The sequence below is a fragment of the Choristoneura fumiferana genome, chromosome Z (genome assembly GCF_025370935.1).
Source record: "Choristoneura fumiferana chromosome Z, NRCan_CFum_1, whole genome shotgun sequence".
NCBI lineage: Eukaryota > Metazoa > Arthropoda > Insecta > Lepidoptera > Tortricidae > Choristoneura > Choristoneura fumiferana.
The window spans coordinates 9,205,721-9,266,668 of NC_133472.1; the positions used below are offsets into that span (position 1 = coordinate 9,205,721).

General features: G+C 38.6%; 2 protein-coding genes across 3 annotated transcripts; both read left to right on the plus strand.

The window, feature by feature from the left end:
- The first annotated feature begins 3,117 nt into the window (after positions 1 to 3,117).
- LOC141438416 (uncharacterized) lies at positions 3,118 to 3,840 on the plus strand. The gene has a single exon (XM_074102283.1). It carries the CDS (start codon positions 3,133 to 3,135, stop codon positions 3,748 to 3,750), a length of 618 nt encoding a protein of 205 aa, XP_073958384.1. The 5' UTR covers positions 3,118 to 3,132; the 3' UTR covers positions 3,751 to 3,840.
- Positions 3,841 to 35,984: 32,144 nt separating this feature from the next.
- Positions 35,985 to 58,696, plus strand: LOC141426370 (uncharacterized). 2 transcript variants are annotated; one of them, XM_074085237.1, is made up of 4 exons: positions 35,985 to 36,218; positions 55,020 to 55,083; positions 56,924 to 57,042; positions 58,517 to 58,696. In XM_074085237.1, exons 2-4 carry the CDS (start codon positions 55,046 to 55,048, stop codon positions 58,654 to 58,656), a joined length of 297 nt encoding a protein of 98 aa, XP_073941338.1. In that variant the 5' UTR covers positions 35,985 to 36,218; positions 55,020 to 55,045; the 3' UTR covers positions 58,657 to 58,696. The 2 variants fall into 2 exon arrangements, with proteins under 2 accessions (XP_073941338.1, XP_073941330.1); XM_074085229.1 differs by lacking the exon at positions 35,985 to 36,218 and adding an exon at positions 52,148 to 52,223.
- Positions 58,697 to 60,948: the final 2,252 nt, after the last annotated feature.

Consider the following 60,948-nt stretch of genomic DNA (forward strand, 5'->3'; position numbering starts at 1 on the left):
CGACGATCCCGCTGATTTTATCGTCCAGCTGCGGAACAAAGATCATCTTGTTCCGCAAAGATGTCTTCTATCCGCCCAGCTCCAGCCTCTCTTCACTCGACACCTTCCATTTTTGTTTCAAAGAACTTGTCTACAGCGACCCACGTTTTCCTTCGTGACGATACCGTCCGCCGTCCATTGCAACCCCCTTACATTGGCCCTTTTGCTGTATTACAGCGTTGACGGAAAAAATCTGACCCTGGATATTAAGAACAAGAAGGTCGTAGTGACCATCGACCGCGTCAAATTAGCCTTTATACACTCCGACAGCTGTCTTCATCATTATCATAATCATATCAGCCGTAGGACGTCCACTGTTGGACATAGGCCTCGTCCATAGACCTCAGTTCGAAAAGGCTTGCGTCAACCGTGAACCCGCAACTTTAACCAGGTCATCCATCCATCTCGTTGATGAATGTCGTACGCTGCGCTTGCCGATCCGCGGTCTCCACTCCACAGCTGTCCTACTTCAGACGAACCAGCTCTGGGCGCTGCGCCGCATTGCGACTTTTGCGACTTACCTCGACCGCAGCCAGAGCCCAAATCTACAGCTACCTACAACGGCACCAGCAGATACCACGTATCCATAAAAACCTTATACCACACAGTCTGGTCGTCACGTGAGGTTTAAAGACCGTGACGTTTACCAATACTTTTAGCATTATAGAGTAGGTATTGTTTGTGATAGATTAGAATACATGTACCATGGGGTATCCTTCTCCGTAGGCGTTTCGAACAGGAGCTCAAACGCCCAAAACAAAAATGTATGGCAATATTGGCAATACTGAATCTGCGCTGGTCGAGACTTTAAAACTGAATAAAAATCAATGTAATATGACGACTACACTTTACACTGCTCTTACCCGGCTTACTCTATCAATTCACAAAAAGTTCCAATTTTATCACCTAGAACCGGGTATCAAAAATCTGGAACCAGGATCGGTTCTGCATGCCCTAGCAATACCGTAAACTGCTTCAACTTTGCCCTCTGGCCCCAACATTGCCTGAGTTGATTTAGAGTTGATAACTTAGCACCCTTATAGGTAAACTTTTATCTACACGGGAATTATTATTACGGGGGGATAAAAGTTTTAAAACATAAAGGGTGCTAAGTTATCGACTCTAAATCGAATCAGGCAATGTTGGTTGAAGTTGAAGCAGTTTACGGTACGTGAGCAAGTTGTAAGTACCTACTGTAAGCACATGTTGTAATGTAAGCATAGATAAAAGAAAAACAGAGTACAACGTAATTTCTTAAACTAATATACATATAGCAAATATAGCAAATGGTATGAATAAAGAAAAGCTTTATTAATCCCTACACTACATCTAACAACAGAAATAAATGCTTAATGACATCGTCAATTCAAACACTGTTTGTCAATTATCACTATGAAGCATTTACTCAAAATATCAGAAGTAAAAGCTCAAACACCTAGTAGGTACTTAGTTTTCTTTATTTATACGAGTCAATAAGTATCTGTTAACAGATGTTAATAGAATGTGAAGATGTTTATGGAAGGTAATAGGTAGGTTAGATGGACTAGAGAGTCTATCTTGTAGTAAATACCTACTTACTACCTATTTCCTTTCAGAAACAAAAGCAGTATGCGAATGCGAGCTACTGAAGACAGGGGAGGGAATTTTATATCCAACATTATTTTTCGGTACATTTTGTGATAGGTGTACCTATTATACCATTTACAGTACTATCATTTTCAGTAGATAAATATCTACTTAGACCTATAAATTTCAAACTTGACCGCGAAGGGGTGCGGAGTGTGGAGTGGATCGCTGTTTTCACGGTCGCCGGACGCTAGGCTAGCGCGGCAGCCGGCCGGCCGACGGTCCAGCAAAAAAACAACTTTCCTCGAAACGGCGATGGCGCTAAGCCACCAATGCAATACGAAACGCAACAAGCGCTCCCACGCAGCATATAACTTGAGATCTTCTGGCCATACACAGGTTCGGGCCGAAATAACTTGTTGATGTGCGCTGCGGGCGAGGCGGGTGAGGCAGCCGAGGCGGGGGGAAGGGAGGCCTAGCGCCGCCGAGCGACGGCCTGTCTGCGGCGGCGAGCCGGCGACACCCTGTCTGCCGCGGACGGCGACGCTGCCGTTCCGTGCACATTCTTGTCCGCCCGCGCCCCCCACCCTGGGCTCGTGAACGCGGCCCGCGCCTTGCTTGCTAGCGTTACGCGGCAACGTCGCATGCAAACTTGTTTCGTAAACGGATGTAGCAGCGGCCAGGCAGGGCAAGTGTCTATCTCGCTCTTTCTTGAGCCGCTTACGCGCAAGAGCAGGATAGCAGTGGTGGCGCTACGTGCTATCGGCTCCCACTTGCGGCATTTTTTCACGCCGAGAATGAGGCAAGCGAGATTACTGCCTTGGTAAACGTTCACACTGAACTATTTTATTTAGTTTTATTTAAGTAATTTTAGTTGTGGTTTTTTTTACACTTTTATGTTCTTGTTAAGCGCACGTGCATAGTATTTTAGTTAGTTTCTGGAGAAATACCTGTTCTTTGTCGTAGCCTAGAATTTAAATTTCAAATAGGTATGTATATATAAGTACGAGATGATTATTTTTCTGCGGTCACTTATGAAAAACAAAAATATGTAGACTTCTTAAGTATTTACAACGTAAATGTTCACCTAACTAAAACTTAATCACATGTATGTAGGCAAGTACATAAAATAGTGTATTGTATCGTAAGATTCATAAGTGAAGTAGTATTTCATGTATTTACCTAGGTTTGTTGTTTGGTGTTTGTAATGATAACGTCGATACGATGTAGTCAATATTGTGACTCAATGAAAACCTAGGTGGAGAGAGATTAACTGGTTTGCCTCATCTGACGGTATATTAAACCATAAAAAATTCAGTTGTTTCACCTCAGTCTTTGTGAGTTCCATCCAAGTGAAGTCACTGTAGAGTAGCCCTTACGGGCACACGAGGCTCGCGTCGTTCGCTCACGTCGCCTCGCGCGGCGGCGGGCGCGGGCCGCGGGCAGTGCGCGGCGAGCGCCGCCAACATCCGCCGACAGTCAGTTCGGCGCCGACAGCCGCCACGCGCACACGTCTCACAACACACCATGGCCGCTGCCCACGCACACCCGGCCCCCGCGCCCTCCGACCGCCGCCCCGACGGCCGAGCTGGTTCACGCCGAATCTTCCCACCACAATTCAAGCTGCAAGTTCTCGAAGCATATCGACGGGATGCTCAATGTCGCGGAAATCAGCGTGCGACCGCCAGAAAGTTTGGCATCCACCGACGTCAGATTCAGAAGTGGTTACAAGCGGAACCCGCTCTGCGAGCAGCGCTTCTGAGGAGGGCTCCGCAGCCGGCACCGTCGCCGCCGCCGTACGCGGTCGGCTCCCCGGAGAGCGCCCGGCTGCCGTCGCCGCCGCCCGCCGCGCAGCCCACCCCGGCGCTGCCGCTGGCGACACCGCCGCCGCCGGTCGCGCTGCCCACGCCGCTGCCGCCGCCGCCCAGCGCGGAGCCCATGGACCTGTCGGTGCGGCGTGCCTCACCGCCGCCGCCGCCGCCGCCGGAGCCGGCGCGCAAGCCGTTCAAGCTGTTCCGGCCGTACCTGCTGGAGGAGCGCGAGCCGGCGCGGCCGCGCTCCGCGTTCCTGCCGGTGGCGGGCTGCGCGCTGGCCGCGTGCCGCTGGGCCGCGCCCGCGCCCTGCTTCCCGGCGCCGCTGAGATGAGGGCCCGCGGTCGGGGCCGGGCTCGGGCCCCGCTCCTCTTGTGATCTAGTCGCCGACGCCCGCCTGGCGCCTCCCGGGGCGTAGCCCTCCATCATAGTGCCTTAATGTACACACCGCCATAGTGCATTATGCCGTCATCTCGAGATGACCGCTTATTTTTGTGTATTGTATAAGAACGTATTTTTATATTGTGGAGTTTATGAAGCGTACATTATAAAGAATGATTAGGTATAATAACGATTATTGATATTATTATTAAATAAATAAAGAGAATTGTTTTAATACGAGGCATTTTATTTGGCCGTGGGCGGCGCGGGCGCACGGCAGGTATCCGCGCCGGCGCCCGCGCCCGCGTACCTGCCCGTTAAATCCCCCATTTCCCTGTAATGATCATTTACAACGTTTTCAAACTACCCAGTGTAACCACAAGGGAACGAAAGAATTAAAAAAAAATTAGCTGCTCATTAAATTGAGGTAGGTATTCGTACATTTCAATAAAGCTTGAACGATGTACTAGAATTATAAGCGAACGTTCTTTATTACCAATGCTGTTGCGATTTTTCGTTCCTTTAGCTGTGCGATCGTATAAATTATGCATACAAAGCGAATAGTTTTTTTTTTATGTAACAGTCTATAACCTTTTATGTTACAGTTTATAACCATGTTGGCAGGGTACCACTGGAAAAACTGAAAAAAGAAATCTGGAAGACAATAAGTAATCAAAACCGAATTATTTACCTGCTATGAATTCAATACTTAGTTTGATGCTATATCTACATGTATACCTACTTAACTCCTAAAAAAAGTTCCATGAAACGGCTTCTTATTATTCTAGAGTAGAGCATCTCTTTCGCTAGGAAAGCATGAACTACCTACATAAATATAATGAGTAAATATACATAATGTGCTATATTCGGGTTACTTACTGTGGCGGTTTGGCGGGGTAATATCGAATTTACGAGTACGACAACGTCAATGGACGTCGTTTAGTTGGTGTTTATCCCTAGGTATTAGCCGACGTAGTCGTGAGCGTGAAACTAGGGAGGCTACTACGAAATTCGAAAATCGAAGTACTTGTGTGTCTACCAACCAACTTAAGTACATAATATGCCCTCAAAACTACCTACATTTTTTTTTATGAGAAGTAAGTATCTAATATTGCTAATACTGATGTCATGTGATGTGGACGGCCGATGTGGGTAAATATAACTTTGTTATGAAGGTAGGTAAAAAGAACCCGACCGAGTTGAACTCGCAACTCGCAAGTTCACAGAGAGCCAAACTTACTTAAATATGTAGTTGAAAAAAATAGATGCAACGGATATCCGGGCAGTATTCGGCCTATCCGGCCACAATTTTACTTGGCACATTTATCTAGAATTAGATACTTAACATCAGTTTTGTTAATTCTAAGTTAGTTATTTATGCCGTACGGATGTAAAAAGAGTGCTTTATTTCGTTGTTAGCTTATTTACACGTCTTTGAACAAGTTGCAACCTGCGCGGAGTGCCACGAGTGCGCTCAAATTAGCTTAATTTTATTGTATTTGACCGAATATCCGGCCAACGGTCCCGCGCCCGCCTGATATCCGGTATCCGGCCAAACAACTATCCGTTGCACCTCTAGAAAAAAAAACCGGCCAAGAGCGTGTCGGACACGCCCAAAATAGGGTTCCGTAGCCGTTACGAAAAAATTAAGTGATATTTTTCTAAGGATTTCGTATTTTATACGGAATCTTCCAAGTAATATACCTAATTTTATACCTTAGGCCTCTTGTACACACACGGTTTATCGCCGTGAAAATCTACGTACCGTGGCGCCACCGTGCACGTCTACAAGCTTTCATAGTGATCCATACAACACTGACGACCGTGCCTACACGCGGCGAATTAACCAGATTTTCACGGCGATAAACCGTGTGTGTACAAGAGGCCATATAGTTTTCCTTGTAAGTTTGATATACTTACTACCATCCCGTATATTTTTTTAAAATTTTCGACCCACCGGTTTAGATTTTAGGGGTTTATGAATTTTTATTGTACCATTTTGTCGGCATAGTTTACATATATATTCGTGCAAAATTACAGCTTTCTAGCATTGTTAGTCTCTGAGCAAAGCCGCGGACGGACAGACAGACCGGCAGACATGGCGAAACTATAAGGGTTCCGTTTTTGCCATTTTGGCTACGGAACCCTAAAAATCTAATTAGTCCCGTCAGTTAGATTATCATAAAATGTTAGACACGTTTTTCTTTGTCAATTAAACAATGATAATTAAAGTTCCGCGTGACGTCACGGTGCATCACTTTAGCAATGTGTGACGTCACGGGCCCTCGCTCCCGAACTCTGATGCGCTTCATCATTGTCATTTTATGTTTGATTGACAAAAGAAAAGAATTCTTGTCCAATATTACCAGATAATCTACATAACTGAGACGGACTAAAGAGAATATTTTTTTTAAATAAATAAATAAATATCATGGGACACCTCACACCTGACACCTATAATTGACCTAACCCCAAACTAAGCAAAGCTTTTATTATGGATACTACGCAACGGCAACGGATAAACATACTTATATAAATAAATACAAACTTAAATACATATTAAACATTCAAGACCCGAGAACAAACATTCGTATTATTCATACAAATATCTGCCCCGGCCGGGAATCGAACCCGGTACCTCAAGCTTCGTAGTCAAGTTCTCTAACCACTTGGCCATCCGGTCGTCAAAGTCGGTCATCAAGTTTTTACTTGGGAAACTACCCGTACTTAGCTTGAATTACTTATCCCTGAACCTAACTTAAAACCACCCGTCAAACTGCACATACCCCTAAAATTTAAATTTTACGTACAAGATTGTTGTGTGTGTCGAGATGAAATATTTACTAACACACTATTTATACAGTAAATAACATACCTACGTCATTATAAAAAAAAGAAAACCAACTTGAACTAACTCATTTTAAACATAGGAAAGAAAATCCCTGATATGAGAACTAGCCAAGTTAGACCTTAGGCTTCAATATAAATATTATCCTAAGTTAGAAGACGAAATGATATTTTAAATTGTTATGAAATATTTTATGTTGTTATAAATTAATTTCAGGACTGACCATTGAACTTGACTTGACTTGACACCCATTTAGATCTCACTTCTTTTGTCGTTGAAGTCAACAACCAAAGCATAGGTATACCTACCATAATATTGAACTTGGCTTTCATTTCACATTTCAATCCTGAGCGTAGTCGAGGGTTTCAAAGGCAAGAGATGCTAAACTACTTTACAGCCGAGCGGAACACAATTTTTCACCTCACGCCAGCTAGAAAAATAAGGTAGGTGGAAGAAAATAAATTGGACACTTATAAATCAGTTTCAGGTTATGCTAGCTAGCTTACGCCAGTGGCTTTTTCTAAATCGCAGAAGTCTCATCCCATGGAAATATCCCAAAATACATCCACGTTCTTGTCTCCATAAAAAAAGGGTATTTCGAAGTCCAAGTAAAAGTTCAGCTGTCGAGATGGAGTACGGGTACAAGATTTGGGTTAGACGTTGATAAGTAAGTTAGCCAGTAGGTACTTTTTCATATTTAATTATGCAAGTAGCTAAACCTACCTACTTAAAGTTAAAATAATGATTACCAACTAGAATTGGTAATATTGTCAGTGTGACTTTATTCCCTCCGGTAGGTGCGTTCTGAATTTGACCAGAATTATCTATCTACCTATTTGTCGTTATTTTTTTGTGAATAAAGACGAAAATACTTGTGAAAGAGAACATAATGTAAATAGATGTTATCTATTTTTTTTGGTATTAATAAATAAATAACAACAATAAATAAATAAATGAAAACACAAGGAAAACACTAACGCATTTATATTAATGAAATAATTTATGACAAACCACGTTTCAGAACGAGCTTTTTTTTCGAATCTTTTTTCATTCATTATTTGATACCTATCTATTTTCTTCTATTTTGTTCTGTAATTTTTTTGTAATTAATTATAGACGCATTTGGAATAATTTCAGAAAACTGAAATGAGCTTTATTATTACTAAATAAATAAATGTTAAGTAATAAGAATAAAATAAAATAACAGATTAATTGACAGATTTAAATATTACTTCAACAATGTATGACGAACTTTCTTTGTGAACTTGTGTACACGTCAATATTCAACGCTTACTTCCTCAACCTCGTATCTACCCGAATTGTATAGGTACAGTCACCAGCATCAATATCTGACACAACAAGCGTGCATAAATATCTGATACGACTCTATTTCTTGTCAGATATTTTTGCAAGATATTAATGACTGTACAACAAATCAACACAACACTATCGTACTTAACATAAAGATGATACTAAAACAATTTTGTGGCCAGTTACGAGGTTGTGAAAGTAAGCGGTCGATATGTATTTTTAATAAGGGGGCACCCGTTCACGATAACGTTCGAATTTCAAAAACTCTTTCCAGCAAGAGAATAAAAAGCGACTTTCCACGCAGATTTCGAAGGATAAAGAAAGCTTTTTCGAGCTGGTGAGGTGAAAATCAATATTCATAGATCGATTGAGAAGTTGAAGTAAAAAGTTCTGTCACAGATGGTTTAAAAGGGTGACATTTATTTTGCTTAGGTTTCGCATAATTTATTTACGCCGAATCTTAAAGTCTTAAAATAATTCTTTATATGCCGAATGATTGTTTACCCGAATATGATATTAGCATCCTATAACTGGCTTTATTGGTACTATAAAATAAGTTTACTCTGTAAATTAAAGCTGTTGGTTCTCCGAAAATAAATAAATAAATAATATTAACATGGCCGAATTTTATTATGCATCATATTGTTTAGCATATTATATGTCATTTAGCAGAATTTTGATAACCCGTAACCGCCCATTGAAAAACAAACATAACCGACCCCCCTTTTAATCTGGATAGGTTCGTTAGTTACTTTATGTCCCTCAGATTAAAAATAGAAAGCTTTGTCGACTTTGTCACAGTCATGTCCCTGCGTTATAAAAATACTACCACCCACTAGTTACTAGTTTTCAGAGAAGTATATTGGATTAGGTTAGTAAGCTTACGTAATAAAACACCTTTTATTAAGTTACTAACTTTCTGTGTAACTAATTTTTGCATAAGTCATTTTCTGCCCAAACAATATTCGGAATTCGCAAATTATGTGTAAAGCCCATTCGGCTTACATTGGTTATGCGTAAAATAATTCTGCGTAATATAATTATGCGATAACAGTTTCGGCACAAATACTATTATGCGCAAACAGATTATGCAAAATAGATATGACATTAAAAATATGCGTAAACAAGGAGAACCGGTCCAAAAAAATAAGGACATTGCATTGGAAATTTAGATAAGTAGCGTTACAACCATCTGGTGAGTGTCGCGATGACAGAGTTGAGTCATGAGCTTGAGTCGTGAACGTGAACCCTTGAGGGTAGCGGTGGAGAACCGAGAAGAGTCGAGTCCGTTTGGCGTGTGGCCAGGGCCCAGGCCAGCTGATTCCGGTAGTCGGGCTTGAAATATATTGAAATATGTACGTTGACGGAGGTGTACAGTCAGCATCAAAAGTAGGTAGTTGGTTAATTTTTTACTCTGTCACATTAACACATTTGTCAATCGTGTATGGCGCTAAGTACGTGGCTGTAAAACGACAAAATAAAAAAGTAACCAGCTACTTTTGATAGTGCCTGTACAATAAAAAAATTGTCCCTATAAGCAGGCGAGAAAAAAATCATCACCACTTACGTATGTAACAGTCAAGGAAATTAAATCACGTCTGAGGGCACCTTTGTACTACTAAAATGGCATATTGACATTCCATTCATCTGCTAAAGAAGTCATGACGAAATTGCTTACGAAAAGTTTCCATTCCACCCTGGTACGTAGTTTAATCTCCTCTACTGTACCTACATACTTAACGCAAGGTAGGACAGATTTTTGTGCTGTTCATCTCCCCCATCACATAGTAAGGGCTGCCGTTGGATAGGTCTTCTAAAGATACTTATTATTTGTTCTTCGATCACAGCTAAGCAGGTGTAAACTTGACAAGTAATACTAATGCTCGCTCTTGGCCGCTTTTTGCTTGATAAATATTAAAATTTATAAGGTATCAACGTCAACTCAACGGTTTTCGCATATGTATGCATATGTTTGCAGGTGGTAGGACCTTGTGCAAGGTCCGCCCGGATTGCTACCACCATCTTGCTCGCTAATCCTGCCGTGAAGCAGCAGTGCTTGCACTGTTGTGTTTCGGCGTGGAGAGTAAGACAGCCGGTGAAATTACTGGCACTTGAGGTATCCAATCTTAGGCCTCTAGGTTGGCAACGCATCTGCAATACCAGGTGTTGCAGGTGGTTATGGGCGGTGGTGATCTCTTACCATCAGTAGACCCACTTGCTCGTTTGCCATCCAGTCGAATAAAAAAAAGTAAAATGTATGAGAAACTTAAACGTGAACGTCGTCAGGTAGTCAATATGTTGATAGGTATTTAGCACTGATGTATTTTCGGTTTCAATTGACGTTTTGATACTTATAGATAAGCCTACGGATGCAACATGCGTCACGCCAACAGTCGTACGTGCCGTCGTGCCGTCACGTCAGCAACGATCGTTTGCCTCAGTCCGAATGTCTAATCCATCGTGATATGCGAAAACATAAAAATATCTTGATTGTACGAGTATTTAGGGAAAACATGAGAATAGGTTGCTGCTTGTATTGTAATTCATTTTACAGCGGAGAGTTTCTTCTTACGAAAACTTTAAATTAGGTTACCTTTACTGTACCTAAAGTTAAAGTAACCTAAGTATAGTTAGCTTTGTCTGGCTACAGAAACTACGCTTCTACGAGGGTCACACTGAAAGTTTTGCGTAACTTGTAAATAAAACAATTTGTAACTAAAATTATACATTTATTGCTTCTTAAGATATACCTCATTACATTTTACGCATTTATTCATTTGCTCAAACCATTTTTCGAAGCATGAGAACCAATAATTTGAGTCCATGTTATCAACATGTTGGTTTTACGTCCTCACTGCTTCTTCGGGGGTCTGAAAAATCGAACCTCTCATTAAATCCTTGATTTTGGAGAAAAGGTAAAAATCGCAGGGTGTTAGGTCTGGACTATAAGCAGGATGAGTCACAATCTCCACTTTTTCCGAATCCAAAAATGCCTTCGTCTTCTTCACGGTGTGAGGAGACGCATTGTCATGAGGCAAGAAGATGCTGCTTCTTGGTCGTCTCTCGCGAACCTTTTCAAAGACATTGGGCAGACAAATGGTTGTGTACCACTCAGCATTAACCGTTCTTTGATTACCTAAAGGCACACTAGAAATTAGACCTGTTTAAAAAAAACGAACTAAGTATCATCTGCTTACCAACGCTTTTAGCTTGGTGCACTTTTGTTGGCCTGCGGTCACCTTCAGCCACCCATTCACATGATTGCTGTTTTTTTTTCCGGATCGTAGCAATATATCCATGTTTCGTCTCCTGTTACTATATTATTACCGCCGTTATACTTCCGCAGCATTTCTTGGCTGGCGCCTAACGGCACGACACGGGCCTGTTTCAGAGTTGATGTCAGTTCATGGGGAATCCATCGACAACAGAGCTTCCTGAGTTTTAAATATTCTTGCAAAATCTTTTGTTTTTGGCTCATACCAATCCCTAATTGTCCTCAAATTTCGTCATAGGTGACTCGTCGGTTTTCTTCTATTAGTCGCCTGACAGCAGCCACGTTTTCTTCAGTGACCGCGGTAGACGGCCGACCTTCACGAGAAACGTTATATTTAGAGAGAACCTCTGCCTCTCTCAAATTCTGTATAACATCGTCTCACAGTGCTCAAATGTGGTGCTTTAAGCCCAAAAGCATTTTGAAGGCGAGCATTTCATTCTTGCGCAGAAAGAGAACTTTTAAAATGGTAAAAAATCATTGCTTTTCGCGTCAATTCTGTTTTGAGTGCCATATCATCTGCATAATAAATTTAATAATACTTAATATTTTTTTTATCTTTATTTATAATAATCTTGTGAGTATAATTATGAGTTTACATACATACAAAAGAACTTACCTAAGATATCTTAACTAACTATAACAATGAAAATTATAAAAATAATACCCCGTCTAAAAGATCTGCCTGTGGCAGGGTTCCCATGACGCTGGCCGCATTACCCCTTTGGACTGCAAGTGAGATCCTCTGGGATAAGTACGCGCTAGCTCTTGGGTCTCCAGAAGCGTCGACCAACCGGGACGACAGGGCCTTTATAAAAAAACTTCATGTCGGTTTTTACGAATTTTTAATGTATTGTTGAATTATTTATGTGTTAACGTCGTCAGGTGGCAGTTTAGTTTTTGCATGTAAGTGTGTGGAACTGCACTTGTGTGCACATTTCCCCCCGCAACAAACGCCAGAACTATTTTAAAGGTAATCTACCGCTAAGGCTACTGCCTTCCGGTAGGAAGCCCCTGTTGCTCTAAGTATTTATAGGTCTGAAGTCCCTGATAATCTTAACACCCATTTTGTCGCGCCACGTGGTTCACAAACAAACGTCACAAACTGCATGCTTACTACTGTCCAATATATTCAATGTACTCTGTGCTACGAATACGAATTAAGCCAAGCGCTCCCGATGTGAGAGCCGCGAGAGGCCGCGAAGTAATTTCGGCCCGGCCGAAGGTTTCGGCCGGATTCTGGCCGAAACCGAAACTTCGGCCGAAATCGCTTTTTTGGCCGAAATTGGCCGAAACCGAAACCGAAACCGAAACTTCGGTCGGACACTAATACTTATTTAAATCGCGTGATAATGCAATAATCTAGTAGTGACATGTAGTCCACCCAGGATCGTCTCCGCAGGATGGAACTCTTCAACGGTTAATAGCATCGACTTGAAATTTGGTATGCAAATGTAGTTTGGGTGACAATGCAAGTACAGTCAACAAAAAGTACAGTCAGCAACAAAAGCTTGTATTAAAAATGATTTTTTTATGTCTATAAATGAGATTCCACTACTTTCTATTTGTAAGTAGGTAGGCAAATAATCTCAAACCAGACTTGGCACGTTTTTTACAGCATTTTTTTGTTCGGATAGTATTGTGATGTAGGTAATAAAGATAGAACCTACTTAATAAATATTGTTCCGTTAATGTTTAGAAAATGATGATATAATTAAGGACATGGCAAAAAGGATTTTGGTGTTTTACATGCGCATATTTCAATCCAAACAAACCTTTTCATTTGCAAATTGCAATGTTTTTTAAACACCGACCCGGCAGAATAAAATTATAACAAATATAGAATAGAATATTTTTGCAAACTTCATGTCTAACCTATATCTATCTGTCTGACCTTGTTTATCTGCTTTTATAAACTACACGAGTAGATTCCAGACAGATAGGCTGAATTTATGCAGGTAGGTAGATATTTGGCTGATTTGCTCTGCAGCATACAGGATAAATATTGTCATCCACATCATGGACCCAGAGAACAACTCTTCAAATCCTCTTAATGCTCATACTTTTCTGACGACATTCTGTCGTGAGTTCAGTTCATCAATCGAGGCGAGTGAGAGTTATAGATTTTGTTTTGTTTTTCACCTTCACGATGATGAGTATCGTTGCTGTATTGTTGTTAAGTTGGACCTTGCAAGAGTTGTCTTTAAGCGAGTATGTCTTTAGCTTTACATTTGTGGTTGTAGTGCACTCACTAGTGGAAGATTGCTTTGACTTCTGTCTGTGCGCATTGCGATCGCTATGTGTGAGCCAACCCCAAGAGCAAGAATACCTGAAATAATGCATACCCACCTATAAGTTAAGTATATGCATGCATACACTTTATCATCATCATCAGCATATCTGCCATAGGACGTCCACTGTCGGACATAGGCCTCCCCCATCGACCTCCAGGCCTCGGTTGGAAGCGGCTTGCATCCACCGTGAACCCGCGACTTTAACTATGTCATCCATCCATCTCGTTGGTGGACGTCCTACGCTGCGCTTGCCGATCCGCGGTCTCCACTCGACCTTTCGGCCCCAACGACCATCTGTTCTCCGTGCTTTGTGGTTTATGAGGGGGGGTTGCCAATACTCGCCACGCTTGGCAAGCGGGTTGGCGAGCGCAGTATAGGATGTAAAAGTATAGGCAAGAAAACGCTGCTGCCCATCTTCTGGTATTATTCCTCAGCCGGTTTCTAGGGCGCCCACGGGAAGAGAGGGGGAGACAACCTGCGGTGACAACATACTTACGCCGGCACCCCATGGCATTGCATAGGTGCACTTAAATAAATATTATAACGCTGCGTTCTAAGACAGCCAATATTACAAAAGTTCTAATAAAATGAACATAGATACATAAAAAAAGAAAATTAAAACATTGGAACGTAGCACCTGCTCCTTTTTTGAAGTCGGTTAAAAACTCAGGTAGATTCTGAAAACACATAGTTGCAGGGTAGGTACTTCCCATTCGATGCATTTGTAATGCATTTAAGACATATTGTACGAGTTTCAACTAAGTGGGTACACTGTACCTATCACTTCACACCAGCGTAGTCTATGTTACCTACATGGAACCACAAGTTTGACACAAAACCTGTCTCAAGCAGGTGTACTTGACTAGTTACACGAAAAAAAGGCGGGTTTAAAGTATGAAATTATGTGCTCGTATACCTAAAGATCAATCCACGTCGTGTCGTGATGCGACGCCACATTTGAGAGAATACATCATCTTGATTTGAGCTGAATAAGCTCTATCAGGGCTGCAACTCTCTTCTTACATTACACGATTACATAATCATTACATTAACAAATCTAGGGGAAAGGCACGCCAGCTTGAGTTGTTGAGAGATAGATATAGTTTACCTATGTATGACGTATGACTCGCCACTGTTGAGAGTTAGAAACTTTACAAGAAGCGTACCTGACAATAAATGTATTGAAGAATCAAAATCAAAACGTTTAATCTGTAAGTAGGCCGCAAAGGGCTCTTTTACATCTCACCTTTATATACTACCACCGCTTTCGGAAATACCATCATTGCCAACATGAATGCGCCGCAAGAAACTTGGCAGGAAGTGTTTTTTTTCAACAAATAAGTTTTTGATGTTTACAATAAACTTAACTACGAAAGGTAACATACATAGCAAAGTACTACTTATTTAAATACACAGAATAAAAAATAGCAGGATGTATGGGGTCCCTTACTTAAAAATCTAAGTATTAACATCTTAATTAGGTACATCTACGTTCAGTAAAAAAAAAATTAGATGTATAAAGTAATAATTATGTTTCTAGTTTCATAAGTACTAAGTAAATATAAGTTTGATTCTGTATGATAAATATTAATAACCTATGGAGAATATCCGAATTAGATGAATTAGTAACTTAAAAGCAGCCGCCCTTGGGCACTATGTTTATGATTGCACGGGTGACGGGGCGTCGTGCAGTCTGGCGCTCGGTGCCGGCGGCCGCAAGTCTGCCTGCCTTGCGCCGCGGCCGCCGCCGGCCACCGGGCGCGGGCGTCGGGCGCCCGTGCAGCCGGCGCACGCAGGCGACACGGCAGACACGTAGCCGCCTTGCCGATTTAGTTTTGAATTATATATACATAATAGAAATGAGAGACCGTAAGCAATAAATTTTAATGAATTGTAATGTACAGCCACCAGCATTGCACCAATATCTGACACAACAAGCGTGCATAAATATCTGATATGACTCTATTTCTAGGGCCGAAAGGACGTGTCAGATATTTTTGCACGCTTCGCTGTGGCAGATATTAATGCTGGTGACTGTACCGTATGCACACCATATCGTTTTATAAAATCCTTAATTCTACCTGACTTATTTCTTTAGTATAAGCTAAGCGACAGGAAACTGATAGCGATTGCATGCAACGATCCTTGAAATACCCAACTATATTTTATATACCTCGTTGAGTTTCTTGCCGGATTCTTCTCAGCAGAGGTTTTTCAGAACCGGTGTTAGTTTTTTTGACATTCATAAGTGCTTGTTGTAGCCTAAATTGAATAAAGATATTTTGACTTGACTTTATACGAGTATATGACCACGCATAACTTTTTGCTAGTTTTGACAGTGTAGTCCGATTTTGATAATTATTTTTTTATACATATGAAAGCGTAAGTATACCCCGAGGGTGGTCCCATTTAAAATTGGAAAAAAATCCAAGTCGGTGTCTCAGCACGAGCCAGCAGGAGTGGGCCTATAGTCGTCTACCTCACCATATACATCTATATTATTGGGCTCACTCTCTCATTGGGATCACTCCTGTTGGCTCGTGCTGAGACACCGACTTCAAACTAGTACCTAGATTAAAGCCTACTGCGAAGGTGTAGTGTTTTTTCATATTTACTTAAGAAAATTAAAGCATTTTGTGCATATAATGTTTAAGAATAAAAAAACCTCATAAAAATCATGAATGATGCATTCTCATTGATCAATTTAATTTCAAATGCAGCAGACGATTGCTTTTGATTGGTCCGATTGCCGTTTCAGCACATTGGGAATGAAATTCTAAAATATATTCTAAAAGTCGTATCGTACCTACTGTGAAATACATTGCAACCTCACTGAAAGCGGGGTAAATTAGTGGGGTCACAAAGAAAATGTGAAAAGGAAGAAAATCTGTGGAATTTGTATTATCAGGAAAATTGGGAAAAATTCCGCTAAAGGCAGACCTGGGTAAATATTTCAGATTTATTTTTCTGGAATCGTCAGAGGCACACATACACCGAAGTTGTATTTCAAAACCGAAAACTTACACTAAGGGTACTGTTACCGTAATGTGTTAATGTTGTCGTGCTTTGCGAGCCATAAATGAGTGAGCTGTTAAATTAGGCAGTATGTGTACCTACCGGATTTAGGTTATCTATGGCCACATTTTCGAGCAGTGTCGTGAAAAATAGCGTTATAGTATGGCAAACAGCAAACATATACTTACAAATATCTGTTACTATACTTCGTTAAAAATATGCGGAACCATTTGCGAAGGTTTCACGAGGTTCCAGTACCAACACTATTCCCAATTTTAATAAAGTACTATTATTTTTTATTAACTTATTGCTATAATCATCTAAACTAGGGGATCGGATCGGAATAAAATAATGAAAATAGTATATTTTTATCGAGGGACTAAAATAAGCCAATATATACCCGAAGTGGTTATAGCCACCCGAGCTTTAGCGAGGGCATAGAATAACTACTGAAACAGATGCCCAGAAAAAGAGACCAGCGCTGGAAATCGAACTCAGGTCCTCAGAATTCCGCGCTGCGTGCTATACCTCTATACCACCACGGACCTGGACCTGGGTTCGATTCCCAGCGCTGGTCTGTTTTTCTGTGCATCTGTTTCAGTTTGTATTTTCGATATGGATTTTACGGGATGACCGTAAAAGTAACAAAATTTGGGTGTAAAAATAAATTAATACAAAAAGACTCCAAAAACCAATCACTCACTTGGCGACGTTGTGAGAATAATCAATTTACTTTATTCGTTTATTTTTTACGCTTTACAAAAATTTCCAAGTTTTCGCGGTAAGATTTTTTTCCAACCAGACACAGATATAACAAAATCGCATTGGTGAAATGGTCCATACACAAACTGGAATAAATAGAATGGCGCCACCTTCTATGCGGAAAAAGCATAGAACTAAGACCACGTAGACTAAGAACGTAACATTTTCGTTATGAAAATAGTCCACTCACAATATTTTTTTTTACCAAAAACTAGGCCAGTAGGTAAGTACTGGCTGTTTGAGTTTATCTAAGTCACACGAAGTAAATTAAAAAAATAATTAATTTTACTCCCTAGGGACTAACGTACTCACTTTACTTCCGCCTCGTAAGGCTATGTTGACCTACTTTTAGAACATGAGAAGTGAAAAATTTGTTTGCACGCGCCAACAGATCCGAATAATTTATTATAAACAATTACAAAGGATCATCATTTTAACAGATAATTTAACCGCGACAAACTATTTAGCTTATAGGTACATAACAAAATATTTAGATATTTCTAACTTAATCGTTAAAATCAAAGTTGTTTGTTCCTGGTTTCCTTCCTTTCCTTCTCTTCTGACTTTACTATGTAGATACGATTTACGTAGGAACATTATTTCTTCCTATTAACGAAAGATCTCGCAGAAGAGTTCAATATTTCGGCAGTTAAATGTTCGTCTTTATTTAAATAAGTACTCATAAGCTATCTTAGGTTAGTTCTTTTTTATGTATGTAAACTCATAATTGTACAACTTTAAAAATAAATAATAAGAGTACTCATTATTATTATAAAAACACCGACGCCAAATTTCGTGTCTAGAATCCTACCGGTTGAAATTTTGGGATTTTATAAGGATCCGGTTGGTATATAATTGTAGAATAGAATAGAATAAGCCTTAGAGTAAAAGACGCAGAGTATTAACCGCATTAAAAGTAACCCATGTAGCTACCTATACCAAAATTACCTACATCCTGACCCGTCCAGCCATTTTAGCGTGCTTTTAAATTATATTAGTACGATTTACAAGAAGAAAGGTAGACATAACTTCAGAACACGTACAATACTAATATTTACGGAAAGTATGGTCTTAATTATGAAGCGGCGCCACGCACCCAGCATTGTTCTTGGATGAGTTATCAACAACACAATAACGAGTTGTTCGTTACGAACCCAGTTTAGTCGAATGGCTTATTGTTTTACATCCCGTGGGTAGTAAAGTAGGTATTCTTAACTACCTTATTTTGAGGAAAGTATTGAAGTGAGAAAAAAAATGTATTTAAATCACTTCTAAAAATAAACTAAGATAAACATAGATGTTACAAGGTCTAGTGAATAATATGTTTTTTTAGTCGTATTTGGTGGGATAACTTCGTATTAAATATTTATAAATTACCTGATACCTACCCTTCCTTCCGAGGCCTATCCTAATTACCTGCACGCTTTGCTTGTCGCTAAGGTATAAACGAATTGTCTACATATGAATCATTGTCGACTAATGAGGTAGGGCCGGGTCTATCAGCAAGTATTTTGGTCTTGGAGCGCCCGGCCAGCCTGACGTCACGTCACATTTTTTAACTTGGAACATTTTGTACAGTTGCGTCATTTGCGAGCGTCAATACGGTGAGACTAGCCAGCTCTAGCCAGATATTTATTTAAGTGTATTTATCAGGACAAGACTAGGTTCGAATACCCCAATTGTTCTCATGGCGATCATCGTTTGTATCGTAAGTAGTCGAGCAGCAGAGTATGTGTTCTTGACCTGGTTCTTGACGTATTTGAACTGCAATATTGGATAGATAGACGTGTTCCTAAAAGTAGCATTTTTCATTCTTACTCTAATATTTCTAAGCAATTACGATACGGCATCTATGTAAACAGCGCCTTTCCAATCATCTGGGCTTAACATTTTCAATCTGAGGCAAGTGGAAAATTCCGTTTGCATCTTGATGTGCCTTTGTCGGGTCGCGGTCGCTCAAAAGAACGAAACGCCTCACACTTAGGTTGGTTGGTTTTAGAGTCGACAAGACAGTTGTTTTCACGCGAACAGTGGTCGCGCTTTTTGGCAGCGACCATGTCATCTTTTACGCTTAATAAGTAGACGAATGTAGCACACGATTTCCGCACGTTCGTTGCATTTGCAAATGTGTTCTGAAGCCGTACAATATTTTACGACTGGGCCGGGCGAATGTGATGGCCCATAAAGCACAAGTTGCAGCGGAGCACCGTCGGTGATGTCAAGGATATTCTTGGCAACACACCAGCTTGCGCTGCGGAGTCTGTAACAAAATTATATATTTTTTGGTTTTATTATTATAGAAGATGACATAAAGGTCCTGTTTTATATTATTCGAGTAAAATCATTAAAGTAGCAAGACACTGCGAGGGCGATAGAACACTTGTAACTTGTACACAATTGTACTTTTAATAATGTAATTTAGCCATAAGAGTTATGTAGATAGATTTTATGCAAAAATGCTTATATATCTGGTGGCAAGTGTGATGACGCGGCCCTAGTTGAAACAGCAATATCCCCGTTCTGTATATCTTCATATACTTACCTATCTTTCAGGGACAACTAATGCAGACAGAGACCAAATACTTATACTTAAGCAAATTCAATTTAAACTGAAAATTTCATATTATGCAAAGCCTAGTTAGATAAATAATTCAAAATAATGTAATATAAACAGTTTTCAACATAAGAAAGGTAAGTACTTAGTTAAGTGAACGGGTCTACCCAGGTTTATTTAGGAAATTCACGTCGAAACAAAAATTGTGGGTGTAGGTTCATCATATCAGGTAAGTACTGTCATTCGCGATTATGTCAATAAAACTGGACTAGTGTGAGTTGAACTCGCGTAGTGAGTTCCACGCTTTCCTAGACTTTACGAAACTTTCCTGTTACTATTAATACCATTTGTGTAGGTGTTTCTGTAATATATATATAGGACTAGGTTCTCATTTTATTTTTATTTTACGCCGTATTTTCGGAATGATCAATTTTCAGCTACTCAATTGTTAATAGTTCAAAAACTAAAAAAAAAACACAATTTTCAACAAGCCCTTTCTATTGATGTGTGACAAGATATAGTTTACAATTTTTATACTTACACGCCGTTGTCCAATACCGACGGATGATGTTATTCCCTTATTCACTTCGAACGCTGAGAGTTTATGAGACCGTAACAATAACTACACCTTGATTATCATACATAATACATATGCACTAAGAAGGGATTTTTATTCTACGAGGAAAAGCCGAGCGCTTAAGATAGTAAACAATAATCGACCTCAACAAGATATAATTTGGTAATAGTTTGTTAGTATTGGCAATCAGCCAAAGTCAAAGAAGTAAAATAAGGATTCTGGAGCAGGACTTTCCTTGCTATAATAATTGATCTTTGTGACAAATAACTCCTTTGACGCCATCATTATCTACCTGTGGAAGAACCATTGTCCGTTGGTGGGTCCATTGAATGAGTGTTTCCTCGACGCAAACAGGCAGATGCGAGGCGGCCCCTTTTGTTCGCCCATTCCAGAAACCCCTTTAAGGAACGGCGTTTGTAGTTGCCGAACCTGGAACTCCGAAATTTGTTCGGGGACAGCCTTTTTTTGGAGGTAAAAAATTGACAAATAGATTAAGCTGAGATTAACCCAATCTAAATGTTTTATACTTAAGAACTTTTCTCTTATTTGTAAACTTTGAGGAATTAGAAAGTAGTACAGTATCAGCGGGTCACACTTTTCTTATATACTATATATATAAATGTTTGAAATTGCACTAACCAACCACTTCCGCGTATCTAAAGTGATTATTCCAATTTAGCAAAACTTCATATTATTATTATTATACGTGGTTGAGTCAGATACTCGTAGATATTTCTTCAAAGTTTGCAATAGGTAGGTGATACTGCAGTTGGATTTCTTTCACTCTACAGTTCAAATGGAACTTAAGAGACAAATTTAGTATAGTAATATTTAGTACAGTTTGGTAATAAAAAAAATATGACCCAGTGTGGGTACCGCTACTAAAAAGTACTCTACAACCTCCAACCAACTCGTCTTTGTGCTCGTCATAGGTACGCATTCTTTGTACAAAGTTTTTAATCATTAAATAATTTTTAGACAAATACAAATAAAATGACGTTCACCCAGTGTTTTGTCGCACCGTGCCCGGTTTTAGAACAGGAAAATTACTGGGACCTCATATGAAGGTCGGCAGTAGCGTCTTCTATTGATTGCTAGCTCATCATGATCTCGACCTATATACGTGCCTGCATGGCCAGATATCCTCTTAGAATGAGAGGGTAATAGCTTGTCACGATGCGTGCGACAGATGATGATGAAGGGGTAAAGATAGGAGATGTTCAAGAGGTTTATTAAGTAAATGTAAGATAGAAGGCACCTGTAACAATGCATAAAAAAACGAACTTAATATAATTAAAAATTAAAAAAAACCCCCGACACAAAACAACGCCAGCAGAAATTAAAAAAAAAAAGCCTGAAATAAAAACGCCGCCAAAAAAGACAACTAAAAAGTAAATAATAATTACGCACTGCCTGGCTGTTGCCCGCGACTTCATCTGCAAAGAATTCGTTTATCCCTATTCCGCGGGGACTATGTATGCTAATTTCCCGCAAAATTAGCCTAAGTTATTTAGTATATATAGTAAGATTTTTATTATCTAAACGCCGTCGGTGTCGGGGGACCGCTAAGTGGGGTGGGGATTTTATATACAAAAGGAACTATCTATTACTTTCATACTCACAGACATACATCATTCTTACATAGTTATGATTGCACCTATTGCAGAACATAACACAAAGGTAAAAGAGTAATCCTTCTTATAGGAAAAACTCGATAGATTGTTCTTCAATGGTGTAGGTTTATTTAAAAATATCAGTCACTACCCGCTGATATTAGTAGTTAAAATGATCGATAGTTAATGTACAAGCGTTTAAAGTTTTCACACTATGTGTGATAATAATAGTTTGCCAAAGAAGTAGCAATATTATTTAAATGGAGGAATACCCCTTAATGTAAATAATTAACTGGACTAAGGCTTAGTTAGAAACTGCTCTGTAGCAAAGATAAAGAGGAAATTATCTAATTGGAAATGTATATATTCCAAGTTAAGTAGGATATCGACAACTGTCCATGTACCTATAAAATTAGTAAGTATCAGCGATTTACCTGACCTTAGCATTATATATATAAGATAGAAAATAACGAGCAAAGTATTAAGTAGGGGTTCTTTAGAGAAGAGTGATTAGAGAGGTTATTCGTGTAAAGGGTTATTCGCTGAAGAATTGTTATGAATGGAAATGCTCTGATTAAGAGTTTTAGAGATTGGTTTAATGTCCCTAATGTGCCAACGTCCTAGTGGTTTACCGAAGGTATCAGCAAGTTCATATACTAGAGGTGAAATCTTGCTTGTAATTACGCATTTTATGAATTTGAGTGCGAGTTTAGCTGAATGATATTTGTCTGAGGAGCTTATAGTGTAATTGTGCTTCCAAACGATATCACCTTTGTTAAACTTTATGTTTAGATGATGTTTATTGTAGGACGACGCATTAGTGTGGTAGGCACGCCAAAGGCGGGTTTGAGCTTCGGATAGGATTGAACTAAGAAATCCTAAATTATCAGCGTATTCGTCTCGCGGCGCAAATACTATGTCATCTGTAAAGTCCGAAGAGTTCGCGTTCTAAAACAAGGAATGCTGGTGTATATTAGGTAGTTTCGTTGACTGAGGTTGCAAATTGCAAAATGGATTTTGTGAAACGAACCAACACATTTCATGTGGAAGAGGTTAACAATCGACAAGGCTTGATCAGCCTTGTTACAAGCTTGCTACGATACTCCAATATCCAGCACTCCACACTGTATTCGCAAGAAATCTCATTTCTTTATTCACGTCCTAGACTCGGCTATTTCACTAGTTACTTTTTAAGGATATCTCAATCGAGATTTGACCTGTTTTTATACATATACATAAATTTACATACACGAACACAACGCCAACCACTACCTCAACCAAAATAACCCCTCGTGTAGGTACCTAGATCAGCGCTGAACACGTCATGTGGTCAGCGTTATGCTGAGTTTGGTACCCAGTGCCAGCATGAATGTACAGTAGAACCCGCTTAAGACGATTTTGAGAGGACTTAGCAAAAAAACGTCTTAAGCGGGAAATCATCTTTTAATATAATCACTTTTTATTCATGCAGTACAGCGATTGCTTTTTTTATTTTTGACATCACTGAACTAACGCTATTAAGAATGAAGATAAGAATTTTATAACTCACAACAATTGAAACTTAAAACAAATCAAGTCTAAGTGTAGGTTAGGTACGGTCAAGGACTGTAATTCATGGGCCACCATGGAACCATTTCACAGTAAACGTCATAGTAACATCACATTAATTAACAATGAAAAGGTTCCTTGGTGGGTCATGGTTTAAAGTCCTTTACCGTACGAACCAATCAGCCTATCGCTTAGTCAGGGCTACAAACTTACGAGTATCTGGACAGGAGGAGGTGTCGCCAGAGTCGCGTCCCCTTGCGTAATATTAGTATAGTACGACATGGTTAGTCCCAATTTTTTTCACCAGAATACATAAGTTGGTAACATTAAACGACGATGCAAGGCGGCTTATATAATAATAATATAATTTTAGATGGCGTATTAAGCGGGACGTGAGTCGTATTAACCGTGAAAAAATGTATGAAAACTGGCCTAAAATTGCAGAGACTGGCGTAAAATGGCGTATTATGCGGGAAATCTTATTTCAACGTGATCGTATTAAGCGGGTTCTACTGTCATACCTCTAAGCAGTACTGCAGTTGCGAGACCCCCTTAGAGGCCGTGTAGAGCGCGCGTCTGTGTGAGTGGGTCCGTTTTGATCGATTTGTTCGTAGCTTCCATACTGCTTTAGCTTATATATATATATATATATACTGTGGCTATAAGTACAATATAAGATCAAAATGTATAACAGTGTAACATTAATGTTAGGCAATATAGTTTATTTTCATTTCATTTTCATGTATTTTGTTTGGTTCAATTTCCTTAGAGGTTTTAGCAAGGAGCTGACGAAATCAACAGAATAGAAACTATAATTATTTATGTTCTACCTACATTACGAGAAAACGTAGGGTTACCATATTTCAGGATTTGTCCGAAGATCTCAGGATTTTGAGAATCTCAGGATTCCGGCCAGATTTTAGAAATTTCAGGTTTTTTAGAATTTTCAATAAAATAGATAAGTAGAGGACTTTTTACATCTTTTCATTAAGAAGAAAAAAAAAAGAAAAATAATCTTGTTTAAATACATAAAGAGACTATTTGAGAAATCAACTTTGGTTATGTTGTGACCCACAACCCGCTTGAACTGAACATAACCGCCGAGATCACAATAATGTCGTCGTTGATAGTTCAAACACGCGTATGTACAGTTTGTAAATACCGCGTATGTGCAAAAGTGGCAAGATTGAGATTTCGCACCGACAGGTAGCGAGCACGGGTTCGCTGCAGCTAGTGGTCACATGATCTAAGTTAGCCAATCAGAGACCGTCAAAACATCGATGAAACAGTACCCCGTATCCGTTGGTCGCATGAAGTTGGTTGCAAATCCGCGTATTTACTCATTATTGTTAGAAAAATAACACAGTCCGTAGGTAGTTCCAGAAAAATATTGTTTATTACTGTTCTATTCTAATGATTATGTTCGACCAGATGGCCTAGTGGTTAGAGAACCTGACTACGAAGCTTAAGGTCCCGGGTTCGATTCCCGTGTCGGGGCAGATATTTGTATGAAAAATACGAATGTTTGTTCTCGGGTCTTGGGTGTTTAGTATGTATTTAAGTATGTATCTATTTATATAATTATATTTATCCGTTGATTAGTACCCATAACACAAGCTTTGCTAAAGCTTACTTTGGGACTAGGTCAATTGGTGTGAATTATTGTCCAGTGAGTGAGTGATGTTATTTTGTGAATTGCTTTTATTTAAAAAAAAACTTGGTATTTTTAACTGATTAGTTTGATAGGTACTGTAATTACGCGGTTTCAATATAGCAAAACTACAATTGAAGTGCGCATTTACGCGGTTTTTGATTACTATAATTTTATTAGTGGTTCGTCCTTAGTAATGGATGTTTCTGTGTATTTTACTATTTTTGAGTATTTATATAATTGTTAGAATTTATAATACACCTTAATCTTGATTTGGAAGTTGCAATGACTGGTTTTGTAGAAGTTTTGAGATGATTTTTATGCTGGTTTTGTAAAAATAAACTATTTCAACTCCGCATATCAACCATTTTACTTCAATTCTTGTGGCTATTTCATGGTACATAACCGTGTAAGTGACTTTTCTCAGAATGTAAACATATTTTGAGTAAAATTACATACATATAATATAAAAGACGTCATAGCAAATCTACTATAAAGTTTAGATGGTTAAATCTGTAAAAATGGGCAAAATACAACGATTTTTCATCTTCCTGAACAATCGTAAAAAAACACTTAGGTACGCGGTTTTTACAAACTGCTCATACGCGGATTTGAACTATCAACAAAGATATCAATATTTATTAATAGTAATGATTGACTTTTATAATTTGCTTAATTAAAAAAATCTTGAAAAAAATACTACAACAAATTCTCAGGATTTTTTTACGGAAATCAGGCTTTTGGCTTTGAATTTTTCATCTAGTAACCCTATTCTGGATGGACCTTTGTCTCAATTGTTATGAAACTCAAAGGAAGCGTATAAGCACATATTGACCACCGGCGATAGGTAGAATTCGAAGAATGAAAGTAAAGAGTTAGAGTTCGTACAAGTAATTTTAGTTCCTTTGTTCGACGGTTGCCCTGAAGCCATATAAGCGTGACACCAGACTGCTATTATTACTTGTACCATTGACTGTAGGTATTGAGGTACCTAATATTTTAGCGCGATATGTGGGAAGGTAAAGTATTATTCAGCATCGTTCATGCCGTGCAACCGTGAAAGCAGTGTGCAAGCCAAATTCGCGTACCTAGACATCTCACGTTTACTTGCAATTCTTATTTTTAGAATGTAATTTGTCAATCTATCTTGCACACTGCCGCAGTATCGCTTGGCTAGTGTCGGATACAGGCCCTGACTGATCCCTCGCCTCGATGTGAATCGCTCACGTCGATCAAGTAATCATTTTGCATTATGGTTTCAGCCTTCGGCTCCCTCCCTACGTCCTCTCACGATGATTGATAATGCGTGTTGATAGGTTCTCATTCTCAACTCAAATGGGGTCGGCACGCAACAGATTACAGTACTTATACCTAGGCGTGCTTATACGACTATGTTTGGGAACCTTTGCGTTACGCAAAATTGGTCATCCATCCATGCATATGTAACTATAAAACTTATTCCTTAAAAGGATCTTTTTCAGTTTACCTTAGGAAAACCAAGTCCATTTGAATGGATTTGGTATATTAATCACTTAATCAATCATGGTTATAGAATGGGATTTTGAGATATTTTTTTAAATTAGGTTTTCCCTTCAGTCCAGCATTCACACCCACAGATCCACACCTAGGATTTGTATTCGTGTCGTGTTGCGTTCGTTGAGCATGAAATATATCAGAAAATTATCTGCGGGCAGCCAGCGAATCAGCAATAACAATAATAATAGAAACAACCTTTAAGTCTCCGAGAGCTGAACTCCTAAATAAATCAGCTCAGCGTCACACTAGCACATTAAAATAGCTCCAGTCACAAGACAGACGAGGCGGCGGCGGCCGCGCGGCGGGGGTCGCGGGTCGACGCGGGCGCAACGCAGTTACCAGGTGCAAAATTAAAAAATCCGATAAAAAGACTATCCAATGGAAACATCAAAAATGTTGACGAAATAACCCAACGAAAACTAACATAGAAAAGTTGATAAACCACTAATATTGTAATTTCAAAGTTCAATGGGTATCTCAAAAATGGCTAAACCTGATGAAACATAGCTAATAACTGCCGTAAAACAAACTCGCTTTCAGATAAAAAAAACCGCATCGGAATCGGTTCATTTGTTTGAGAGCTACGATGACACAATCTGACATATATCGGCTGTTTTTGTGTCGGGGGTTAAAAAATAGTAAGTACCTTACTATTGTTTAATCCTAATATTAGTTGCAAATATATGTTTTTTGCACAAGTATCAGAATACGTTCCTAATCAAATATCCTCACGGCTTCAAATCTGGCCCGCTCTGATAGGATTCAAAAACCCTGACATTTCAGGACAAGTCCTGACGCATGGCAACCCTGGTAGCGCGCTCATCCTCTGCGCGGACGCTTCGCTTGGCGCCAACGCGCTTCGCGTGTTATTTCCGACGCCATTACTCACACTAGCTTCGACTAATTATAATATTATCACTGTGCTGCGGCTGTGGGCTCGCATTGCTAATGTCTTCTGCCTCGCATCCTGCTTGACCGAATATGTTAACCTCTTCTAAGAATTTCGTTGACAGACATGGAAACAATCGGCTCGCTAATAACTCCGCTTTAGGCCCAGAACCGACGGTGAAACAAAACTTTAGAAGTTATTGGTTTGAAACACGGAAGAATAATTGTTTTTTGTATTTACCCTTCCGTTGGTTTGAAACCAGTGTCCATTGTTTTTCACACATGCCGCACCCTAACTTAAACCACAATGTGATGAAATTACATCATAAATCATTTCGGTTTTCTTTCAAAGCCGATGAAACACAAACACGAGTTTCCTGCACGCCGACATGTGCGGTGCGGACTCTCAAATGAGACTATGGCATTATAAAACTCAAATGTAATTAGAAGGTGCAGTTTCGTTGCAGATTATGTACGTTTCACCGTATGTATGTTCTGGCCCTATACTACCAAATGCAAAATTCTAACCTCGCATGTTGCCGTCCCGCTGATGATTTTATTATTTAATACGAGAGTGAGAGGGTCGATTTTCGAATTTCGCAGTAGCCTCCTCGGTCTTATTAGCGGGTTTATTGATACCGGGTTGTCGGTACTGATAGCGGTGCGGTTGGTCCTCAGAAGTCGCCGGCGCAGGTTCATCTGACGCAACCGGCGCTCGCCCTCTTGACTCCCCGCGCCTCAGATAGCGAGTTCATCTCCTTGTTATTGATTACAATACAATCATTAAACATACATGTATACTTTTTATGATACGGATATGTCGTGTGAAATGACCTAAACTAAGCCAAACTTTATGGATATTTGTTCAAGTTAAAGAATAATCGGCCAAGTGCGTATCGGGCTACGCGCAGTGTAGGGCTCCGGACTAACAGGCGACAAATATTCAATATTCAATTTTGATCGACTTTCACTCGTATTTATTACTATATTAAGCCTAATTAATTACTAAGCTGTGTCAGTTTTCAATTTTATTTAAGTAGTTAGGTATAAAAACTTAATGTTTTTTTTTACATTTTTCTCTTCGACTGTTTAGTTTAGCTTGTCTTAGCACTTGACTTTGACAAAAATTAGCGCCTTAAAGCCTAATATTTTGCAAATTAATCTCTAGTCTTCGGAAATCTGTGTGTTAAGTGTCACATACGTAAGTTTGCGGCCATCTTAATTTTGCGATCAAATGAGTAGCACAGAACTGCCATTCAGATTTCAGACGGCTTATTCAAAGATGTTGCTACGGAACCCTCGGTGCGCGATTCCGACTCGCACTTGGTCGGTTTTTATGTAGATATTATTTCTATGCCGAGTTCTTTAAACGGTAAAAGTGGCAATTAAACGATTAAAACATTAACAACTGATTAAAAAGTATTTTTATCTAGGTACGACCGGTTTCTTAATCTTCTTTCTTATAAAAAGGTAATTATTTATTAATTTATTGGTCCCTTAGATCTTTGTTTTGCGTCATGACTATTGCAGATATTGCAATCAATATATAATTAATAAACTTACTTCCGTCATTATACATCTAATTGCATCTATTTATATTGCAATAGGATTTTATTGTCGCAAAAACACGTTATAATGTAGGTATAGTAAATTAAAATTATTTTATTGCATCACATTGTTCCATGATTCGTTTAGAAATATTTAGTTGGAATGAACGAGGCTATAGATTGCATAGCATAGTCATAGTTAACAGCCTCATCCACGGACATCCATAAAAAAACATTAATCGATCTGGTTTGATCCCTAATTTTCAAAGCTCTAATACGAGTACGTGAGCATTATGAATACTTATTGTTAAAAATATACATAAGTAGACACACATATTTAAGACCTGTTTAGGTACGCGGTCAAGAGGAAGAAAGATTACACTGTAATTGTAACTACAAGCCAATACAATTCCTAAAAGTCAGTGAGTATAGACTTATGGAATGAGAAATTAATTTGTAACATCAGTCATCTCATTAACCTTGGCTGCTGTAGAGTAGCGTCGCACGTCGCTGGCGGAGCGTCGCCTTGCATCGAGGGTCAATGGCGTGACAGTGACTTTTTACTTAAGTATTTCAGGAACAACGAACGTCCATGACGCGTTGCGACTAAAACTCTGAAAGAATCATATTGCCCTCAGACTTCCACAAGCTCGAAATAGCGCGGTCTGAAATATTCTGAAATAAATTAGGTGACGATGTGCCAGTGTCGCTAACGGCTAGCATTGTGTTAAATATCATGCTTGAAAATACGTTTTATGTTCGTATCAGTGGTTAAAAGTTAAACCCAAACGATTGCTCCTTGATAAACTCCAGTTGATAATGTAATGTGCCACCGTGTTCACGCCACGACCACCCGAGAGCGGCGGACGTTATCGATGTCGTAAATATATATATGCCACAGGTTCATCCTCAGATGCCACATTAAGCCGTGATAAGCCACAGATCAGCCGTGAGATGCTGCGATGGTGGACCGGCTGTTTGATATTTAAATCCTGAATCCACACATTACGTTTATCGTCTTTACTGAAACTTAAAAGATCGAATAGTGTTAGCTGTAATGCATAACTCTTTGCAGTTTCAATCGCACCTGATTGTCTGGACTCTGGTTTTTCGAAAGCTTCCCAATCGCCGTTATCATTGGCCTACCTAGCAGAAGCTAAGAAGAATTGTAACATTATAAAATGACGAGCTACTTCTGATCTATTGAGGCACATCGAAAATTACCTACTATGAAATTTGGTAAATAGGTTTACCTATTTCATAGCGGAAGCATTCTCTTAGAAAGGAAAGGGGGTTAAAACGGGCTATAAGTATATGGAACTTCCATAGTTTTTAAACTAGGGAATAAGAAGTTTAGTAGGTATACAAATCCTGATGGTGTTTAAGTCACCTTGTACTCGTATCTTTACCGGTTGACGAAATGGCAGGAAATTGATAAATGTGTAGGTTAGTAAAAGTGCACCCATTTTACCAATGTGTAGGGATTCCTTATTGTTTTATTATGTTCATTAAAATCACTTTCTTAAGATATATGTGTTTATTTTATCAAATTAACAAGCAATTGCAACGTTGGGCAACTAGGCGCCATATTCCCAGTGACGGATATTTTTTATAAAAAAGTCAATGTGAAAATGAGGCAAAGGCAAATTGGCCATTATGCCAACACGCTGTCTTTTTTATGAAAATACAATAAATGTTTACTTAACTATAACAAATCTAAAATCACTAAGTGGGTAATAAAATTATAATTTGGGTAGAGCATTGTGTATCACAAATGATACCAAATCCTAATTCACATACAGAAACAATCTGTTTGAAAAAGACTGGAATTGAGAAAATTAATAGCATAATTATAACAGATACTATTTTACTCAATACATCAATTACATTCTCTTTATCAAAGTAGTTAAGAATTACAGTACAGATTAACTTACATAGTCTTTAAGATAGGAAGGCTTCTTTATTTCTCTCCTAGGTCTGCTATCTTTAGCACCAGTAGGTAGATTAACGACAGGTGGATTTATCTGTGGGCTTAAGGGCTTAAGAAAGGAATCCTGGCCTGGTGTTTCAGGCAAGTTTAAAGTAACGTCTATACTGGTATTGTTAGGAGAGGAACAAACAAGATCCTTTGGTGTATTTTCTGAAATAATGTCATTGTCTTGGTCATTGTTAGTGGAAATTAATTTATTTTGTTGAGTGTTTGTGTCAACACTGTGATGTAATTCTATGTCAGATGGGTTCCCTGTGCTCTGCAAAAGAGGACGGATATGAATAAGATCCCGTCTGTATGTTGTATCATTAACATCAACTAGATATGAACGATCTGAAAGCACATCTGTAATTATTCCAGGAGTCCATTTTTTATTTGAAGATGGATTCATTTGTACTGAAACTGCCTGACCTATTTCAAGAGTGGTTGCTTTTCTGGCTCGTTTGTCATGTGAACATTTCACCATCTCCTTTTTTCTTTTAATGTCTTCAGGAACATTATTTACTATATTTGGTTTCAATAATGTTTCAATAGTAGGCAAGAATCCTCTTGTTCTACGTGAGAATAACCTCTGAGCTGGACTTGAATTTAATTTGTTAGGCGTATTTCTGTGACATAGCAAGCTGAACCAGAAATCTTCTCCATTTTCTGTAGATTTCTGGAGTAATTTTTTAGCTATTTTCACAGTAGCTTCTGCTTTGCCATTTCCTTGTGGATGATTGGGTGATGAAGTAACTTGTATGAAGCCCCACTCTAGGGCGAAGGCTGAAAAATCTTGGTTAACAAAGTTAGTTCCGCCATCTGTGATTACTTTTTCTGGAACACCATGTCGTGAAAATATCTTTTTGCATGTTTCGATTACTGGTTTTGATGATAAATCTCTTAATTCTTCAGTTTCAAAGAAATCAGAATAGTGATCAACCACTATTAAATATTTTCTTTGTTTTCCTTTAAGAGTGAAAAAGAAAACATCCATTGATACTATTTGAAATGGGTATTCTGGTATAGTATGAGTCTGCATGGTAAATTTTTGCTGACTTGGTTGGTATTTATTACACGTCGGGCAACACTGAATCATTTCTTTAATGTCCTTGGACATTGATGGCCAATATATAGCATCCCTAGCTAGTTTTAATGTGTTTTCAATTCCTGAGTGTGCCCTGTGTAGTTTTTTTAGCATATCTCCCCTTAAACCTTCTGGTATTAATATAGCTTGATTTTTTAGTATTAGTTCTTGATAAACAGACAAATCACTCTGAATGCTGTAGTATGGTTTGAGGGAATCTGGTATATCCCTTATGTATTTCGGCCAACCATGCTGAATAAAGTCTTTAAGAACTATAAATGAGTTGTCCTTTGATGATGCAATTGCAATTTCTTTGATACAGCTATCAGAGATAGGTAGATTATTTAAAGGATTAATTTTTTCTATTACTTCAAATATTTTTAGATCTTTTGACTTATCAATATCCTGACATTCTAGATAAAATCGAGACAAAGCATCTGCCATGATATTTTCTTTTCCTGGTACAAATTGTAATTCTAGACTGTACCTTTGCAATGTCAATAGCATGGACTGTAGTCTTTTTGGAGCATGAAGAAGTGGTTTCTTAAATATGTTAAGGAGTGGTTTATGGTCTGTTTTAATAATCGTTTTAGCATTACCTATAATCAGCTGATCAAACCTTGTACAGGCAAACACCACAGCTAGAAGCTCCTTCTCGATCTGTGCATATTTCTTCTCAGTTGGAGTGAGGCACCGTGAGGCATAAGCAACTGGTTGGTTCTGCTGGAATAGAGCCACTCCCAAAGCTCCTTCGCTGGAATCACATTCAACAAGAAGTGTTTCATTTTTGTCATAGTATTTTAACGTTTTCAGATCACTGATAGCAGATTTGAGTGTATCAAACTCTTTTTGTGCTTTATGGTCCCATATCCATTCATTTTTATCATGAGTTAACTGTCTCAAAAATGTTGACTCTGCACTTAAATTGGGAATGAACCTACTGAGATATGTGACTACACCAAGAAACCTTTGTAATTCTTTTTTGTTCTTTGGGACCGGGATATTTGAAATGGATTTAATTTTGGATGGATCTGCCTGAAGACCTTTATTAGTGAAAATATGACCATAATATTTTACTGATGTTTGCAAAAGTTTAGTTTTAGATTTATTCAGTTTACAATTATATTTTACTAGTCTACTTAAGAGGCCTTCAAGGTTTTTATTATGATCCAGAATAGCTTCAGACATTGTATCACCCACTCCATATACTAACAAGTCATCAACAAGTGCCTCAACACCTGTTAGACCTTGTATGATCTCATTCATTCTTATTTGAAAATAATCAGGTGATGAAGAGATGCCAAATGGAAGAACATTCCAACGGTATTTTCCAAATGGTGTCCAGAAAGTGGTGAGTTTGCTGCTGTTTTCAGTCAGATTTAAATGCCAAAAACCTTTCTTTACATCAAATGTAGAAAATATCTTGGCCTTACCCAATTCAGGTAGAATTTCTTCTACTGTAGTAAACTGATGATTTGGTCGTTTTATAGCCTTATTTAGCGGGATTGGGTCAAGACATATTCTAAAGTTATCTTTTTTTTTATAATTAAAATATTGCTTACCCAATCAGTGTGATTGTCTTCTTTTGTAATGATGCCCTCTGCTTCTAACTTCTTTAATTCTTCTTTCAGGACTGGCCATAGAGCTACTGGAATCCGACGAGCTTTCTGGACAACTGGTGGAAGGCTTTTATCAATTTCGAGATCAATCTCACCTGAGAAACTGCCTCGGCCTTCGAACACCGAATTGTACTTGCTTAGTATGTTCTGTGTTTCCTGTGAATAATTACATCGTACCTCTTTGCAGAACTTAACAAGGCCCATCTGAGTGCAGGCTGTACATGACAAAAGTGGAATGTGTGTGTTATGAACAACTTGAAATGTAACATTGTATTTAATTTTCAGACCCGATATGTTTGTTTTTAGAATTATATCCATTTCACCATGAACCATGACATTATTTCCTCCAAAACCAAACAATGTTTTTTTTGATGGTCTCATTTTTTCTTGTACATAATTTTTACCAAAAATTTTTTCAGCATTATGTAGGCCGATTAGACATGTATCCGCTGCGGTGTCCAGTAGACATGTAGTGGTTTTCCATTCTTTCTTGACTCTGAATTGTAAGTCGCACTCTGCTAAATTCTTGTTCTGCTTTGTAATTATTTTGTTAATAAAATATTCTGGTTCTGAATCGCTGTCTTGAGTATGGTTGTCATCATTCACCTTATTGTCTTTTACTTCTTTTACTACTTTCTTTTTCTTGCAAACTTTTTCTAGATGATTCCTGCCCTTACAATTGATACATATGGTGCCCCAGGCTGGACAATATTTTTTCTTGAAAATATGACTGCTACCACAGAAACGACATTTGCGAGACTTGTTATTTTTTTCTTCAATTTTTTTAATGTCCGCTGGTGCAGAAAATTCTTTTAAATGCTTATCTGTCGCTTCTGCTGCTCGACATAGGTTGATAGAATCCTTTAGTGTTAAATTATCTTTCTTTAGAAGATCTTTTTTTAGTCCGATGTCTCTGATACCTAAGACAATTTTGTCACGCATCATTTCTTCTTGAAAGTTAGTGTTATACTCACACTCTTCTATTAGTTTGTTAGCTCTGCGTAGAATATGTCAAAAGGTTCATTCGGGCTTTGATTCCTTCCTAGGAATAAATATCTGTTGTAAATCACATTCTTTTTTGGAACCATTCTTGCTTTCATAATATTTAATATTTCCATACATGTTTTTGACTCTTTATCCGAGTCCGAGAGACCAAAATTGTTGTATTTTTTTAAGGCCTCGTCGCCGATCGCGCTGAATAAAATGCTTATTTTTCTGGGTTCTTCTTCCGGCGACCACATGTTTATTTGTGTCGCGCGGCAATAGTTTGTCCATGCGGAATCGAAAGATTTGAATGCATCTTCAGGATCTTTATTTATGTCGATCGTCGATGGCCAAGGTACGCTTATGCTCTGTGAGGACGTCGGCTTGGGTTCTGAAAGCCTAGCGATTTGTTCCTGCATAGACTTCAGAAGCACCGTTTGTTGTTGGACGATATCTGTTAGAGTTGTATTTGTGTCCATCTTGCTTGGTACTTGCTTACGCTGCCACCATGTTTTATTATGTTCATTAAAATCACTTTCTTAAGATATATGTGTGTTTATTTTATCAAATTAACAAGCAATTGCAACGTTGGGCAACTAGGCGCCATATTCCCAGTGACGGATATTTTTTATAAAAAAGTCAATGTGAAAATGAGGCAAAGGCAAATTGGCCATTATGCCAACACTTATCATATTGTAGGTAAATCCAAATTATCTAACCCATGCGAAGTGCGTAATTGACCTAGTTTATGAAATAAATAGTCAGCCAGAGCTCTTGTCTTGCCCGCTGCTTGGAGACAGTCATTGTGAAAATATGCCCGCACGACTTGCACTGTGGTTAGGTATTGCCAATATTTGTAATAGCATGACGCATTGCACTAGTAATGCTTTATCTTCTCTCTCCACATTTAAAACTGTGTACAGCCCACAATAAGTACGACGTCAATCGCTTGAGCTAATGAGGTTGGTGTGGCTTGTGTTGGCGTCAACCGGGAACGTTTTAGGATTCGGATAGCTGCAAACGTAACTTAGGTGCGGGTAAGGCTTATCTTAATAGCGCATTAGTTAAACGCGTCGAGGAACAGGTTAGACGGTAGGTGCGCCAAGCACTTTGTTGAGAGGCAGAGCGGGGCCAGAAGCCGCCGGGCAGCGGGGTGCAGCGACAGCCGACAAGTTGTCTGGCAGGGCCGGCAGGCGCCCCCGCCCCGCCGCGCCGCTGCGCCCGCGCCACACTAACCGCTTCTCGGAAAACGACTCCACGCCAGGCCACCGACACATTGGCGCTCCACGCACACACGCCTGATGGAAACTTACTTACCGGACGGAACCGAATAGCTCATCGGATCAGGTAAGTAGGTACATATAAAATAAGAACAAGGAAAAATAAAACACCCGTCGTGTGACAGACAGTTGATGCAAATTAGTTCGTCACTAGATTGGTCACTCATTTTTAAAAGTTTTGGTTTCTCATCAATAAGTAAGTAAAGTAAACCTGTTTTACCTGTTTTACCTTTTTATATACTTACAGTAGGTACGTGCACCACCACCACCCATTGATTAATTTTATTTGACAGATAAATGTGATGCCGTCTCCGTCTATTCGAACAAAACAAACAGAGACGGTATCACATTTATCCGTTAAATAAAATTAATCAGTAGATGGTGAAACAGGGGGTAAGTAAGTCTCCTGACAAAGTAAGGCATCGAGCTATCAAAACATAGGCATGCCAGCAGATATAAAAGCGCTGCCCAGTTACTGCATAAGTATTTAATGTTATGTAACCAGCAACCACAAATAAAAATATGTCCGTTCGTTTGTGGACACTGCCAGTGTTCTGGATCAACAGATAGGTACAGATGCGTGCCTGTAGATACCTGCTCTTGTGTGTATCGCCTGTGCACGACCTGTGTGTGTGGGCCTGGTGGTTAGTCGTACAATGTGTCTGTGTGCGTGTATAATTTATCGTCAAGCGCCGCGCCATGCTCGCTGATGCCGCCCCCTCACACGTCCGTGTGTTTATGTCCAAGTCCAACGCGCGCGTCGCGATTTACTAAAGGAATCGCTAATGGGACTTCAGTTTCTCTTGAATGAATATCTTCTGAGCGAGCAGAGCCTCGGCTTACTCTGCTATCAATGAAAGGAATGCGCTCTTTTACAACAGGGTGCCTTTGTTTAGTAATAAATAATGTATCGCTTTCCCGTCAACTAGTTAACATGGTACTAAGTAGTTATCAATGCTATTCAACACAATAGCTCATCAAACAAGGCAATCGTCAAAGCTGATATAAAGCAGTGTAGCAAACGCAATGGCATTTCGATCTGAGTTTACGGTTTTCAACGAGGCGCAATATGTATTATATGGGGTGTCTATTTGTATTTGTGATAACTGATAACAGCCCTTTAGCTTATCAATAAAGCAATTAAGAATTTATAAAGATATACTAATAAATTAAAAACACAAACTCGTGTTGTCATGATGACTAAATATATATTTATGTTTATAAAAAAGACTACATTTTTTTAGGTCGAGTCCAGTCGAGTTCATAAACTTGTGAGCAAAAATTTGATCAAAAATATATTGTAAAATATACGACACTATTGTTAACGGCATAGAATTGAAGCGTGTTCAGATATTTTGATCAAATTTTACGTAGTAGGAATGGTCTGCTCAGTTCCGGGCATAAGTAGCGGAGGAACCTTTTCAATACTAATATCGTCAGAGGAAGTAATTATTAATTATGTAAGTAAATGATTCAGAAAGCGTTCCTCAAGGATCTTTTATGGCAATTCAGTTTTACATCCTGGGGATCTATTTTTAGGGTTCCGTAGCCAAAATGGCAAAAACGGAACCCTTATAGTTTCGCCATGTCTATCTGTCTGTCCGTCCGCGGCTTTGCTCTATCAATGCTAGAAAGCTGTAATTTTGTATGAATATATATACCTATACTATGCCGACAACATGGTACAATAAAAAATACAAAAAAAATATTTATAGTACCACCCATAGACCGAGTGGGGGTGATTTTTTTTTCTCATCCAACCTTGTAGTGTGGGGTGTCGTTGGATAGGTCTTTTAAAATCATTACGGGGATATGAAAACGATTTTTCGATTCAGTGATTTGTTTGCAAAATATTCAAATTTTAAAGTGCAAATATTCATTAAAATCGAGCTTCCCGCCCCATCTAAAATTTAAACCAGTGGATGGAAAAATTTGAAAAAAATCAGGATGGTATAGCAAAAACTTACAAGGAAAACTATAACGGTTAAGTTTCCTTGAGAATTATAAGTAGTTTAAGAGTAAATAGCAGCCTAAGGTATAAAATATACCTAAGATTGGAACATTTCGTACAAATTGCGAAATCCCTAGAAAATTATTGCTTAATTTTTTCGAAATGGCTACGGAACCCTATTTCGGGCGTGTCCGACACGCTCTTGGTCGGTTTTTAAATGTAATTTGGACACAAACTATTTCAAAAGTTGTGTAATTTTGTTTAGATTAGATATTGTTTGCTACACAACTACAGATTAGAAAAGGTAAGTATCAGACGTGCACCGAAGAGCTGGCAGCTTTTTCGGACAAAGAATTAGCTTGGCTATTCAAAGAGGAGACGCTGCCAGCATCTTCGGGAATTTGTTTTAGTTTTAGGTTTTACTTTAATTTTATGTAAGTTTTTTAAGTTGATGGTAGTTTTATTAATTTAATACTTATTGTAATAAGGTGCTTTGGGGTAATTCCACGTGGATTTTTGATGAGTTGACATGACGTTTGTAATTTCGTTAATCACTCCAAGTTGGTACATTATATTTGAAGTCTTAGGATATTTCTGTCGTTTCCACTAATCGATCTTATATACTATATAAAAAGTTTCTAAATATGATTGATTTATGGAAATATTGGTATTCAAAAACTAGTTACTTATTTTTTTTGCACAGGGGCTATTTCGGAATATAGCGGGGTTATTCTGCGTGTTATTGAAAGGTGGACTTTATTATAATTTGGCTCAAGGTTCATATTTCTTTTTAGGCTGAAATTACCTCATTCATTTTTATTTTTTATTTCGTTAGTAATATCCATAGTTACAGATTTTTTCAATCTCTGTATTCCGAAATAACCCCACAAACGCAATGTGGTTCTCAAAATTTGCCGCAAAGGAATATTAAATCTACATACATTATAAAACAAAGCTGGATTAGTTACACCATTTATAACTCGAGAACAGCTGGACAGATTATTATGATCTTTGATGTGTGGATTGTAGAGTTTGTCTCCGCCCCGAATAGCAGAATAGGGGGAGAGGAGCGAAGCTGCGGGAATATACTAGTAAGTATATAAAACAATTAGAAATGCCATGTCACTTTTATATTTTGAACTAGCTTTTACCCGCGGCTACGCTCGCGTGAACCATAAACATTTCAATGAAGCAAGCAATCAAGCAAGCATGCTAGCAAGCATTTAAGCAATCATTTAAGCTAGCTTGCAAGCAAGTATGCAAGCAAGCAAGCATGCAAGCAAACATTTAAGCAAGCTTGCAAGTGAGCATGCTTCGCTCGCGTGAACCATAATCATTTCAAAGAAGCAAGTATGCAAGCAACTAAATAAACTTCATGCTACATCGTTTTGATAGCCGAAGTATCAGGTACGCTACCCTGTTCGACACACTGGAGATTTCTTTAATGTTGTTAGAGAGGGACCTATTAACAAGGAACCCTACGCCACCTGTGATGTTTGATCATCCTCGCGGAAGTACAGAAGGTGGCCCGAGTCTAAGATGATGGTGCCCTCTCCCTCTCTATGTACTTCACTTAACTCCTGAATATGCCACCTTATGTTCTCCAGCTCCACTTCCAACTGCGCTAGAAGAGTCCTAAAAGTCCGTCCGTTCTACGTAGCCAGGGTCAGTTTACTTAGGTAGCCTTGGATCGCCCGGGATTCTTAGCATCCTCTGCCCCGCCGTTACCATGAACGCTACTATGGCAAGGAATAGCGGGGCGACCGGGAACTGGGGGCCATCTCTTTGCCGTGCGCTTCATTCTGGTAGGGGTTTGCCCATAATCCCCACACTGGGCATGCGAGTTGGCGATCGTAGGGCACAGTTTATTGCACCGCCGATGCTGCAGCCCATCCGAGGCCCGGGGACTTAACTGTGCCGATTTTGGCTGCGCTATGCCGCAATCAGCCAGCTGCCAGAGCTCAGTCTGTTAGACGGCAGGGTGCACCACGGGCAGGTAAGGTTGGCTTGGGGTCCATAGATGGAGGTTGGCCCCCTTACACCACAAATAAAAAAATAAAAATCTTGAAAAGTTGAAAGTTTGAATACCTCAGACAATTACCATACTAAAGTAAGCTGGGGTTATTTCGGGAATCACTTCACTGGAATAACCCCTAAAGGGGTAATTCGGGAAAAAAATTTAAACTATAGCTAGGCCTTTTAGACTGACACAGTCATTCGCAAAAAACGATTATTTGTCATAACATTAATAGTTCAATCTTGTAGCTTATCAGGTTTTAGAGATAGCGGTGTTGGGGTTATTTCGTATTTAATTTTTTGGCACGAAAATGCACTCGATCCAAAAAAATATATATTGCACGTCCAACCGATGTCAGCGCCTCGCATCATCTGGAGAGACGCGAGGAGCGGTAAATAGGGCGTCCATTTAAGTGCTGCCAGTGGTTAAACATCAACACGTTTAGGAGAAATTTTAAATAAATGGAATAACCCCGTTTACAGAATTACCCTAAAGCACCTTACTAACGTTTACCCGCGGCTTCGCACGAGTAAATCATTAGATACAGCAGTTGAATTGAAATTCCGGGATTTTATTAAATTCTCGTGTGAATTTCTTAAAATTACATCGTGGTTCTCATTGACGTTAAATTAAAACATCCATGCCAAATTTCATGACTCTAAACCCAGCGGTTGTTATTTAGAGATTTTATTCCTATCCCGTGGGAATATCAGGATAAAAAGTATCCTATGTATTAATCCAGGTTATAAACTAACTTTTTGCTAAATTTCATCCAAATTTGTCCAGCCATTTCAGCGCGACGAAGTAACAAACATACTCAATCACTCACACTCACTCACATACAAACTTTCACATTTATAATATTAGTAGGATAGGATTAGTAGGATTATGATTTTAAATAGTTCCTTTTTTTACTGTAATTGAAGTTGTTTTGATCGGCGGAAAGGGACAAATAATGTACCACTACAGATGGGATATAAAATTCACTAAGTACCTAGTTGTAAAAATAAAGAAGCTGTAATTTTCACTTATTGTCCTCACGTCTCAAATTCATCAATTGGGATGCACCAAAAAAAAAATAACCTATAGTTTTTATTTTATTTTTGGAAAGAATAGGATATTTTAAGATACCATTTACATTGATTTTCAAATGGTTTTCGATTTATTTTATGTTGTCAAAAATTGGGACATCCCAATTCCCTACACTGTCGAATGATATTCTCGGATTTGTTTTCAAACGTCGGTCCTCTGCACGCAGCGTCTAAACATGCGCTAAATGCTATAAAATCAGTCAAAATTTACATCAGACTTCAGACTCCTACATCTCACGTCAATCCGCGCGTTTGTGTGTGTATCTCGGGTTAAGATCTGAAACCTACAACAGCATTGTAAAACTTATCATATTTTAACGCCGACTAGACAGGCAGATGATTAGATCTCTTAGGTTAACAGGTAAAAACATGATGGAAAAAACTAAGATTTTTTTTACTGTAAATGCAAACGTAACTATAAGGAATGACATGACAAATTTGAGGTAGTTAGGAACCTATTTTATGCAAAATTGTACTACTTCTCGTTCAGTTCAGACTCACTGCTACTGTAAAAGGCACTGATAAGTAGTGTATAAAAGGCCTCAGGACATACTCTGATTGTTCTCCAAATCTCTTCAATATAGAGTATTTAAACATTTCAACTAAATTAGACTGCGTTTTCACCAGTGCCACTAAGCTTTGCTAACAATTAAAAAAAATGTTTCTTGTAACATAACTTGAGTGACTACAAAACTAAAGGCCTACTAACTAGTAGCTGAAAGTTAGGTGATGTCTTACAAAATTAGTTTTGTAATATTAGCAAGCCAAGACTCAGGTTATTCCAGGGATAGTGCGACTTTCAGCTAAATTGCTCAAACTTTTGTTGTAATTTACACTCGGCTAGCCGGACGCTAGCTAGGGCGCGAGTCGAGGCCCAAAGGGGCCACTACGAAATTCGAAGTTCGTGTCGTGCCGTGCTATCCCTCTCATTCTTGTTTGAAATATATCTAAGCGTCAGCGGGACGGCAAGATACGAAGCTTGAATTTTGCACTTCGTAGTACAGATACCGGCAAACTTCTTGAGCATTAAACAAGGGAGTGGGGGAAAGTTTGCGCACCGCACCGTACACATACGAGCAAAAAAAGTACCTAACTATTTAATTAAACTGTAGAATACTTTTTACGTAGATAAATCTACTTCTAAAAATAGTTAGTTTTAATTTTTATAGATTGTTAGTGTGCGAAACACAGTGAGTAAGTCAGAGCTCTTCGCTTCCTTGATAATCCGTCTGACAGTGCTGACAGACGTTTTTGTAGCATCTGCAGTATTCTTCACTGTCTCCATGTCACTCTTTCCGTCTTTCATCATGAAGCAATAGACGTCGTACACCATGTTTCTAGCTTGCCTTTTGAAAATCACATTATTTTGTCGTGGCATGGTGTTTTTATTAAGTAAAAAACAAAGCGATACCTAAAAATCGCTTCTGCGCAGGCAAAGCCATTTGTTCAAGATGTTTGCCGGTATCTGTACCTACCTCTCAGGCGCAGCAGTGAAAGTGGCGCCTCGCCCACTCGCCCATGCCCGCGTTCCGACAAGAGCGTAGCGCCACATGCCGGCCGGCCGGCCACGAGGGCGCTGTAATAAAACCGAACCGACACGTCCTTTGAACAACACTTCCTACTCCGTCACTATACGTAAGGTCCCTGTGCGACTTAGTATGTCTTCATGAAAAACCCACCCTCCAACATTTAATCACCAACAAAAACAAAAGCTATATTCGCGTGTTACAAAAGTTATGAGTAGGTACAAGGCCAAAGATTATGTTTACACTTTAGGTACTTACTACCTTGTCGCTGACACTTCATTTTTGGAATTTTGGAATTCAATTTTATAAAATTGTGAGAAGGCTTACAGCGACAAGGTACTAGGGTGACGGCACCAGTCATGGACAGGAACCAATAATGAAATATTTTTTCCGCTAACCCAATATTAAGAAACGGATGCTACTGACTTCAAATTCAAATCATTTATTCAGTAAATAGGCCGCAATGGGCACTTTTACACGTCATTTTTTAAACTACCAGCGCTTTCGGAAAGACCATCATTGCCAAGAAGAATGCGCCGCAAGAAACTTGGCAGAAAGTCATTTTTTCATAATAATATAATTACAAATGATGATCTGATGATCATAACTGGTAAAGTTCATGAATGGTGAGCTATAAGGCATTGAATCCTTGCTGTCCATTACTGAATACTACTGTGCTTAACATGTCCATGATTGGTGCACCCTAAAGTGTTAAGATATTTTTGACCTCGATTGTAGAATGCAGTAGGTAAGTATTCTAAGTATTAACTGCTAGAATAAATCGGAATATACCTAGATAAGTAGTGCCACGAGAGTTGAAGTGAATGGATTACACACACAGTTAAAAAAGAACTGATTGCACAAAAGGAGAATGAATGAAATTAATGACTAAAATGTAATAATCCAGCTATTTGTCTCTCTCTCTCTCTGTGTGTGTGTGTGTGTGTGTAATCATTCACTTCAACTCTCGTGGCACTATCTATACTCTGATATATTCTAGCAGTTAATACCTATCTATACCTAAGTTATTAAAATAATTGCAAGCCGGTACTCTATATTTTGTAGCGAGGACCTCTTTAAATATTATGTATAAGTCACGTGTCTTCAATGTGGGATAGTCGACTACATGTTCATTATTTTAATGATTGTTCAGCGTGACTATGAACGGATGCTTAACTTGGCGGTCGGTTGGTTGGTAGGTACTTCTAATGAATAGTTACCAGTAGTTACGATAAAAAGCACGATTTGCTTGGCATCGCGGGTTAGTTACTAAATATATTGTACCTTTATTTTAAATAAATATATTCGACATTTAAGTCCCTTGAAACGTTTCGGCCCGGAAAAACCTCTAAATTTTTTATACTAAATAGGTAAGTATATGATGTGATCTTATAGCCGAGTCATTCTATAGTTTATTTATTATATAAGGCATTTTTTTTGTATACAGCTTTTACGTGTAATTTTAAGAACCTATACATATTTTCGAATCCACCAAAATTTGGTTCCGGACTTCCGGAAGATGATAAAAAAAATTGTACCCTAAAATAGGTGTTTTTAGGGTTTCGTAGCCAAAATGGCAAAAACGGAACCCTTATAGTTTCACCATGTTTTTTTTCTCATCCAATCTTGTAGGGTACCGTTGGATAGGTCTTTTAAAACCATTAGGGAGTTGCTCAGACGATTTTTCGATTCAGTGATTTGTTTGCTAAACTATTCAACTTTAAAGTGCAAATTTTCATTAAATTCGAGCGTCCCATCACCCCTTTAAAATCTAAACAGGTGGCTGGAAAAATTAAAAAAAAATCAGGATGGTAGTAAGAATATTAAACTTACAAGGAAAACTATAACGGTTAAGTTTTCTTGAGAATTATTAGTATTTTAAGAGTAAATAGCAGCCTAAGGTATAAAATATACCTAAACTTGGAATATTCCGTACAAAATACGAAATCCTTAGAAAAATATTACTTAATTTTTTCGTAATGGCTACGGAACCCTATTTCGGGCGTGTCCGACACGCTCTTGGCCGGTTTTCTTAGCAAAAATGTTATCAGTAAGGTGACCCGGGGCTATTGTAGCTGGATGGCGTCCTTACGACGCCATATTCTTTTCGGCCTATTGGCTCTGTGCACGACATCAGCGTCAGCGCCACCTAGCGTCCGCAACTTTTTCGGCTCGATGCTCTGGCGATTTGAAATTTCATCGCGACATTGTGACAAAAATCAAACCTATAACGTATTAATTTATAATACAAAATTACTGTGATACCGTGATTTGGGTGGAAAAAGGTTGTGAATTCATTTTTGGTCATTAAAATTAATGAGGGAAGTAAAATTTATTCAAAAAGCGTGTTTTATTTTCGGTATGTCAGGGTTTGTATACTTCATGTTTAGTACTTGTACTTTTACTGTAAAACGAATAGATCAAGCTATCTTATTGGTTTCTTTGAATAATAGTAAAATTATATAATTGTTCTTATATCGCTAGTAATAAATTAAATATCGTTTTCAGATCAAAATCATTTTGAAGACCGGTTTTGTGAGTATCACTCAATATAACATTTCAACCACAAACCCTTTCATAAAGAAAGTTGTTGCTGGACATGTCCGAGATGTAGAGGAATTAAGAACAAAACAGGGACAGTGTTCAATAACTCAAGCTCGCATCATAATACAAACTCCTATTAAGTACTAAAATTAGGTAGTTAAAGTCTACACAAATTGCTTTGTTAATGACAGATTCATATGAGTATGACGGATGACAGAGCCTAGATTATTTCTTCTTTTGGCCACTATGAGCGCTACGATAGATTTCATTACCCCCACCTAGTACTTCGCACCCTCCCATTACGTTGTGTTCGCCAGAAGACTGTCGTCACACAACACACATGAACATGGCGAACATGGCGTCGTAAGGACGCCATCAGACGGCTCAGATGCAATATCCTTCCAGCTACAATAGCCCCGGGTCACCTTAAACTTACAGTCAAAATATGTTAAACCCGCAAGCTGGGTCCACCAATATATCTAACAGGAAATAAAAAAAAAACACTTAAGTGATTATTTTGTAATACGTCTAATTTCTATTATGAAAAAAAAATAAGATTATTTAAATCACATTATCAAGAAATTGGATTTTAAATAATTATCATTTAAAATCCAACAATAGATGTATTGGATAATATATTAGATGAATAAGATATTGGAAATTACGTATTTTGTTAACCGATATAACATTAGCAGCAAAAATAAGTATAAAAAAGTCTCAAGGCACGTTAAAAAGACATACCTAAACCTTAACTATACTTACCTTTTATGCTACTATCGTAATTATTTTTTAATTTTTACTTTTGAAAACATAAAGCCTTTTTTAAGTTCCTTTAAAAAATAAATGAAAAAAATGCCACCAATAAGGACAACAAAAAAGTAAAAAATAATTATGCACTACCTAGCTGTTGCTCGCGACTTCATGTGCGAAGAATACGAGTATATATCCTATCCCGCGTGGGCTTTGCTGATTTCCCGCAAAATTAGCCTAAGTTAATTTAGTATAAGTACCTAGTATTTTTTTTTATCTAAGCGTCGTCGGTGTCGGGGGACCACTAAGGTTAACAGGAAACTAAAGTACATATGTTTTTTTATTAACTTAGGCTAATTTTGCGGGAAATCAGCATAGTAACCGCGGGATAGAGATAAACGAATTCTTCGCAGATGAAGTCGCGGGCAACAGCTATGTACCTAGTGCATAATTATTTTTTCTTTTTAGTTGTCTTTTTTGGCGGCGCTTTAATTTCGGTCGTTTTTTTACTTTTCGTTTTTTTTTGTCGGGGTTTTTTTTATTTAAGTTTTTTATCTCATGTTTTTTAAACTGATATATTTAAAAAAAAATGTACTAGTGTGTTGGATATCCTGGCTGCAGCATCAGCTCGTCGTGTTGCCACCACTGCATTGTATGTAGAATCAATTACTGATCGAAACGAATCCAAACACGATATATCTGCTATGGTTTTATCAAGAGTGTACCTAGACCTACTAGTGCTCTGGATATCCTTTCTGCAGCAACAGGCCGAGAATTCCATAATCTTGCATAGTTATCCAAATAGGTCCCAAATATGTTTGAATAAGTAGGTAAAGTAAATACCCATTATGCGTCTAAAAATTCCTACCGCAGCGAACAAAAGAGCTGATGATCTTGAAACGGCTGAACCGATGTTGATAAAACATGTCTAAGAACCATCGCTAGAAAACCTGCTTTCAAATAAAAAAAAACGCATTCAAATCGGTCCACCCGTTTAAGAGCTACGGTGCCATAGACAGACACACAGCCAGACATACAGACACACATAGCGGTTAAACTCATAACACTCTCTTTTTGCGTCGGGGGTTAAAAATTACATTTTTATAACTTTATTATTACTAAATTAAGAAGAATTCAACGGCCGCTATGAAGTAGGTACCAAAATCTTGACACATGGCAAAACTATGAAGTTTCTGAATAGGTATAAATAAAAAAACGCATTCAAATCGGTCCACCCGTTTATTAAAAGCTACGGTGCCACAGACAGACACACATAGCGTTCAAACTTATAACATCCCTCTTTTTGCTTCGGGGGTTAAAAATAAAGGGGAGGTAAATATTCCTCGTGGGTTTAGCGTGATAAGTCCCGTTTATGGTATTTCTACTCTATGGATCGTTTTTCTCGAAGAGCTGTCGCCTCGATTAGGGGCAGGCAGAGTGAGTTAAGGAATTCTTGAGGGTTTGTTGAATGCGCTGACACGCAGCTAGCGTGGCATTGAAGGTCGTCGGATCCAGTTACAACGCCCTACCACACAATATTGCAACTTTATACCGAAATTACTCAGGCTTAGTAACTTGTTAGTAAGTAATACTTACTTGTTTTTTGCCCATGATTTCGCGTATCGCTGTCCCGAGGGGATTACGCAACTGTCCGGTATAAAAACTAGGTATCTCGTCAGCGTTTGCAGATGAAATTAACAGATATCTAGAGAATATACAACATGTTGCGTTTGACACCTTGAATTATGAAACTATTTAAAAAAATGCAGCAAAATGGTATACAGGGTCTTGCTCTGGATATTCTGAAAAACGATCATAGTAACAGGTATAATACCTACTGTCAGCATATCTGGTGAGCTAAGTGCCATAATTCCAACCAAATATGGCCCAAGCGCAGGGCTTAATACTCGGACCAACGGAGTATCTTATTTATGTAAATGGCATGTGTAAAATATTCCATCAGGGCCCAGTATACCAATTTGCTGATGATACTGAGTAATCGGTGAACATCCCGTAAAATCCATATCGAAAATACAAACTGAAACATAGATGCACCGAAAAACCAGAAAACGAGACCAGCGCTGGAAATCGAACCCAGGTCCTCAGCATTCCATGCTGCGTGCTATACCGCTACACCACCACTGGACAGGAATACAGACACAAATTTCTCCTATGCACCACATATCTCAGCTTGTTTGTTTCTTATTTAGTCACTTAAGCAGCGACACTAGCCTAGCGACATCTATGCTTTAGCCCACATCGAGAAACTTTCAGCACTCCATTGGAACTAACCGCTCACCCGGACTAGAGATGTTGCTACTAAGCAATCAAAAATTAAGATGGTTTTTTGGAGTTTTTTTTTATTTATTTTGAGTTTATTTCTGTTGAAGTAAGTATTTAACCGTAATAAAATTCTTACAATAAGTACTCCTAGATAATAAAAAGGAGCTTTAATCCTGATATGCAGAGACTAAAGTAACATTTTAAGAGCGTGAAAAAATAGTTGAGTTACTGCGTTTATTGAGTCAGTTAGTAAAAAAATCTTGTGTTCGTTTTATCCCGTGTAAAGATTTAAAAAAACCGGAAAATTGATTTTAGCAATTGGAATTGGTCTCAAAAAAACAATGTTTATTTTTATTTATTTTTTCAGAAAACAGGCGAAACTAAGACATATTTGTAGGATTTTGGTTTTAGTTGGGTTTAATTTTTTTAATCCTATACGTATTTACTTATAAGTTACCGAAATTACTTTTTGCCTGTTGTGCATGTTGTGTGTTGATGAAGTGCCGGTTTTAATACTATATTTTGGGCCGTTGCGTTATGTGGTTTATTATTTATTCATGCGACTGGAACCTGGCGAGTAAATGTCTGTGATTGCGCAATATTAAACGGCTATTGGCAGGCCAGGCATTTGAAGATCGAAGTAGAGCTGTACAAGGAAAACATTTTTCTGCGTCACTATTGACTATGAAACTAATTGATCCTTCTTAATGAAATATCAGCGAGATAATTACTGATACAGCTACTGTATGGTGTCATCCATTTCTTCGAGTTAATGGGATATCTTTTCAGGATATATTATCTAATCTACTATTACCTCATACATACCTTAACATGTAGGTAATACAGGCTTAACATGTCAAGGGACATCGTAAGCAAGTAAATAGTACATAACAATAACGAAATGTGTCTATTTGATTTAATGCCAAGAATATTAACTTTGGTATTTACTTCCCTAACTGGCGTACCTAAATACCTAATAAGTTTTACTTATATCAGAGGACAACATACCATTTTCACTCGAGTCCGCATTCTGGGTGACAGATTCCTTCCGAGTTCCGACCAAACCAACTGAAGGTAGGTGAAAGCATGATCACCTCATTAACTTAATTACAACTGCATTCTTAAATACCTATGACCTGTTTTTGACCTGCGCAAGTGTTTTGTCTAAGAGTAAGTAATCGATTTTGATAATTGCACACGGGATTGTGGTGTGAAACTCAGTGATGCATCAGATGGCGGCGAATTTAAAAGCAGCTATTAAAGGACTTCGAACGCCGGCTTATCGTACCTTGGGGTCACAGTGCACGGTGCAGTATGTAGGTAAGCAAAACACCCGTCTCATTATAATTATCGCACAGGTCGCGGATCCGTGATAGGATCGGACGGACATGTTGACAATTAGTCACGACACGGCTTGAATGCGCGTGATACAGGGCACGCTCGCTGGTAGCGTGAAGGCAGAAATCAACACATTAACATGTTAATCCTAAATAGGTATTTTTTAGGGTTTCGGAGCCAAAATGGCAAAAACGGAACCCTTATAGTTTCGCCATGTCTGTCTGTCTGTCCGTCCGCGGCTTTGCTCAGGGACTATCAATGCTAAAAAGCTGTAATTTTGCACGGATATATAAATAAACTATGCCGACAAAATGGTACAATTAAAAATTAAAAAAAAATTTTTTAGGGTACCTCCCATAGACGTAAAGTGGGGTGATTTTTTTTTCTCATCCAACCCTATCATGTGGGGTATCGTTAGATAGGTCTTTTAAAATCATTAGGGGATTGCTAATAGTTGTTTATGTGGCTGGTGCATAATGAGACTCATATGCGGACGAACTGACTACATGAAGTAAACAAACCCTGACATAACGAAAATAAAACACACTTTTTGAATAAATTTTACTTATCTCATTTAATTTTAATGACCAAAAATTAATTCACACCCTTTTGTCCACCCAAATTATGGTATCACAGTAATTTTTAACCGACTTCAAAAAAGGAGGTTCTATGTTCCAAATTTGTATTTTTTTATTTTTTTTATGTATGTTCACCGATTACCTACTCAGTCAATTGTAGACCGATTTCAAAATTTTTTTTTTAATCGAAAGGGTATTCTTCTGAGGATGTCCCATTGTCACCAAGTCAAGATCTGATGATGGGATCCTCGGGAAATCGAGGGAAAGCCTCAAATTTTATAGGCACACCTAAGGCGATTTTGGCATTTTTATTATTAGCATTAAGATGAGCATTTACATTCAGACCTTGATGACCAATGGAACTCATCAAAGCTAAGTAATGCTCGCTCGTCTATAAACGATCATGATTAATATACCTAGATAAGCGACTAAAAAGAAGCTTCAAGTTAATGATTCTTTCGAACTGATCTGATGCTGAAGCCAGAAGGTAGGCAACGGAACTCTGTTATAAAACAAAGCAACTAAGTAGTGTTTGGGCTTAATGGAATCGTTGTGAGATGTACTTTGGCTACGAATCACTAAAAAGTGAGAAATAAAGATTTTTTTTAACAAAAAAGTAAAACAAACTCCAAAAAAAAACAAAAAATGGAACTGACTACAAAACCCTTGAAAATATTTTTCTAGGTAGGTACGTACTAGCTCGAAGTTGGTGACTCAGCACGACCTAGCAGGAGGGATTGAAACCCATAGTATGTAAAAGAGGTAGACGACTATTGTCCCATTCCTGCTGGCTCGTGCTGAGGCACCGACTTCGAGCTAGTAGGTACGTACCTACCCAGAAAAATATTTTCAAGGGTTTTGTAGTCAGTTCTATTTTTGTTATTTTTTTTATTTTTTTGAAGTCGGTTTCTTTTTTGTTAAAAAGTTTTGTATTATAAATTAATACGTTATAGGTTTCATTGTTTGATTTTTGTTACAATGTCGCGATGAAATTTCAAAACGTCAGAGCATCAGAGCCAAAAAGGTTGCGGACGCTAGGTGGCGCTGATGTCGTGACTTGATGTTTACTCAGTTCCCCAAGAGATGGCACTATGCAATGTATGGCAATTAAAATTGTCGTTTCATTTTGTTGTATTAATTAATCAATTATTCAATTATATTGGTTGATTGATATCCGTACCCCCTCTTCTAAACTAAGAGTTAATTTGGCAAAATCATTCCTCAGTGGCTTATTCATGTCGTTCGAATGTCACACACAACGTACCCTTGGAGTGGCAAGCGTCCGAGTCCCGGCACACCCTTGTTTGGCACGCGACCGGCTCCCGGCAGCCTGTCAAAAAACCCTTGAGTGCTTCGATCATCAATACGTAGTTCGTTCATCAAAGCTTGAGTGGCAAGCGACCGGCTCCCGGTCGTTGGCGGGTGTCGTATTTCACTAATAAATATAAACTGGTAGACCTATATCTCGCTTGCTTATTCTAGCAGAAAGCGTTCATAAATAGACAAGGATGGCATTTATTAACGGCCGCGACAACACTACGGAAGAAATTTCGTTCTTATCGGGTTCGTTTTCGTAGGAGGGAACTCTTTATATTAATCGTTAATGGCATCGACTTGAAACTTGATAGGTACCTACAGCAGATTTGTAGTTCGGATGATAATGGAAGCAGGTGTAGTCAATAAAATAGTTATAAATTCTTATAAATTAAAACCTCAAAATATGTAACACGCGCTCCACTGTACATGCAGTCATCGTAAGATCGCTCCATTATTATGTATTTAGCCATTATATGTATTTGTGAACGTACAGTTTTGGCGGTCTAGACTATATTCCTCACATAATTGCTGCATACAAAATGAAAATGAGCGATACGAGTAGGTAGGTAGGTGGCTAACCAATTTAATTAAATGATAAGAATTGTTATTTGTACACTATAATTAAAAAGTCATGCTTCTTACGACGTTGCAGTGGTCGGCTTTGTTCGCCATATTCGGTAAATTATTTATTAATTCTACCCGCAAGAAATAATGTTTTTATTGAATTGATAAAAAATATCACATTTTTTCAAAAAAATACACGCATGCATCAAATATGAATTATTTTGTCTACTTCATTGTCACATAAATTTTACGTATTATTATAGTTACACTGCTGGTTTAGTTTTGACTTTGTATCACATGGGATAGCGATACCAATTTTACGTATTATTATAGTTACACTGCTGGTTTAGTTTTGGCTTTGTATCACATGGGATAGCGATACCAATTTTACGTATTATTATTGTTACACTGCTGGTTTAGTTTTGGCTTTGTATCACATGGGATAGCGATACCAATTTTACGTATTATTATAGTTACACTGCTGGTTTAGTTCAGGCTTTGTATCACATGGGATAGCGATACCAATTTTACGTATTATTATTGTTACACTGCTGGTTTAGTTTTGGCTTTGTATCACATGGGATAGCGATACCAATTTTACGTATTATTATAGTTACACTGCTGGTTTAGTTTTGGCTTTGTATCACATGGGATAGCGATACCAATTTTACGTATTATTATAGTTACACTGCTGGTTTAGTTTTGGCTTTACCAATTTTCATAGACAAATAGTATTCCGCATTTTCATGAAAATTTGTTCAGTGGCTTTTGTGTAAAACAATAACAAAATCCACCCTACATCATCCTCATTAGTACAACAAGTTTTGCTTAGTTTGAGACTAGGTAAATTGGTGTCAAGTGTCCCATGATATTTGTTTATTTATTAATTATTTAGAGTTTATTATGTACATATTATCTAACACCGTCCGCTTTACGCGAAACTTTTTTCCACGCACGAATAAAACATGGAACCAGTGTCCTGGGACAGCGTTTTCGGAGCGGTACAGCTTGGGATCGTTAAAAAAAATCGGGCAAGTGCGAGTCGGAATCGCGCACCGAGGGTTCCGTACACATTTATAGGTATGTAAGTAAACGGGAATCGTGTCTTGAAGATATTTCTCGCTTTTTCCGAGTGAATTAAATCATCTAGTGCAGTGATTCCCAAAGTGGTCCAGGTGGACCCCCAGGGTCCACGGGAGACTTGCTGGGGTCTACGTAGGCGTGAACAAAAATGGGGTCCATAAGATGTTAATGGGGTCCACGAAAATGTATCTGCTTTTGATAGTAAAGAGCCAAAATGTAAGCATAGTTTTTATAAGGGCTACCTACATTGTTTTAAGTACCTAACTAAGCAGATAATATTTAATAGGCAAGCGACTAGACAGAACTCAGAAGCGACACAATTTTTATTTTTGGCGACTACGACTTTAAAAATGTGGTAGAAATGTAGCGCAGGGGGTCCACCGAAACCAGTAAATTTTGAAAGTGGTCCACGAGAAAAATAAGTTTGGGAACTACTGATCTAGTGTATGCAGAGCCCTACTCTTAAGCAAAATGTAGGCAGTGTGGGGTCAGATTATATTGGTCTTTGATATTTACAGACAGACAAAAAATCAAGATTTTCAGACTTTTCTAGTTGGTTGTGTTATAATAGCTACCTTCATACCAAATTTGTAGGTTTTCATTCCCTTGCAAGTTTCGAAAATTTGCGGAAATTTGCAGCATAAACGGCTGCATCTTTTGATTGCGTTGGCTTAGAAGTTTTTTTTTTGGGGGACAGTGTATTTGATATAAATTTCAGCTTGATACCTCCACGACCACGCGTTCCCGAGAAAAAGGGTCTCGACGTCTTGTCTTGACAGACAGACAGTCGGACAAAAAGTGATCCTATAAGGGTTCCGTTTTTTCCTTTTGAGGTACGGAACCCTAAAAAACCGGTCAAGTGCGAGTCGAACTCGCGCACGCAGAGTTCCGTACCATTATCTATACACCATTAAACATTAGCAAAAAAGGCAAAAACAAACAAGTTTATGTATGGGAGCCCCCCTTTAATATTCATTTTATTTTAATTTGATTATTTATTTTTAAAGTGATTATTCTGTGAATATTTCAAGCCTCTACCGGTTGCCGTTATTTAATATCGAGCAAAACACGGCAAAAAAATAACGTTAAATATTTATTTTATTTGTTGTTATAGCGGCCATAGTAATACATAATCTGTGAAAATTTCAAGTGCATTTCTAGCTATTACAGCTTAAGAGATAGAGCCCTGTGACAGACGGACGGACAGACAGACAGACAGCGGAGTCTAAGTAATAGGGTTCCGTTGGCGACCTTTGGGTACGGAACCCTAAAACCGAGCCTATCAGTCTCTCAAAGGGCCGGCAACGCACCTGTGATACCCTTTTGGCAGGGATTCATGGGCGGCCGTGATTGCTTTCCATCAGGTGATCCGCATTATGTACGTTTTCCCCCTCTATTATCTATCTAGAGTTTTAGATACAATGTGATCAAAGCACATTTAGGTTCAGATAAAAACAAATGTGATCTTTGATGCTTTCACACGGACTCTTTTGTCTGTCAAACAAAAAAATACAAAGATGGCGCCAGTGACGTCACTCTTTAGTAAAGTGTACGTAGGTAATACCTAAAGTACCTATAGATAAATATCAAAGGTAAATATGGTAAATACTTACTTATGTTTTTTTTACCGAACAACTATAAAACGTACTATACGAGGTACCTATTATGAGTGGTTGTAAGTGTGGCAAATGCTGACTGCAACAGGGTTTTATCGAGAGTCACATACGAACTTGTCAAGATATAGATATGAGAATTTATAATATTGGTTATCGTTGAAGTAATTAGGTGCAAGTAACGCTTAACTAGATGATATTTATTCATTGCAGGTCATTGCCAGAGCCATGAAGCAGACATGGAGTTCAAACAATTCCCAGCCCCTGATGGTCACAGGTATTTTGACACCATCCCACTAATATTACATTATGAATGCGAAAGTTTGTACATAAGTCTGTTTGTTTGTTACTTTATCACGTCTAAACCATTGCACCGATTTAGATGAAATTCGGTATACTATACGGATAGTTTGAGTCCCGGAGCGGGTCAGACATAGGATAGTTTTTATCCTGGAAAATCGCATAGTTCCCGCGGGATAGCGTTAAACGAATTCTACGCAGACGGAATCGAGGGTAACGGCTAGTTTATCAATAATTCAAAGCCCTGATAAAAATACTTTTTGCTAACTTTTATTGTGTCAATTAGAAACTTTTTTTCTGACTGTACTTTTTGCTGGCTGTATATCTACTTGCATTGTAGTCCGTTATTAAGTATATTATGTAGGTATTCCAAATTTCAATTTAGTCCGACCACTACAAGGGAATCAAAACTAACTTGCAATATTTCAAACAAACAAATAAAGTATCCGAGGTGAAGTGAAAAAAAAAGCTTGTATAAATATTTCGTTAATAAGTAGGGAAGTGTCTCTTATGTTCGTTTTCGACTATTTTAGTTGTATTATTCTTTCTTGGGCTTTAAATTCAGTACTTACCATACAATCCCGTTTTAAAGATCTCAACTTCTAACTTTCTATCTCAGGCATCGTCCTGAAAGAACGCGAATGTGCGATCATCGTAGGTTCGCGCAAATTTTACTCGATGCCTCATACAAAACAAGTGAACTTTTTCAAATAAATATAGATGTACTAGCTTTTAACCGTGGCTCCGCCCGCGTGGTATTCGGTTATCGCGCGCTGTTCCCTCGGAAACTGTGCATTTTTCCGGGATAAAAATTAGCCTATGTCACTCTCGGGTCCATAAACTATTTCTATGCCAAAAATCAAAATCACGCGTGAAAGACGGACAAACACACAAACATACAAACACACTTTCGCATTTATAATATTAGTACCTATAGTATAGTATAATATAGTATAGAAGTATGGATTGACTAGGAACAAATAATATCGATATACGAACAAATGATATTATTTGTTCGTAGTGTATTGAATAATGTTTTGCCGTCGTATTTTGTCGGAAAAGTTAGTATTTATCTCGTATTCTCAATTATCTTCAAAACATTATTCCATACATCATTCGCACCTTTAAAATTAAATTGATATAATTCGAAATTTTCTCATTTTTAAATTCAACATTAGATATCATTTAATAATATTGTGAGTTTCTTGCCGGATTCTTCTCAACAGAGGTTTTTCCGAACCGGTGGTAGATTTTTTTTTGACATTCATAAGTGCTTGTTATGGATGATGGGTGACACTCTTTCCCAGCCCGGATAATACCGGGATGGAAATACCGACCCTGTTTTTCGTGTACACGCCTATAGAAGCTCACGTCAGTTTCTACGAGTATGGGCGTGTACACAAAAAACAGGGTCGGTATTATCCGGGCCTGGAAAGTGTGTCACCCTTTGTTATAGCCTAAATTAAATAAAGATATTTTGACTTTGACTTTGACTTCAACCAGATTGTGTTATATTTAAAATTTATTTCGGAAATGTGAATATTTCAAATTGTTACAGTTTCATTTTAAAGGTGCGATATATTTACTTAAACCTAAAAAAGTAATTTGTCACTAATAAAAAAACAAAGCAAAAAATAGCTGGCATGCACACCTACGAGTAGTGGGGTGCAAATCCATGATTGTGTTCTAACTTAGTAGTAGTTCCCAAACTGTGCGTCGCTTACGCCCCGGGTGCCCGGACTTGACTCCTGTTCGCCTTCTTAGCATCGTTTTGCATGCGACCTACTTTGAAGCTAACGAACCTTCTTGACTCGCAGATGCGGCGTCTGCCCGACGTACATGCAAAAGATATGTGCGTTTGATATGAGCACCAATTCCACTTACATCTTCGACAACCACTGCATAATGGACCTGAAGAATTGCATAGAGGGAACTGGTATGTTGAATAACGCTCATTTAACAATTATTATCTATATATGCCTATACCTAGGTACTAAATTAGCTGTCAACGCGATTTCGGACGCTTAAGCAGCGTTTCCATCAATAATGTGCGAGGATGTGTTGCGAGGGATGTGTTTTTCATTAACCAATAGAACGTTTCATTTACACATCCTCACAAAGCACATCTCTGGTGGAAAGCTGGTGGTGGTAAATGAAGCGTTTCTATAGGTTAACATATTCCTCGCAACACATCATCGTAGGTACATCTCTGGTGGAAACGCTGCTTTAATATACCTACTTACTACGTTTTCTACCTGTGTTAACTATCTTACTCCCAAATTTAAAAAAAAATACTACAGGTTTTATATCCTTCTCCTTTTTAGGGTTCCGGAGCCAAAATGGTAAAAACGGAACCCTTATAGTTTTGCCATGTCTGTCTGTCTATCTGCCCGTCCGAGGCTTTGCTGAAAGCTGTAATTTTGCACGGATATATAATTAAACTATGCCGACAAAATGGTTCAATTAAAAATTAAAAAAAATATATTTTAGGGTACCTCCCATACATAGACGTAAAGTGGGGGTGATATTTTTTTCTTATCCAACCCTATGGGGTATCGTTGGATAGTTCTTTTAAAACCATTAGGGGTTTGCTAAGACGATTTTTCGATTCAGTGATTTGTTTGCGAAATATTCAACTTAAATTGCAAATTTTCATTAAAATCGAGCCCCCCCCCCTCTAAAATCTAACCCGGTGGGTGGAAAAATTTGAAAAAAATCCGGATGGTATTAAGTATATCAATCTTTCAAGGAAAACTATAACGGCTAAGTTTGCTTGAGAATTATTAGTAGTTTGTGAGTAAATGGGCCAATCAATTATTTTACCAACACTTTGGGCGTCTCCTGCGTTACCAAAATTGTCTCTGGCGTTACCAATAAATCGTACTTCCAACAAGATACTTCACTGTTTAATCGGTTGAACTTACATAGGATAGCATGTATTCATGTACACCATCTATTAAATTACAAAAAAACATGTTTACTCACAAAAATCTGCAATCGTTTGGAAAATGTCGCGGACAGATTAGTGTCTGTAAAAAAGTTGATTGGCCCAAATAGCAGCCTAAGGTATAAAATATACCTAAACTTGAAAGATTCCGTATAAAATACGAAATCCTTAGAACAATATTACTTAATTTTTTCGTAATGGATTCGGAACCCTGGTTTGGGCGTGTCCGACACGCTCTTGGCTGTTTTTTTTTATTAGGCTAAAATGAAGTCACGTTTCTTTTTATCCCCGAACGTACAGTAGGTACTTACAACTAGAACGTGTGTATGTCGCTCGGGACTCGTCGGTTTTCTTCGTTTTCCTGAAGATTCACATGAGAAAGGGAAATAAATCCGATCTTCTGTTTCGAGTTCCTAACGACATTAACAAACTAGTTTAATTATTTGGTCATTCGCATTTGCAGATTTCACCCCGCTCAACTATGAGCACTGTCTGTACTTCGGCAACTTCGCTTACGTTCACGGCTTCAAGTACGAGGATCAGGACTACGACGAATCCCACTTTATAGTCACGGGCAGCCACAAAAACCCAGATTTCGTTTGAAAATATTAAATATAGCTGGTGACCGCGGCTTGGCCCCCCGTGTAGTTTTTTTTTAATTTTCTAAATCTTTTATAAGAACCTTCTCTTGACAATAGCAAACAACAAAATAAGAATTAGCGAAATCGGTCCAGCCGCTCACGCGTGATGCCGTGACCAAGGGAAATAGCGATTCATTTTTATATATTAAAGATTTATTGTTGGCATACTTAAAAATATTTCGAGTCTTACCTACCTACCCCTTTCCGGCCGAGAAACTGTTTCTCCGATTTTTTTTCTAAAATGTCAATTCATTATTGTGGTTCGTGAAACGATGATTCACGCGCGCTCAGGATAAGGTGCACGATTGTATCAAGCCGGTCGGAAAGGGCTACAGACAGGGTAGCCTACCTAATAGTTTTAACATCAAGGTATGAAGAGAGAAGAATCCAGAGGCAGATCTAAGAATAAGGGCTTTTTGGGCTGCAGTCCATGGCTCTATGAATTAAGGGCCCCCGACCTCTATTAACCCTTAATAACGCCCCATTTATATTGGAGCATACTAACTACCACAGAATCAAAAGCAGCTATCGAATACATATCTGTCAAAGAATATTTTTAAAGCTAGTCGTATTTTCAATAATTACAATGGAAATTGTGACGTAGGTGCTTATATGAAATAATAAAGTTCAGTTTCCAACTCAACGCAAGTGGTCACTAAATCGCTATTGTATCATTATCGAACAATTTTTTGACAAATTGCATTTAGTTGATTAATAAGTTAGAGCCCAACCAAGTAGTATTAGCCCAGGGCCCCACAAACTCACCGTCCGCCCCTGGCAAAATCTTAAAAAAAGGTTATTATCGGTATTATTGGGATTTTATATTCACATGACACCAATAATCTATCTGCTCGATGCACACGAAAGAAATTATTGCTTAGTGCAGGGTTTTTACTCTTGGGTCGTGGCCTTGTATGTAGGAGGTTGCGATTAGGACATCGAGCCCGGGTTTACCCGGTCCGGAAAAACCTGGGTTTTCCCGGTTTCGACAATTACAAAAAAACTCGGGTTTGACTTTTAATACTATGCTATGCTATGGATGCCCTTGCCAGTGCGTCCCACCGTTTTCTTACCGAACATTCGTTACTAAAGGCATTGTGGCCGTTGTTCGCCATATCTTTGCCCGGGTGCAGTTTATACAGACAGGATTCTCGCCTATCTGTACGTCTGAGCATTCAGCTTTTAAGTGTGGGGCCGTCACAGTGACTACATAAGTGGATTGGCTCCTTGCACAATTTTTTGCCTTGTCCATATCGAAGGCATCGAGTGCACTGCACCAACGGGGATTGATTTTCAACCATCACTCTGAAGATCGACTCATAGTTTTCCGGTGTCAAGGGCTCTCTTTCATATGCTGGGTGAGACCGTTAGCACAATGTGGCAGTTTTGAGGGTTTCTCGCTATGCGCCGGTATTTTACAGCAACTCGGTTTTCCACCTCGTTGAGGCCATCAAAGACCTCCCAGTTCTGATTTATGAGGGCCTTAAGGACTTCGTCGTCGCTATGGATCTTCAGTACGTCCCTCAGTATCAGAAGCGGGTTCTTGTTTTTAATGTCCTCAACGACGAGGTGCTCTCCGGACGCCTCCAGACGCTCCCTGATTGGCTTTCTTTCCTGTTCCGAGCCGCAGCCCTTTATTACCTTATCTTATCTTTTGCCTTCCTCACCTTTTCCACCCGTATCCAACCTTCCTTCGCATCCACTGCTTTCCTTATTCTTTCTTAGACCTCGTCACCCGTTTCATCTTGGTTCTTGGATATGACGATCACTGAGTGGAGTGCTCTAGGTTCCCTGTTCGGGTCTTTTAGTGGGTTTATGATGGCTACTTTTTGTAGGTACTTAGTGTAGAAAATCGATAGATGAGTCATAGTATATTTTATTTTTAAAAATTATAACAAAAAGATCGAAAAGCTCGAAAAAACCGGTCTACCCAGGGTTTTGATTACTCTTAGACCAGAAAACCCGGGTCTCCAAGATTGAGCCGTTTCGATGCCCTAGTTGCGATGCACTTTTGAAAGACCGCATTTGTTCCAATATGATGAGGGCGCGGGGGATCGCGAAATATTTTAGCGCCCCGACCCCTACCAATATTATAAATGCGAAAGTAACTCTGTCCGTCAGTCTGTTACGCTTTCACGTCGAAACCACTGAACCGATTTTGATGAAATTTGGTATAGAGATATTTTGAACCTTGAGAATCAACAAAGAATACTTTTTATTCCGGTAGAGGATATACCGCGTGATAACCTACACC

Bases quoted from the DNA above. Each gene is read 5' to 3' on its own strand.
- LOC141438416 (XM_074102283.1), top strand. From the start codon at position 3,133: ATGGCCGCTGCCCACGCACACCCGGCCCCCGCGCCCTCCGACCGCCGC.
- LOC141426370 (XM_074085229.1), top strand. From the start codon at position 52,178: ATGCTTCTTACGACGTTGCAGTGGTCGGCTTTGTTCGCCATATTCG. The intron at 52,224-55,019 runs GTAAATTATTTA...TATTCATTGCAG, and splicing joins GGCTTTGTTCGCCATATTCG to GTCATTGCCAGAGCCATGAA. The intron at 57,043-58,516 runs GTATGTTGAATA...TCGCATTTGCAG, and splicing joins GAATTGCATAGAGGGAACTG to ATTTCACCCCGCTCAACTAT.